Source organism: Lygodium microphyllum, chromosome 29 (genome assembly GCF_053477565.2).
Source record: "Lygodium microphyllum isolate KBCC chromosome 29, Lygodium_microphyllum_v1.1.10, whole genome shotgun sequence".
Taxonomy (NCBI): domain Eukaryota; kingdom Viridiplantae; phylum Streptophyta; class Polypodiopsida; order Schizaeales; family Lygodiaceae; genus Lygodium; species Lygodium microphyllum.
In genome coordinates, this window is record NC_141163.1 from 4698360 (window position 1) to 4770448 (window position 72089).

The window sequence follows — 72089 nt, forward strand, 5'->3', positions numbered from 1 at the left end:
CATTAGGCCGTTTTGTGAGGTCTACTTTAGAAAATTTTGATACTTCAATTTCCATTAGACGAGGTTGACCCTCTATACTAGTTCCAGATGGAAGGAGTAGTTTTGGGGGGTGCTATAGAAATGTGGATGCTATGAGTCTGCAGTTGCTTCTAGAGAGGATTGTTACTCCTCACTCTCATACTGGTTCTAGAGAGGGTTGTTCAGGTTTTGTCACCTCTAGGATTTGTCATGCTGCCTAGAGACATCTACCCCTGCACATCTAGGTTTTGCTCAACCTTCTCCAAGTGGCACACCTATGGGTGCTACTCTAATAGATACTATCCCTACCATAGATATGCTTAGACATACATGATTCTCATGGCTATGCCTAGGAGCGTGGTCATATGAGGTGGGAGAGGACATACCTTAGACATACTCCAGTAGCATATGGCTACCTCGTAGATGACATATTATTCTAGACCATTGGAAGAATATACCCAAGGGGAGCAAGGATTATGTAGTGGCATCTTTGCATGAGGAGTTTCATGTACCTACAGTGGTAGAGAGGATTTCCACTAGGTGGATGATGGAGTGTATGCGTACATACATGTCACATAGATGATTAGATGCACGCAAGGAAATTAGGAGTGGTGCCTCAAAGACCAAGTGTCTATATGTAGAGAATTGGTGGACTTGCAGAGGAGGCCACAGATTATTTGAGTCGATGGGTGGCGACAGTAGCAGGAAGCAATGAGGGCACAATTGGAGGCAGGGGTTGTGCATCATCTAGGGAGTTGCGGCCACACATCTTATTTGGAGAACTTTGTAAGTTTCCTTTTTGTTCTTCTCACTTTCTTATTTGGAATACCATTTGTACTAACAATTGTGTTTTTAACAATGCTATTCTATTTTCTTTGCAGCACTCCATCATAAACCACGATCCCACAAGTTTGGGGACTTGATATTACACATGTGTGAGACAAGATAAGACAAGAGAAGAGAAGAAGAGAGGAGAAAATGAATAGCTTATCCACCACAGTCCCTAACCCTCACACACTCACTCCCTCACACTCTCACACTCCCTCCCTCAAGCATAAGCAAGAAGAAGAAGGAGAAGAGGAAGAAGAGCCACTTTTGCCACACACCAAGAATGAACTACTCTATTCACTATTTGGATTTTATACATGCCCTCATCCATTTGGCACCCATCCCCTTTTTTACATGATTGCCATCTTACCAAGGTCTCTTCTCAAATTCCCTTCAATTTACACTATGCATGTCCACTCTTTATAACTTGCAGAGGAGAGAGCCTGGCGCTCTATTTACAAAAAATCGGGGATGCCTTTATATTTTAAAATGCACCTTTGCCTTTGCCTCAACTTTAAAGGTTGCTCTTGCTCTTTTGGATTTTTCTCCTCTTATCCTTCTATCGAGTTGCCCTTTTTGAATTTTCTCAAATTTTCTTCTCTTCTTTTCTCTCTATCTTGCATTGGGGTTAACGTTACCCCCCTTCTAGTTGAGTGTGAGTCCCATGGCACTTGTAGAACTTTGTCAATGAGGGCTAGGATGATTGAAGGGTGGTCATGTGAGTCGATGATTGGGATTTTGTGGGGATTGGACATGGGAGAGAAGCATTTCAAAATGGTTGAGGTTGTGGAGCTCAAGGGTATATTGAATGGGTGACAGGGACCTCCAAAGTCAATGATTAGGTGTGGGTTGTTAGCTTCACCTGAAAGAGAAAAGAGAGTGCACTATTTGGGGGTGTGCCTATCTCACCATGTAGTGCATTGCATCCATGCCAGTGGAACTCGGAGTTGGTTCATTGTTCCACACTTGAGGACCTAGTTTGTGTATAGGGGAAACTATGGTATGTGTAGCTTAGGAAGATAGGTCTAACCATAGGTGAATGTGACCTCCCTGGGTGTTTCTTGCCCTTAATGTGCCCTAACTATGAAGTGTGGGAAAAAGGGCTAGGGGGTTAGGGACAGAGCTGGCTACCCAAGGCCACCGAATGTGTCTAACATGAGGAACCCTAGGTTTAGTGATTGTGGTACTCATCAAGTGAGGTGTGTTTTTCCGCTTTCTACTTGATTTTCTTTTCTTTACTTGCTCTTGTCTTTTCTTTTTTTCTCTTTCATTTCTCTTTTTCTCTTTCTTGATTCCTTTTTCTTCTCTTTTCCGTATTTTTTAAAAATGTACACGAGGAGCTAGTCCTCGGTTTCTTGGTCGTGAGAGAAGGAGGCTGGGGCTTAAGGGACTTACTAAGGAAGTTCCTACTCTGTACATATCCCTTTAGATTCATACGTATACTTAGAGGGGTTGTGAAAAAAATGGATGACTACATCTGGTAAAGTGGTTATCGCTCATGTCCTTTGGTAGGGCCATGCAAGAGGATGGAAGGAGGTTGGCTCCTCTCATCATGAGCTTGGTCATTGCATAGCTATCTATGTCAGCATTCAAATAAAAAAATAGGGGTGGTAGGCGGTATTCGTGAGGGGTAGGCTCTTGCTTAAGCAAAACTCTACGTAGCCTAAGATAGCTACAACTTGTGATGAAAGCAGGAGCAGGGAAAGAAGAGAATTCACAAGGAAATGGGAGATGGAGGGTCCTAGGTCATCTTCAAAGAATATGAGGGATTCCTTTGGCTCAGTAGCATTCACATTATAGATTTTAGGGAAATCAAAACAACCATGGGTGTTAGAGTTAAAGTCCACCCCTATTCTTCTTGGATACGCCATGTATGTGGGGTCGTTTCTCTTGTCGGGTAGGATGTTACAAAATGGCATCTATGAATCCACATTCCCATTCAAATTCTCCACCTCCACTTGGGGAATGTAACTCTATCCCTTTACGGTCTTAGGCACCTCCCTAACTTTTAATTCCCAATATTCCTATGCCTTTTTTCCCCACAATGTTGGATTCTTCTCTCTTTCTACGCTCCACCAATCTCCAAGCCTTCTGCCCATGCTTATCACCTCCTCTATCACTGTAGGGGATAATACTCGGCTCATTGTGGATGGGTATCGGAAGTTAAATTCAAAAGGCTTGCACTTGTTTCTCCACTATTCCCACACTGGGAGTACCATGTTTGAGTTGATAGGAAAGCATTCTTCTTTTTATGGGATGGGGGCTTCTAGAAATGCTAGGGGTCGTACCCTTAGTCTTCTTTGTGCTTGTTCTAGCATCTTCTTCCTTCCTTTCCTGACCTTTGCTTTTCTTTCTACAGTTCCATCCTCTGGTGGCACTTCTTGGTAAGCTTCTAGTCTTGGAGAGGGTGGTTGGGGGACTTGTTCCTTATCTTGTTGCCTCCCCTTAAAATCCTACCCCACTTTAGGGAGTGGTATCCGTTGCTCTTCTTCTTTCACTGACTCTTGTGGTCCTTGCTCCTCCATATACCCCATCCATTCCATCTCTTGAACTATTGGTCCTACCTTTAGCAAGAATTTATTTTTCTCTCATTGGCTTAGGCTCATTTTTTCTTTGTTTGACTGGACACACAAGCCATTTCTTATGGCCTTGTGGGCAATCTCCAGCTTCTTCTTTAAGGTTTCAATGGCCTCCTCCTCTTTTGGATTCATGACATCTAAAATGGTGCTGAGGAAGGCATGTTATTGGGCTTCCATGCTCATCTTTATCGCATTTTCTCTACTCTCTGCTAGCACTCTATTGCCTTCAACATGGGCTAGATGACATGCCAATTCTTTCACTCTTTCCTCACTTTTGGCCACCCATTCTTCTGCCTTTTGCTTCATTTCCTCTAGGCCTTCATTTTGCCTTTTTGCTAGGGCCACCATTCTCGACTCTAGCTATTTCCACTTCTGTATTGCTTCTTCTTTCTCCTTCTCCAAGTGCTTAGTTTCCCTTTGCAGTCTTCCTTGCTCTTCTAGCTTCATTAGTAGCCTATGCTCCATTACCTCCATGCCTCTTCGATGCTCTTCCTCTTTCTAATCTTTTTTTGTAGAGCTGCTACCTCAAGTTTATCCATTGCCTCTTCTATCCTCTTTCACTACTCTCTCAACTCTTCATGTTGCACGAGAATGAGCTTGTACTCCCTTTGCAACCCTATCAATCCATGTCATTCTTGTTCTTCATTGCCAATGATATTCTTTCTTCTCCTTAGCCTTGACCTCTTCCTTTAGCTCGTAGATTTCTTTTTGGTATCAGGGTGAGTCCTTTCCAACTGGAAAGCTGCCAATGCTTCTCTTTTGGCTTCCACTTTAGCTTACGGGTATCTTCTTCCTTTCCTTTGCCCTATCCAATTGTGCGGGAAGCTTTTTGACATACTCCTCGTAGCCTGTGGAAGCTATAGGTACGGTCATTGTTGATGCCTCTATTCTCTGCTTCTTGGAGTCTTGGCTAGATTCAACATCTACACTTGTTGGTCTCTTCCCTCTAGTCATTGGGGCTACCCCACTCAAATATCAGGCTATTTCTTGCACCTTATTCACTAGGTATTGCACCCACACCATGAGATTGCTCACATCCACTGTGCTTATGATGCCTTGGGTGGTTGTGGGAGTTACAGGTTTAGAAACTAGAGCAGGCAGGATGGGATACAACAAGCCCTTGCCTTTGCCTTCTACTATTGATGGTGGTTCCATTTTTAGTACTTTGGTGCTAGTGCTTGATCATTCTTCCCTTCATGGGCTCATAGTAGCAACTAACTCCTCCTCCTTATAAGGTTGCTCTACCCTTGATGAAGTTACTATATGTATATCCTCTACATCATGTTCGTTCAAGGCCTATTTATAAATATTCTTATCTATGAATTTTTCTTGAATAAAACATAACCCTTTCTATTCAATCTGTAAATAACCGCTTTATATTACACCCTTCTGTATGTTAAATATATATATATAAATGTTATTTCAAAAATGTCTTATTTTGAATCCATGTGATGCACACATATATTCACGAGTAACTTACTCGAGGCTCCACCGACAAACATATGGCTTGAGCCAAGTCTTCTTCTTCCTTCCTCTGTAGCTCTTCTAAATCTGCTTAGGCTTTCCTCCTCCTCTCTTCTTTAGACCTCCTTGACTCCTCCTACACCCTCTACAACTCTCGGGTAAGTTACTCATGAATATATGTGTGCATCACTTGGGTTCAAAATAAGGTATTTTTAAAATACTATTTTTATACCTTTTTTACATACAAAAGGGTGTAATATAAAGGGGTTGTTTATAGATTGAATAAAATAGGGTTATGTTTTATTCAGGAAAAATTCACAGATAAGGATATTTATAAATAAGCTTTGAACTCATGTGATGTAAAGGATATACATATAGTAACTTCCCTGTTGAGTGTTGAAATGACTTGTTTTTTGGCTGATTTTTGTTGTTTTTGAGAGCTGAATGGTTGATTTTATGGGATGATTGATTGATTAGGAAGTGGTTTGAGAGTGTTTTGGATGATAATGAGAGTGTTTTGGAAGTTCATGATGTTTGTTGATGGTTCTGTGATGTTCTGATAGGTTTTGAATGGTTCTGTATACCTTCTGTTTTGCTCTGTTTTGGTCTGTTTTGTTCTGATTGTCTTCTGTAAGGAGGGATGGAGTATTGATTGATGAAGAATGAGATATTGTGAAAGCTTAGTGAATGGTTTGTGAGAGTTTTGAATGGTTTGAGAGTGAGTTATGAGGTTTTGATGACCTTCTGTAACCTTCTGTAGGTCTTCTGTAGAGCTTCTGTTTCTGTTCTGTTCTGTACTGTAACTGTTCTGGTACTGTTCTGTAGACTGTTCTGTAAGTGTTTTGTGGAATGTATGTGTGACTTTGGGGAAAGTTTTCTAGCCTTAGAAATAGGTGAATACAAGTGCAAAAGAGCTGAAAGAAGTGGAAGAAGTAGCTGCTGAAGACTCAAGAGAAGACTAGAGTGAAGTGACAGTAGTGAGTTGTGAAGAGACACTGTAGTGGCTCTGGTGACCCTTCATATCAGACATACCTCTTGGGAGGGGTATCCACGACCTAAGAGTGATTATTGAGAGTAATTTTTGAGAGATTGTAGTGAGGATATGATGTATTATTGATGGAGTGAGAGAGAGAGAGTCAGAGATAGCCAATTCTACTGAAACAGAGTGATTGTATATGAGAGATTGAGAGAGAAGACTATGAAGATATTGAAGATGAATACTATGTGATGTATTTCCATTCAAAGATGGTGTCCTTCTTTGCTTTCTTTGGTCTATTGATGGATTTTGTGAAGATATTGAAGAATATGGTTGATTCTATTAAAACCGTGGGAGATTTACATGATGCTGCATGAAGATTTGTTGTGCCTGGTGTTCTTTTCTTCATTGTGATCATATGAAACATGATAAACAAGCTTGTTGATGTTACAAGATAGATTTTCTTGCAAGAGAATTTCCTTTTCCTTGGTGTTCCTCTCGGGGATCCATGTTTTTGGTGCGCAGCCGGGGAATCTTGCCATCAACAAGCACTAGAAGAGCCTGAAAATGAAGGAATTGGCATTTCCAAGAAGAGAAGAATTCAATGGATGTTTGTAAAGTTCCTTCTTCTACTGAAGAATTGGAATTCCTCATAATCAAAGCCACTTTCCACAAGAAGTTCATCCCACAATGGCGGAAACACATCACCATCATGACGCATGCTCTATGTGGTGGACAGTTTCCTCTTCCTATTGAAGCAGCAGAAACTTGCATCTTGGTGGCAAACTGTTTGGGAACAAACTGAAGAGCAGAAACAGAGAGAATGAACATCTATGGAAGATTTGGCATTTATTGAGAAGTTTCCAGACAACATCAAGTGGGAGATTTTGAAGAAGCTTCAGGAGTCTTGGTCTGTAGAGGTTCACAGGGACAAGAAGGAAAAGAGTTGGAATTTGTTCGTGGACGCTCAACAGCAAGATACATGGGATGCTTGGTGTACTGATAATCTTCTGTTTGTTCAATTAGCAACCCACTGGAAGTTGGTAGACAGAGTGTTTTTCACAACATACACTATTGAAACCATCAGAAGCTGGCATTACTATGATGATGGCACCACCACCATGCTCAGACGTATGCATTTTGACACCTTCAGAACCGAATACCTTCCTCTGTGCAGTGGCATGAAAGCAGAATTCAGGGACGTTGAGAGGAAAGAAGTAGAAGAAATGTTGGCAAGAGAGTCCTCCAGAGACTGAAGCCTTCTGTTAACCCTCTGTGGAGCACTAACAACCTAGTGGAGCCACACTCCTGATGAATGACGCAATAAAAAGGCAAGCGTTAGAACGAGTCCAGAGGTACGTGAGAAGAGAGAAAGCAAGAATCAGAGCTGAGAACGAGCTCGCAGCAGAAGCTGCCTTGGACGCCCTTGCGGAACTCTTTACAGAAGTCCCAATGGCACATCAAGCCCTTCCTCCTCCTGCTGGAGGTCCACTTCCAAGCCAGATCCGTCCTGGAAATATTGATGACAGACCAGCGAATGTAGTCCCATTGCCAGTTTTTAAGGGAGAGTACAATGAAGACCCCGATCTTCATGTAGCAGAGTTTATGGTAGCATGTGTGGCTAACAATGCCAGAACCCCTGAGCATTGGTTAGCAATATTCCCCGCCACTTTTAAGGGCGCGGCGTTTCAGTGGTATGAGAGACAAGCAGCAGGAACTTTTGGCACATGGGACGACCTGAAGTTGGCCTTCCTCACTAAATTCAGGCGTGAAGGTTTTGAAGAGCGGATGAGAGAGGAATTTATGAACCTAAGTTAGTCCTCTGGAGAAAGAGTGGAAGCCTATGTCTCACGAATGGAATCCATCCTGAAGAGATGGACTAACCATAATCTAGATGATGGCATTCAGAAGGGAGTGTTTCTCAGAGGATTACAACCAGAAGTCCATAAGTTTGTAGAGCTACAAAGACCAGCCACCCTGCAAGCTGCAACAGAAGGTGCAAGACTGTACGATGAAGTGGAAGCTAGATTAGCAATGAATACAGGAAGATGAGTCCTACCTCCTCCGGTGCCAGGAATGATGTACCCACCAAATGCAGTCCCAGGGACTGTTCCCTATCCCTACCAACAGATGCCCCCGGTATCACAATACAGTGCACCAAATCCTCAGTGGCCACAATCCATGCCTCAAATGATGGTTCAACCACAACAACAATGGTCCCAACCAATCTCCTCGATGCAAAATCAGCAGCAACAGTGGAACCCTACCAACTGGAGTCAACAGCCAACAGTTCAAACAGGAGCTCTGAATCAGAACCAGAACAGAGACCCCTCTGTACCAACCCAACCAATTTATGCAGTGATTACAGAGACTCCTCAAAACCCTCCTACCAGTACGTCTGGAGGAGAAAGCTTGAAGGATTATTTATCCAACTCAGTTGCAAACATCAAAAAGGAGTTGATGGATGTGATTACGGAACAACTACAGACGTTGAAAGTGAACACAGCGAGCATATCCAACGTTGCAGGAGCAGGAAGAGATGTGATGCGGTCAAATACTTGGTGTGGTAAGTGTCATCAAGCAGGCCATTTAGCCACTGAATGTACACGGAAACCAACCATCCCTGGAGCCTTCTGTTCCTACTGTTTGCGGAAGAACCATACAGAGGACATTTGCTCCCTGAAGGAGATGCATGACAGGAGAAGAAAGGAAGAAGACGCAAGATTTAACTTGCTAGAATCCAAAATGACAACACAAGATATTGGACCCAAGCCTAGAGAGTTTGGTCCTAATTTCGGACCCAGAAGATTTCCTTCTCAAAGTTACAGAGGAAGACAGTCTGGCGGTGGTCAGAGATCAGAAGTGGAGTGTTACAGATGCGGGGAAAAGGGACACATCTCACCAAATTGTCCAAATCCTCGAAGGTCAGTGGATTACAAGCCCTTATGCAGTCGATGCAAAGGAGAAGGCCACACTGCAAAAGACTGTCCAAGCCCAGCCCCAGTGAAAAACAGTGCTACTGATAGTCCGTCCAAGGCCCAAGAGCCTACCTCCAATTTAGTGGAATTGGAAGTTGCTGCCATCACTCGTGCAAAGCAGAAGGAACCACCTATCCAGAAAGAAAATAACCCTCCTGCCAGAATAGTGAAGTTCAGTCTTCCACCAGAAGAACAGAACAGAACAGAGCCTAACAGTGCCGTACAGAGCCCTACAGTGCCACAGAGAGTTACAGAGACAGTTACAGAGACAGGACCAGAGGTCCAGGATACAGAAGAGGAGGAAGTGCCACAAGTGGCAGAAGAAGTTCCTGTAATTCCTCTGTTGGAAGAAAGAGGGAAAATGAAAATGGGTGTTGCCCCATTCCCTAATCGGTTAGAGAAGCCAGTGGATCCTATTAAGGAATACGATTTGGTCAGAGATCTAGATACCTTTAGACCAAACCTCACATTTCGACAATTATTGATGTTGTCCCCCAGTTTTCGGAAAAGGTTCAAAAGTATACTGACAAAAAGACGTGGTTTAAGGATTGCTCCCTCAACAGTGACAAAGTCCAACAAGGCTCCAGAGCCTGTAAAAGAAGTGGATGTGGCTAATGCTTTCCTAGATCCGGGTACCCCAGAGACTGGCGTGTGGATAGAAGGTTGCTTCATCGCAAATGCACTAATTGATGGTGGTTCATCAGTGAACATTATGACGGATGTGACAATGAAGGATCTAGGCTTACAAGGTGTGCAACCAACCCAATGGCTCATCAGACTGGCGGATCAGAGCAGAATCAAGCCTTTGGGCATTCTCCCATATGTGAAGACTACTGTGGCTGGAAAAGATTATTGGCTGACCTATTTAGTGGTGAAGCCAAACTCTTATGGTACATCCTATCCTCTGTTACTAGGCAGACCATGGCTTTTTGAAGCCCGAGCAAGGACGGATTGGTTCAAAGGAACCTTGACCTTGGGCAGAGGACCCAACAAAGCGGTGCTGAAACTGTATGGTTCTCAAAAAGGACATGGATCCACCTCCTTGGAATTATCTTCTGATTCCCCTAACGAGGCTACAGATGGAACGTCAGCAGACGAAGATGCTGTCAAACAGATCCTTCCCAAGAAAACAGTGGCACATTCCTTAACAGTGGATACTGTAAGCCGACTTCCAAAAGATGCAAAGCCATTATCAATGGGTGAATACTTCCTGCTTGAATCAGGAATGACTTCTAAAATCACTTCTGACAGTGAGATAGAAGCATGGATGTACTGCTCTCCATGTTACATGGCCACAGCAGAGAGAGAGGCAGGAGAGGAACCAGAGAATCTGTTCTTCTGTTACAGAGCTCCTACAGAGACAGAAGCAGAACCAGAGACAGAAGCAGACGCAGAGACAGAGACAGAGACAGTAGAGGATGGGTATGATATGGACAAAGAAGATTATGAAAGTGAGCCGGAAGGGTCTATCCCACCTGAAGAGGATACATTTGAGGAAGAAGTTCCAGAAGCATCAGAAGCCGACGAGCTCATGCTACGGGGCAGAATGGTGCTGGTACCATTTGGTCTGGTAAATGGATCTTCTCATATGCAAAACCTTTATAAGACATGGATTAAGAAGAATAAGCCGTCTTTTAAGTGTGGCTCATGCCGTCCTAACCCATCCTTGCCAAAGAAAGATGATGATGATGCACCGTGCCAACAAGCACCAGTCCCACCAACCCAACAGGCATCAGAGGGTCCCTGTTATGTGACGTTCCTGGATGTGTCATCATCCGAAGATGAGTCTTCAAGCCATGAGGTAATTAATTTTGAAACCAAACCCGAAATGGCTCTTATCCCATTTCAACGTCTCAAGGAGCAACCTAAGTCTCCACCAAAAGAAGAAATCGGTTCTAGTGGGACATCAGAAGAGGACACCACTCCCTTGAAGGAGTCGGATCTGTATCCAGAAGCAGTCCGCGGGACCTTCATCCGTGAAGTAGAAGGTGAAAGGCAGTTAACCTTTGTGGATGCAGATGGCACTGAACGCCACTTGAAGGTGGGTAGCAGTCTCCCAGAAGAGGAGTTGTCAACCTTGTACAATTTGTTGAAAGAAAATTTGGACGTGTTTGCATGGTCTTACAAAGACCTAAAGGGGATTGATCCCACAATATGTCAACATCATATTGACTTGGAGCCTGATGCCAAGCCAGTACGGAAACGACAGAGGCGAATGAACCCGAATTATTCCACATTGGTGAAAGCGGAGCTGCTGAAGCTTCTGGAAGCCGAGTTTATCTATCCAGTGGCAAACAGTGAATGGGTTTCACCCATCGTAGTTGTACCCAAGAAGAATGGCAAATTGCGAATATGTGTGGATTTTTGAAAGCTTAATTCCAAGACAAAGAAGGATCACTTTCCTATCCCTTTCACAGACCAACTATTGGACACAGTGGCAGGACATGAACTTTGTTCTCTCCTGGATGGATTCAGTGGATACAACCAAGTCCAAATCGCAAAAGAAGACCAATCCAAAACAACCTTCACCACAGAATGGGGGACCTACGCTTACCGAGTGATGCCATTTGGGCTCTGCAATGCCCCTGCTACTTTCCAACGAGTCATGATGGCCGCATTTCAAAATCATCTGCACGACTTCATTGAGATATATTTGGATGACTTCTGTGTCTATAGCTTGATCCGTGAACACTGGGAACATCTGGAACAATGCTTTGACCGATGCCGGGAGTATGGGATTTCCCTCAACCCCGACAAATGCATCTTTGGGATCTCTTCTGGAGTTCTGTTGGGCCACATTGTCTCTGCACAAGGGATATCAACAGACCCTGCAAAGATCGAAAAGATCGCAGCTCTGCAAGCACCCACCAACCTCAAACAGTTGAGAGGATTCCTAGGCCATGTGGGTTACTATAGAAGGTTCATAGCCCATTTTGCGACAAAGGCAACTTCCTTGCACAAGCTCCTGAGGAAAGATGCAGAGTTTACTTGGACAGAAGAATGTGACAAAGCCTTCCACACTCTGAAGCAGTGTCTGATAGAGGCACCCATTCTGCAACCTCCTGATTGGACGAAAGAGTTCCATGTACACACTGATGCATCAATTGAAGGCTTAGGCGCTGTCCTCTGCCAAAAGGGCTCCTCGAAGCTGGATCAACCGATCTATTACGCAAGCCGCAAAGTCACTGATAGGGAACGGAACTATACAGTGATAGAGCTGGAGTGCTTGGCAATGGTGTTTGCCCTAGAGAAGTTTCGCCATTACCTCCTATCCACCCACTTTAAATTTTATGTGGATCATGAGGCCCTGTCCTTCTTGATGAACAAAGCAAATGTGAAAGGACGAATGATGAGATGGCTCCTTTTATTCCAGGAGTTCGACTTTGAGGTGATTACTAAGCCTGGTCGTTCCCATGTCCTGGCTGATCATCTGTCGCGTATCCCACAAACTGCAGACGAGGAACGAGATGATCCAGACCTCCCTGATGCTTCCCTATTCTTGGTAGAAACTGTAACTCCCTGGTATGCAGACATTGCCAATCTGCTGGCAACCCAACAGTACCCTCCTGGTATCTCTAGTCGGGAAAGGAAGAAGCTTATGCTCGAATCAGCCCCATACACCTTGCTCGGCGGTGCACTGTACAAGAAGGGCGAAGATGAAGTGCTCCAAAGATGTGTTGCCGGGGATGAGATTGGGATTGTTCTGAAGGCTTGCCACGACGAGCCATGTGGAGGTCACTTTGCAGGAGAAGCTACAGCCAGGAAGGCTCTGCTAGCGGGATATTGGTGGCCTACCATTCATAAGGATGCCTATGATTACTGTAAAAGATGTGATGCTTGTCAAAGAATGGGGAAACCCACCAAGACAAGTGCCATGCCATTGCAACCTATCCTTCCCTTAAAGCCGTTTGAGAAGTGGGGCATTGACTTCGTAGGTCCAATCGATCCTCCTACCAGAAGGAAACAGAACCGATACATCCTCGTATGTACTGATTATGTCACAAAGTGGTGTGAAGCTAAATCCCTAAAGCGGGACGATGGTACCAGCGTGGCCCTGTTCATGTACGAGAATATCATCACCCGTTTTGGCAGTCCCTTAGAGCTGGTAAGTGATAGAGGCACGCATTTCCTCAACAAAGTCATGGAGGAGTTGACAGAATTGTATAAGATCCGCCATCGCAAGTCCACTCCCTATTACCCCAGAGCCAACGGCCAAGTCGAAGTCACGAATCGCATCCTCTGCTTGATTCTGACAAGAACAATTGCTGCACATCATCGTGATTGGGACGATCGACTTACAGAGGCCCTCTGGGCGTACAAAACCTCCCATAAAGCAGCAACGGGCCAGACACCCTTCCAGTTGGTGTATGGTACAGAAGCAGTTTTTCCTGTTGAACTGGAACTACCCTCTTTGAGAGTGGCGATCAAAGAGCGTTTGGGGGATGATGATTCACTGCAACGCCGTCTCCTGCACTTGGAATGTTTGGACGAAATTCGTAGGATGGCTCTACAGTGCATGGAAGCCACGCAAGCTCGACGTAAGGCTTACCATGACAGTTTCATCAAGCACAAGGAGTTCAAAGAAGGTGATTTGGTCCTAGCCTATGATTCACGATTTGGCAAGTTTCGTGGCAAGCTCCAACAGCGGTGGATGGGCCCCTATAAGGTACTTGCCGTCAACCCTAATGGTTCTGTTCAAGTACAGACCCTGGATGCCTCTGATGATCCCTTTCTGATCAATGGATATCGCCTGAAGAAGTACTTCCCTCCTTGGGGATCTTGACAATTACGGTCACTTGATCCTTCCCCTCGTTGGCACGGCACTGTACTTCTTATGATGTTACTTCTGTTAGCCGTTCTTCAATCACTTCTGATGAGGTGGACGCAACCCTCTGTCCCCTCAAACCCCCCTTCCAGCCTTGATCTCTTAACCTCTATTTTCCACCAGCGACAGTGGCGAGGTGGGTTCTGACAAATGGTAGTTCTGCCATTCCCTTGCTCAATTTGAAAAAAAAAAAGAAAAAAAAAAACAAAACAAAAACATATCGGTCATGGGAGAAACGGACTTAGGTCCTTGTCATGCCGACCTATTCTTCGAGAAAAGGTGGAAACACCCTCGGGAATGGGGGAAAATAAGAAAAAGAAAAGAAAAAAACAGAAGAAAAGAAAAACAAAAAAAACAAAACAAATTTGTTATGAGAGAAAAGGAAGCAATTCCCTGTCATAGCAGGCCTCGTTCCAAGAAAAGGTGATAAACACCCTTGGGCGGGAAGCTGGCTGTGGAAAAGGTGGTAACACCCAGCAGTCCAGAAAGTGGATTCATTGATTGATATCCCTCGGATCCAATTCCGACGCTACCTCCCTTGGTACGCTGTGTCTTGGGTCTCTCTGTAAAGGGACTACCTGTCCTCTAGCAGACAACATGTTCCTATCCAACACAATATTCGATTTGATGGCTACCTCCCTGGGTACGCCTCTTCAACAACTGATGACGCGATCTTCATCGACAAACAATCGAGTGATGTGAGCTTTCATCCTAACCGGATGGGGAAGTGAGTATGGTTGCCCTCTGTATTATCAACAGAGCGTGAGACAGAGGGTGGGGCGAGAGACCAGTCTTTTCCCTTCCAATCAAATGAGAGGTGAGAAGTGTGAATGAAGTGTTGCATGCACGGGATGGGCCTCTCAATGCACAAAGCACAATTTGTTTCTGTGCACTGCACCATAAGGCTCCCTGGCCTTCCTTCTCGCACCGTATGCCGGCACAAGGCGGGATGCACAGTTGCTCCATCAAATGCGCACAAGGCATACACCCTTTGCACAAGCGACTGTGAGGATTACATCAATGGGTTTCAGGAAAAGGCTGCCCTCCTGTATCTATCCACTGAGCGTGAGACAGAGGGTGGGTTGAGTGTGACTGGAGTTTCTTCAATCAATTACCGAGAGGTGAGCTTGAGGGACGTTACGACACTTGGATTCAGGTATGTTCCCGTTTCCCTGTGCACCCACGGGATGGGTTTTTACCGTCAACACAAGACACATCACCCTGTTCTGTACACTGCACTGTAAGGCTCCCTTGCCTTCCTCCTTGCACTTATGCCAGACGGCTTGGACGCACTAATGCACCATCAACTGTGCACCCTGGCATACTCCTTCTGCACCATTCCCCCCTTGTCGATTCCTAAACCGGGTATGAGATATGGGTTTTAATCATTCTTCCGCGAGTGATATTAGTCATGGGGCGAGTGACTGTTCTTTCATTCCAAATGAGTGACTGTGAGTTGAGTGTAATATCCATCATCGACGAATTTCTTGCGATTCCTTCCATCAGCTACCTCCCTGGGTGCTGCCGCGTGGTCCCTGCCATGACGAACGTGTGCCAAGAAGATGCCTTGGTCCCTCCAGCGCCGACAACAACACTGGACGTGCCATCGATACTCAACCTTGATTCTTGACGAAACGGGCCAAGTTTTTCTAAACCTACAACTTCTGTTTCTTAGTGATGTTCATGTTTTAAGTGTGGGGAAGTTAGTGGATGGTCTGTGGCATGGTCCTAGGTCCCTGTTGCTCGGTTAACCCTATCCGTTAAGGTCTTAAGTGTGGGGACGCGTCCCTGCGCGTCTACGTTGCATATCCTTTGCATATGCCTTACCCTGCTCATGCATGTATACCATGACTTGCTTTTACCCTCCTGGGGTCCCTTCCCACCCGCCCGGTTATGTTCCACCCACCCTTGGGGCTGTTCCCTTGCAGTTTTCCTTCATTCCCTGATTTTGAGGTCCTGCTATGTAAATGCACCCTACGTTCACCAAAGTCCTCATCCAACCTCATAGCCTTGTTCCTCCCATTGAACTGATCATTTTTCCTTTTTACTTTCCCCTGTTCCGGTGCACGGTTTTTGAGTTATTAATTTTTGAACCATTTTACCAAATTTGGACGGTTTTCCATGTAAACGCGCTTTTCTTGTTTCGAAACCGTGATCTGATGTCATAGCCCTGACCAAAGCTTTTCCCATGACATTTTTCCTTTTTATTCCACATCATTCCGATACACGGTTTGTCCGTTATTAATTTTCCGGGTTTTTCGCGACTTTTTCGTGCGTATTTTTGACATTTTTCCATGTGAACCTGCCCTATTTGTATTGGAATTCCAATTTGACTTGACAACCGTGTCCCCCGTGCCTTCCCCTACCTTTTTCCTTTTTCCTCTACCCTTTTTCGCCTTATGGATTTTTACTTATTAAATTTTAAATGTGTTTTCGGGAGTATTTTTGGAAGTTTTTAACATGTGAACCCCTTCTATTTCCGCCGGACCTACGTTTTAACGTGATCACCCTGTGCCACCCCTTCCTGCGGACATTTTTTCTTCTTTCTGCATGTTATTCCGGTGAACGGTTCGTCCGATATTAATTTCCGATCCCATTTTCGGGTTTGTTTTTTGGGTTTTTTCCATGTGAACGTGTCTTACCTTAGTCGAAATTATGTTTTGACATGATAGGCTTGTCGGGCACATCTTTCTGCACCATTTTCCTTTTTTCCGCACTTCCTTCCGATGCACGGATCTTTCGATATTAATTTTTAAATTGCGTTTTTGGTTCGTTTTTTGTGTTTTTTGCACGTGACCGCCCTTTATCCCTCCCGGAACCCCCGTCCCATATTTTTCTTGTTTCCCCCCTGTCGTCCTGCCCACTTTTCGTTTTTACGATATTTCGTTTTGACATCCGGATTGGGAGTTATTAATTTTTCTTTATTTTTCCATTTTTTCTCGCGCTCGTTTTGCGCGTGAACGCGCCCGTTTTCGATTTAACGCGTCTCCACGCACCTCAGTCGTGTCCGTGAAACCCGTACCGTCTTCCTCGCGTCGTTTCAATCCCGTCACGGCAAATTTTTTTACCCCGCCCCGCGCACGTGCGCGGGACGGGGATCCGCCCCCTCTTGACCCCGCCCATCCTCCCTTACCCCTGCCCGCCCACCTTTTATTTAAACAAAAAAAAAAAAAAAACCAACAAACGGATACCCCCTCCCGCCAACCGTCCCTTCTCTCTCTCTCTTCTCTCTCTTTCTCTTTCTTTCTCTCTTCTCTCTCTCTCTCTCTCTCTGTGCGTTTCTGCGCCTCCTCCATCTCCTTCCTCTCCCTCCTCCCTCTTCTCCCTCCAACTCCACCTTCTCTCCTTCTCTCTCCTTCCACCCCCACTCCATCTCCTCTCCCTCTCTTCCTTCTCCTCCCACTCCTCCTCCTCCTCTCCTTCTCTTCCTTCTCCTCCCCCCTCCACGACCTCCTCCTCCCTTCCTTCTCCCTCCTCCCTCTTCTCACTCCTTCTTCCTTCTCTCCTCTCCCTTCTCTCCTGCCGATCCTCTCCTCCTCTTCCTCCCCTTCTCCTTCCCCTCCTTGCCCTCCGCCCGCGCCACCTCGCGCCTCCTCGCCTGGCCGTCGCGCCTCTTCGCCAGCCTCTGCTTGGTCGCCGCCCGGATCGCCTAGACGCCGCGCCACGTCGCGCCTCCTCGCCAGCCCCGCCGTCGCCGCGTTCGCCGCCTTCGAACTGCCGCCTCCTCGCCTGGACGCCGCGCCACGTCGCGCCTCCTCGCCCGCCTGGCCTGGTCGCCGCCTGCACCACCTCCCTTTTCCTCCACCACCCCCACCTCCTAAAGTTAGCTACTAACCTTAGTTAACTCATTAACACTAACCTAATCCCACTTAACTTAACAGACCTAACTTATCCTAACTAACTCGAGCTAGTTAGACCTTAGTTAGACTTACTTAACTAACCTAGGTAGACTTACTTAACTAACCTAGGTAGACTTACTTAACTAACCTAGGTAGACTAACCTGACTAACCTGACTTATGTCTAATGTGACTAATGTGATTAATGTGACTTAATTAATCACTACATTAATTTTTCCATAAAAAAATTTCAAAAAAAATTCTAAAAATCCCTTCTGCCAGTTGCCAATTTTTGGAACTTTGTCTGCTAAGAATTGCCTTTCCTATAATTTCAGAAAATCCATCTTTCCTAAATTTCCCCATAAATTGCCAAACAAATATGGAAAAATCATTTTAAAAATTGTAAAAAATTGTAAAAAATTCTAAAAACCTTCTAAAAAAATTCCCCTCACCTCCCTTGCTCATTTTCCATTTATTCAAACATAAAAAAATCACAACTAAAAATAAAATAAAATAAATAAAAATAAAAAACCAACATAAATCAAATTACCACATCTGCTAAGGTGTTGTTTGTTGTTTCATCAGTGCTTTTTGCTTTTTCTTTACTGGGACTCTTCCGTGTGCATTCCTGCATTTCATACACACCCTTCCAGGTATTTATTTTATGTTATGTTATTTATTTATTTTCCCCCTTAATCACGAATTAATTGTTAAAATAAACCCTTTAATTCACCCACCGTTTCCACGCGCATTCGCGCTAAACACACATATTTTTTTTAATTAAAATCAACCAGCCGTTCACTTAGCACGCGCTACGTGCACTAAAGAGGCACTTTAAAATTTTAATTAAAATCAACCAGCCGTCACATGAGCACGCGCTGGCAAAAAAGCGCTCCACATCACCTTAATTTATAATTAATGAATTGCATTTAGAGACCCAGTCGAGAATCGAAGTCCGGGAATCGTATAACTACACCGTTTAACCTAATAATTGGTAAATAAATTCATAATAAGGAACCGCCGTTTTCTTATTAAGGTTTATCACCTAATAAAAATTCACCCATTTTTAATAATTGATTAAAATCAACCCTTCATTAAATTAAATCCCCCCTCACTGCACTTAAATCCCCTTTTTAATAAAGCGTTTCGTGGGATGGGTCTACGCAGTCATTAGTGTTATTTTCCATGGTCCAGTCTTGGTTCTATCACAGATGTTGTGTTGGATATGATATGGTTTTGGTTTCCTGTCTTAGTTACGGTTACGGGTACGGTATGTAGTTTTTTTCTTTTATTGCCTGATACGGGGTTCAGGATGTTTGTCTGATGTATCGCATGAAGCTTTCGGTCACATTTGTCTCAAGGTCATGTCAAATTTTTTCTAGGATGTGGTTTGCTTGGGGTTAGTAGGTCCAGTCACGTTTTGATTGGTAATTCTCTTATCCGTGGTTTTTTTGTCTGTTGCTTTGCAGGCATTCACCTTGATTGTCTGTGTTTGTGGTGTGTGTGTAACCATCTGAATGGCGCCTTCTCATGCTCCTCCCCCTATCCAGTACGTCCCACTAGTTAGTAGGGATTACTCGTCCCTACTTACTTTTGAGCCCCTCACGAAGGCAGGACTTGCTGCTTTTGTGGCCACTCCTTTTCCATTACTTCCAGAGGATCCGTCCGTATGTGATGAGTTCCTGGCCTCTTACAACAAGAAGACAGGAGTAGTCCAAGAAATGTCTATGACATTGACGTCTCGAGGCTTAGGGAAGGCTCTGTCCTTACCCTCCAAAGGAGAACCTTTTGTGACCACTCGTCAGCTCTTCTCTAATGAAGAGATTCTCAAGCTGTTGCAGAAGCAGACAAGGGAAGTCCTTGATGTTAAGAAGGTGATAAACTCTTCAGGAGTTTCCTTTTCTATGATTACTGATCCCGTCTGGAAGACCATGTGCCAATTCCTTCAGGACAGGTTCATGCCTGCCAAAACGCCATCCCACTATTTGTCCAAAGAGCTTTTCACAGCTTCCAGGATGGTGCTAAAAGGAGTTGCCATTGATTGGAGCACATACCTCCTTACTAAAATGGATCAGCATTTTGTTAAAGTCACGAGGGGTAATGTTACCAATGTTACCTATGGATCATATTTGTCTGCCTTCTTAACCTATTCAGGTTTACAGAAGACTGTGCCTCCACCTCCTCCATCAGATCCAGTACCTCCTCCTCCACCTTCAGAAGAGTCAGCACCTATTGACATTGAGGATGATGATTCTCCGCCTCCCCTGGTCATACAACGCAAACGCTTGAAGAGGGTAGCGGATAAAGCCCCTGCTGTACTTCCCTCAGTGTCAATCCCTGCTACCTCTGGCAGTGAACTCCCTGGGTATCTCACTTGCACTAATCTGTTCCGAGCACATAGAGAAGGATCCTTGGAGATCTCAGTTCCTTCCCTGAACAGTCTCGTCTCAGGAGATGCCATTCCTTTCCTCTGCAAGGATATTCAAAGTTCCATTGAGTTGTCAGTGACAGCCTGTGTTCAGCAGCTGTACGCATCTTTCTATGAGGAGCTCATGCAGTCCAAAGACCAGTTGCATAAGGCAACATCTGAGTTAGCATCTGCTAAGGATACCCTAGCAGATCTATTTAAGCAAATGGAACAGCAAACCCAACTGGTTGCCACTCAAAGCGATGAGATTTCTTCCTTGAAGACCCAGTTATTCGAGGCTCAGTCACAGGTTACTAACCTTTCAGCAGAGAAGGAGAGGATGTCCAGTGAAGCGAAAGAATTCCAAGTTCTTTTAGATGACAAGCTTTCAGCTTTACAGATGGCTAATGACACAGTGGCCAACCAAGCCTCCCAAATCCAGCAGTTGCAAGATCAGCTTGCAAAGTCCCGCTCTATTCCTCCAAGCCCTCCTGTTCCATTAATTCCCTCTCTTTCACAGCAGGACTTGGCTGCCTTACAGAGACAGGCTACTTTGTGCCCTCTATTCCAAGATAAAGTGGAAAGATTGCAGTCCCGAATGGATTTGTTATGGTCTTCCTTTGAACAATTTCAGGAATATGTCTTACCAGACCATTCTTTCTTTGTCCACTACCACTTGCAGAAGTTGGTCTTCTATATGAAGCTTTCCACGATGGATTTACCTTTTCCAGAAGATGGCTGGAGTGGAGCTTGGTCTGCTGAGTTGTTGACAGAGGTAGTCAGAATGCTCTTTGAAGATTCTGTCACGCCAGACACCATGCTGATGTCATACATGTATCTCCGAGGAGATTTGTTAATTCCAGATGAGGTGGATATGGCATGGTATGTGGGGGATGTGGTCTTACAGGCTGTTCTATATGTCAATCATTTGGAGTTGCGCATAGCTGATATGTTTCAGAGTTATTCCTCCAAAGTGGCTGATTGTCAGGATAGTTCGTGGCATCCCATGATTGATTCGGTGGTCCTCAATCAAAGACAAAACACAGCTCCTACCTTTGTATAGAGTACTAACCAACTGAGGATGGATCTCTTAACTTATCTTTCCAAACATAATCCATTTGATGCTACTTTCTTTGATGCCTATCATAGACGATCTCTCTTGGGACCTTCTGTTCCTACCCTCCTCTATTACCAACAATTGGCTCACCGCTATGATATATATTTTTCCCTTTGTCAAACAAATTCCACAGTAATTTTACCACTTCTTTTCCAACCTTCCAATTTCCCTCAAATTCCTATTTTCACTTACTGTTCCTTTATTGAGGATAGGGTATTTTCCCCTTCTCCACCTTGTCCTTCACCCCTCATTAATGTACCCTCTACATTTCCTATTTATCAGTTAACACCATTCCTTAGTGATTCCTTACAAATTTCTGCCACTCCTTCTTTAACCTTTTCTTCCTTTTATGATTTTTCCTATCCTTCCCTACATCCACTTTCCCTTATTCCATTACCCTCTCCTAACACTTCCATATCTCAACCACCTCAGTTGGTTAGTGACTGTGCCGGTTTTGATAATCAGATTTCCAGAAGAAGGGGATGGAGTTCGGATGATTGCCTTACAGGACCGCAGATTAATTGGCCAGTAATTCCAGGGGAATGGACAGCTTCAAGTCAAGCTTATCAAAACTATGTTCATTTTGCCCAACAATATTCACAGTCTGCAGATCCCTCAGTGAGATTAACTGCTCACTTTGCTTGGTACCTGGCGTATATGCATAGGCACTCTCATACTGATTCAAAGCCTATTCCAAAGTTGTGCATGAATGTCAATGTTAGCATTGATTCCCAACAGTTGGAGATACTGTATTTTCATGCCCTGTGTTTGCCTAGCAGATACTTGGTCCTATTGGAAAGGATGTGCTGTCTCCAATTTTTCCAAAATCCTCCTAAAAACTTTGTAGATGAATCCTTATCTATGGATCGATTCCGACAACATCAATCTTTTAAGAGGGATCATCTTCATTGATGCCTTTCCAATGTATGGTGCAAGCTTTTTAATGCCAAACTCTTCTTTTTGAAGAAGTCATTCAGATGGTTGTGTATTAGTGTATTTGTGTTGTGAGTTCATGTATGTCAAACGAACGTGGTGGTTTCCTATTGGATTTTGTGTACGAGCTATGTTTTGGAGATTTGTCGAGATGGGGTCGTGGTTGGAGAATTGAAGATGATGCAGATGAAGAAGAAGCAAACTCTTATATCCTTTACAAATTTGTGGTGATTTTTAGTTTGATAATAGGTGTTAATGTAAAAAGAGTTTTCCTTTCTTTGTATTTTTATATCAGAAACAGATTATAAGTTGGGGTCGTGGTGGATGGATTTTTTGTAAGAAGATAATGAAGATCAAAGTGAAGCTTTTCAATGAACTTGTATTCCCTTTTTCCTGGGTCACGAGGACGCTTCCTTATTAAGTGTGGGGATATGTTGAGTGTTGAAATGACTTGTTTTTTGGCTGATTTTTATTGTTTTTGAGAGCTGAATGGTTGATTTTATGGGATGATTGATTGATTAGGAAGTGGTTTGAGAGTGTTTTGGATGATAATGAGAGTGTTTTGGAAGTTCATGATGTTTGTTGATGGTTCTGTGATGTTCTGATAGGTTCTGAATGGTTCTGTATACCTTCTGTTTTGCTCTGTTTTGGTCTGTTTTGTTCTGATTGTCTTCTGTAAGGAGGGATGGAGTATTGATTGATGAAGAATGAGATATTGTGAAAGCTTAGTGAATGGTTTGTGAGAGTTTTGAATGGTTTGAGAGTGAGTTATGAGGTTTTGATGACCTTCTGTAACCTTCTGTAGGTCTTCTGTAGAGCTTCTGTTTCTGTTCTGTTCTGTACTGTAACTGTTCTGGTACTGTTCTGTAGACTGTTCTGTAAGTGTTTTGTGGAATGTATGTGTGACTTTGGGGAAAGTTTTCTAGCCTTAGAAAGAGGTGAATACAAGTGCAAAAGAGCTGAAAGAAGTGGAAGAAGTAGCTGATGAAGACTCAAGAGAAGACTAGAGTGAAGTGACAGTAGTGAGTTGTGAAGAGACACTATAGTGGCTCTGGTGACCCTTCATATCAGACATACCTCTTGGGAGGGGTATCCACGACCTAAGAGTGATTATTGAGAGTAATTTTTGAGAGATTGTAGTGAGGATATGATGTATTATTGATGGAGTGTGAGAGAGAGAGTCAGAGATAGCCAATTCTACTGAAACAAAGTGATTGTATATGAGAGATTGAGAGAGAAGACTATGAAGATATTGAAGATGAATACTATGTGATGTATTTCCATTCAAAGATGGTGTCCTTATTTGCTTTCTTTGGTCTATTGATGGATTTTGTGAAGATATTGAAGAATATGGTTGATTCTATTAAAACCGTGGGAGATTTACATGATGCTGCATGAAGATTTGTTGTGCCTGGTGTTCTTTTCTTCATTGTGATCATATGAAACATGATAAACAAGCTTGTTGATGTTACAAGATAGATTTTCTTGCAAGAGAATTCCCTTTTCCTTGGTGTTCCTCTCGGGGATCCATTCCCCAAGCTGCAGCTCAAGCCTTTTCTTCCTTTGTTATTCTCTCCCTAGCCTCGTACTATTGCTTTTCAGGAGTTGTCTTCTTTGGCTTCCTAGGCCCTCCTTTGCCAAATGGTATCTCTAGTTCTTTGCCCTCACTTCACCAACCTTTCAATCAATTGCTCCTTCTCCTGGGGTGGTGACATTTTAGGTGTTCCCCCCACTTCCTCTTCACCTTCGTCCTCTCCCATAGCTCCTTAGACTATGGTGGTCGTCAAATCCTAGAATGGATGCTTTTGATGATGACTTCTTCCTTGCCATCCCCGTGTGGAAGCCAGAGACTCCCCACTCACTGGTCTTGTCCCTATGGCTAGTGCCTTTGTCAAAGCTTCAATGGTTTTTCACATGTAGCCATTCCAATTCACTTCATCCAAGGACTTGGCTCCAAGCCTCTCTAGTAGGGGCACTTAATTTTTCTCATTAGGGCATTGTATATTTGACTTGCAACTTGACTTCAAGATCTAGAATATCAACTAGAGTGATGCTATCATTGGAGTGAACTAGGGCTTTTGCCATCCCTAGAATGCCGTAGGACATCCCTCTTAGGTTGCCTCTTCGCCTTGTTGACTAGGCCCAATGCTTTTTCCACTACTTTTGGGCTCAATTTCACCTCAACCCTACGAGGTTCTTCTCCTTGTCACATTGTTACCATGCAGTGGTTACTATTAACACCAAAGGTCCATAGGAACTTTGCGCACTTACTCTAGTCAACCTTCTTCATGTACTTTCCCAGGTTGCATTGGTCGACAATCCGCTTCTCAACTAGTTCTTCCATTACCATGTCATCCAAGTTCATCATGTTCCTCAACTTGAATTGGTTGAAGGCCCTTATCTCAACCCCATTAGGCTGTACTTCACCTATTCTTCTTCTATAAATGGAAGCTTGCATTTGTCTTGGCCTAGCATAGTAGGTTCCTATCACAATACATAACTTACCATTAGTTTTCTTGAGGTAACTCTTGCAAAATGATAAGCAGATAATGAACGTAAGCTATGGAAAGGCGAAGTACTTAAGTATAGAATAACGACTTTTGTTTCAAGCAATCCACACAATCCAAAAAAAAAATCGTAAATTTCCTCAATCATAAGTTGGTTTTTATTCCTTTAAACATTGCTTGAGGTTTGAGACATGTTTTACTTGCCACTTTAACCCCCTCCCCCCCAGGAATTATATGAATCCTTCGTAGGATTGGAGAACAAAGGGTTAAGGGCATTAAGTGCAAGCTTGTGATGCTTTACTTTTGCATTAGCTAGGCATAGAAATGTGGGCTATATTCCAAGTGAGCATGACAGTCCATGTCATGAAGTCTAATACCTACATGCATCATGTAGGTCAGGACATCAGTTCGGAAGTCACTAAAGTTGATCTTGCTGGCAATGTGTAGCTCTTCCTCAATAAGGACTCGATTTAAATAGGGATGGGCCATGTTATGATATTCTAAGGGTCAATTGCAAGTGATGGCCAATATTCTAAAGGAGATAGGAGCCACATAAGGCAAGTCATACTCAAAGTTATTGATGGTGTGTCTCTACTTGGCATTGGTCATGGTTGGGTAGCCCTCTCATTCCCATTTTCCCATTGAAGAAAGAGAACATACCATTTGTGTAAAAAGAAAGAGTCAAAGATGGCCAACTTTTTAAGTTCTTTTAGCTTTGGGCCTGTGGTGGTAGAGACTTTGCTCTTGCTATAGGAGGTGATTGGCTTTTGTTTACGAGCTCGCTCATGAGAAATATCATTTGGTGATCAATTCCTTGACTACCATGGGGACTTTAATGAGCATGAACTAGTATTCTTTCCAAGTGTGTGGCATCATGTCTACATCAGAAAGCTCATGCAAGAGGCCTAGGTCAACCACATGTAGCTTTTTTAGCGAGCATTGTGAAGATAGCATCCAAGCATCTAATTTATGTAACCAAGTCATTCCCCCTATTTGCAGCTAGATTAGAGGCCAACATAAGAATAGATCTCCACTCATAAGAAGGTTTAAGGCCTGCAAGAGGTTGGGGTTTGGCTGGGGCTCGATAGCTCAGCACAAGTGGTGACTGTTGCTTCAGTTGATCCTTAGGGTGTGGGCTAGCCACTTGTGTGAGGGGCTCGGTTTGGGGTGCAGATGTGGTTCTCCTTACTGGTTGTGAAGTCATCGGGGCGCTAACAGTGTTAGGTTGAGTTAGTTTGGGGATAGCCGGTTGTTGCAGTTTTGGTCAATAAACCTGTTGAGGTTCGACAGATTTGGTTTTTGGCTCAAGCGATTTAGCATGTTTAGGTGTCTCACTAGTCTTTGGAGATGAGAAAATAGCAATTGGGTGAGGGGCATGTATGCTAGTCTTGATCTTAGGCACCCAAATCCACTTGTTGCCCTCATAGTAGCCTTATGCAGGCAATAGGGCCGTAGGTATCCATCACAACTTGAGTGTTCACTAGGTTCTAGAGTTCCAACTATGTCTCCCACGCTTAGGATGTGCTATTTGGGAGTTATGGGTCCTTGCATGTCAGCTCTTAGATGGCATTGATTGTCATTTAGGTGTAATAAAGTAAAAGTGTCTTAATGCTTTAGCCAATATTTTGCCTACTAGGAAGTATAAAATGCTAAGTTATAACTAGCCAAGAATATTTTTGCCATTTTACAATATTTCATGTTTTAGGTCTTAATCTCCCACCATCTAAGAGGGTGCGTACTCTTGGCTACCATAGCTTGGGGTGCATACCATTCTACAACCTCTCATCATTTGATTCTCACTCATCAATGCTAATATCAATTTAGCCTAGCCACCTTGGCTATGGTTTCTTGGTAAATAGTCTATATCTTTGTATTTTCAATTTAATGGTTTCTTTTGGGAATTAGCTTTTTTACATCGGTATCATAACACATCTTTGATCCAACTGGAATGCCATTTTTATGGTGAATCTGGTTACAAGATTAGGCACTGAGTAACTGGGGGACAAGAATTAGTCATAGGATTTGACACAATTAAAATCACGACTAGTTAAGGTTCTCTATAGTAAGTCATTCACTAAATTTGTAGATCTTGAAGAAAGAATGGCTGATTCAAGGTCATTTTATTGATTTGTGGTGGTCAATTTGGAGCCATTTCAAAGGTTCTTGGACCTAACTAAAGTCTATATAAGGTTTAGAAGAGTTAAACCATGGTTACTTTTTGAAGCAGGCTTCTCTTTCCTCTTTCCAATCTTTTTCTTGAAAGCTTCCATGGAGTTCTTTTCTTATTTCTATCTTCCATGGCCATATCTCTTCATGCAATCTACAAGGGATGATTCTTGATACCATGGGCAACCTATTGACTACATATTTACTTGATCTTTATCAAAGTTGTGACCAAATGGAGCTAGAGGACATAGGCAGTGCCACTTTTTTTAGCCCTTCTCCTCCTAGAAAATGAGTAATCTTCTTCACCATTGAAGCTTCTCCTTCATTTGACTGATCAATGGTGTTCCTGACATGAAATACTTACCTTCTACTACTTGATCTTTCACTCTCATTCAACCTTGAAGCTCTTTCTCCACAACCCTAGCTATGGCTAAAAATGGATAGCATGAAGATTTCAGCAATTTCTTGATGTTTTGAGTCAATCTTGGTGCCTTTTAGCTTCAAGAAGTGAAAGGCAAGCATTTACAACTGAAATTGGGCATACATTAGAGCTTCCAAGCAAGATTGAAGCATTTTCCTCATCTCAAATTGGGGCAAAATAGGGCACCCATCAATCTTCATCAACTTTTGCTTCCTTGAGGCTTCAATTCATGGGGATTTTGTTGTCTACAATCATGGGAAGGTTTAATTGAATCTATTCCATTAAGATTGGGCTTACATTGAATCATTCCTTCAAGATTGAAGGCATTTTCAGCCTCTTGAACATGGCAATGTCTGAAATTTCCTAGAATCCTTGATTCTATCAAGAATTTTCATTCTTCAAAGTTAAAAGGATCTTCTTCAACAAATCATTGTAGACTTCTATCAAAGCATTGGATTCTCTTGATGCATTGGAGCAATCTTATTGATTGGGAGCTAAAAATTACATGGGAGCAATCATTATGGACAAAGTTTTCTTGAAGTTGGCCTTATGTTATTCAATCTTGATCCGTGGATGGTGGATTATGTTGAATATTGATTGGTTGGGGATTCATCTACTTCTCTTCATCAACATTAAGAGGTAATTCTATTGCTTTTAACTGAATCTCTCTTTTTATCCAATTGTTGAACTAGTCCTACTATTGATAAAGATAGATTGAGTGCAATAGATCCCTTAATCCCCATAAAAGGGCATGTAGAATCCAACCTAGGATTTATTATGATTTCTTGATGAATTCTCTTTCCTGCCCATTCAAATGTTGATGCCAGATTGATTGCAAAAATACTACTCATTGCCTACTTAACTTGGATTTTTGTTGGATGATTAAACATTAATGCTAAAGGAGTGAAATAATGATGAAAATGGTAAGTGGCGATATTGTAAAAGCAGTGAGCCACTACAAAAGAGTAATGCCCTATCCATAGCCCTTTCAATACAGTCACTTTCCAAATACTCACTTGAAGAATTTAAAGGTTTTTTTAGTCAATGCATATCATCCTTGTTTGATTAGCCATTAGAATTTACTTGTCATGTTGATTCCCACAAGGAAAAAGTGGATTCCATGTGAGTAAAAAAGATAGTAGTGAGGTGACCCTCCCTTCCTAATATTATGACCCTAAAGAGGTGCACAACTCGGCTTGATCATGAGGAACTTTGCACACCCCTCTTGTCTCGAAGACCATGAAATTTGTAAATTTAGGTATAGTTACATTCACCATTGTGATATTTTGATAGTAGCATAGTAGTGATCAGCCTTGTTTAGAGTACCATAAGTGGTTAAGGTTCCATTGGAACAAAATTCGAAGGGGTGCAGGGCATCTCCTATTCTCGAGATACCTACATGTTGTCACAATTTTAAAGGTCTTTACAGTAGGTTCCTACTAATCTAAAGGTTATCCTTGAGCCCTATAGGTGGCCCATAACCCTCTTCACGTTGCTACAATAGTTTACAAGGGTTTCTTCCACTCAGGGTACTCCCTAGGGTCAAACATGGTATTTACAGGTTGTGGACAAGGTGCATGAAACTTTTGTTCAAAACTGAAGATTCAATTTTTTATTCAAAGAGGGGATCCTAAGCTTCAATTTGAATCAAAAAAATTTCGATCTGATATCGGGAGCTCAAGTTATTACTAATTTACAATCAGTAGGTACACTGAGACAACACCCAGACAACATACAGGGGGACATTGTTTACCATTTTTTCACCTAAAGTCTCCAAAAAAAGTTGACGTCTTCTAAAATTTGGGGTATATCCCTATATAATAATCTTTCCATAGAGCTATTAAGCATTGGGATTAGTGCTATATTCTGAGAGAAATAGGGAATTTACTAACAATTTATCTACTATTACAACAGAGGAAATTGAAAGCAAGCCATAAAGGGAATATCAAATTATTGAAGATCCATACGCAACCCTTGTTGTTGGCAATCCTTCCCATCTAAAGAAAGAAATTTCTCAGCTACCTATACATAATTTTGAAAGGGGAGAACCATCTAGAGTGAGGGGTAACCATCACCCTTCACAAATCCATGGCATTCATACCACAAGGCCTTAGTCTAGCAGCCAAAAAGATAGTCATAGACATGAAGGGGAATAAGACAGCAATCGATTGGATGATGATTATCATGGATGTGACCCCTTCTACAAGTCTTTTTTATCATCACTCCTATAATTTACAAAAAGGAAATGCAATCCAACAATCAATTTTAGGAAGGTGTGGAAGAAATGATAAGAGAATATTAGCCCATGATCTTTCAAATAAATAGCATATTTCAAATTATCAACCCTCATCTCATGGTTTTGGGCCATCTACTTTTAAGAAAAACTCTTGGAATAAGGAATCATGGAAGAAATATTCTTATGGTGGATAGCCATCTTACAATGAAAAGGAGTATAAGGAAAATATCAATATCACTAATTTCAAAGGGGATAATGCTTCACCTTCGAAGTGGGAGGAATGGATTAATAAGCTTGAATTGTACTTCACCCTTTTTAATCCTAGAAGTGAAGAAGCTAACATTTATTTCATGGCTCTTCATTTTGAAGGTTACACCTATACTTTGTGGCATTACATGCACAAGATTGGGCTAAACTTTCTCACTTGGGAGGAGTTCAAGCAAGCAATGATTGATGTTTCCGTCACAAGATGGCATGCATGTGCTCAAAGAGGAATGCTTGTTAAAGAATACTCCAACACCTACTTAAATCTTTCCATGTACGTTATAAGCATTTCAAATTTTTCTAAGCTAAATAAATACATTTTTGGTCTTGACCTTGCCCTATTATTGGAGGTGGGATCTCAACAACCAAAAACTTTACATGAGGCTATATAATTGGTCAAAAGATATTCCTTGAAGTACAAGAGAGATGCAAGAAATTTCTAGCAAAGGAATGTGGGCAATAATTTTTCCAATCAACCAATAAAATATGGGCAACAAGGATTATAACAATCAGAATAGTTATAATAGCAAATTCTCAAATTTTCCTACTATTTATGCCTCTAAACAAGGTGGAAATTATGCATAGAAACCTAGGTAAAATTTCAAAAATGTGGTTGAGATAAGTGGAAAATTTTCAAGAGCTAAAAATGCTCCTAAACTGTCCGATAATAGTTCTAACAACAACTTTCTTCCTCACTCGATAAGCTTAGAGAAATGCATGCCGAAGGATTATATTTCAAATGTGGGGAGAAGTGGTCACAAACAGGATCATAAGTTGAAGTGCAAAGCCAAGAATTCAAAAATCAATATGGTGATCACTCAAGATGTTGAAGTTTAAGAAGAAGAGGAACATGAGGGAAATCTATTTCATGTTGATGCTTACCCAATGGTCAAAGAAATTCATGAAGAAAAGGATGCCACTAATGAAGGATTCTATGATCCCATGGATGGGTTTCCATTTGATCTGGGTGGTACTCATGGTTCTCATTCTTCCTTATGTGCTATTTCACATGATGCATGGATTGGATGCAAAGGGGAAAGTATACTTAGACTCTAATGGTATCATTAATGGCAAGGATATACATATTTTAGTAGATACGTGCAACACACATAGCTTCACCAACACCAAATCTTTGAATGGGCTGAAGTTGCTACCCATTGATATGGAATCCTCCTTGTGGATACAAGTTTCCAATGGTGAATATGAGTCTAGTAAAGAAGTGTGTCTATGTACTTTAATGGAAGTATCACCCTCATGCACAATATAGGTGGATTTCAATGGAAGTATCACCCTCATGCAAATGGGTTTAGTTCAGCAAAGTTAATCATTGTTTGCCTCTCCGATGCTCTTAGTCTAGAATAAAGATGGATCATTTCACATGTGCATTGATTATCATAATTTAGACAAGTCAACGGTCAAGAATAGGTATCATATTCCCCCAATTGATGATCTTTTGAATGAACTTAAAGATACAAAAGTCTTTATCAAAATAGATCTTTGTTCAGGCTATCATCAAATTCAAATGAATGAAGGAGATGAGTTCAAAATATCTTTTAGGACTAAAAGAGGTTTATACCACTTCTTGGTTATGCCATTTGGGCTTTTCAATGCACTCACTATTTTTTCAAGCTCTCATTACAACCCTTCTTGTTCAGAACAGTCATTGTTTTCTTTGACGATATTCTATAGAAAATCCAAGGATGAGCATTTGAAGCATATACAAGAGGTCTTTGACACATTACAAAGACACACACTCTTTGCCAAGATAACAAAGTGTTCTTTCATGGAAGATAAAGTTGAATACCTAGGTCTTGTTGTGGGAGATCAAGGCATTAGAGTGGATCCCAACAAGGTGAAATGTGTTAATAATAAAGAATGGCCTACTCCTATGAATGCAACCTCTTTAAGAAGATTCCTTGGATTATCATCATTCTATAGAAGGTTCATCAAGAATTATGCTCATGTGGTAGCTCCATTGATGGATAGACTTAAAAAGGAGGCTTTCTTTTGGGACTCCATTGCCGATCAAAGTTTCGATGAATTGAAATCTCTTTTAATTTCAGCACCTATCCTTATATGCTTGGATTTCACTAAGGAAATTATCATATGTGTGGATCTAGTAGAAGAGGAATTGGGATTATTTTATGTCAAGACCATGGAGTCATAGCTTATGAAAGTTGAAACCTTCATGACAAGGAGTGTCAATTACATGTATATAAGCAAGAGATGTTGGCAATATTTCACACTATTAAAAAGTGGTATTCTTTCATATATGGCAAACATTTCAAGGTCAAAAGCAATCATGGTGTGCTGAGATACTTCCTTTTACAACCAAATTTGTCTCCCAAGCAATGAAGATTGTTAGCTACTTTTCAAGGATATGACTTTGAGATATCTTATATGGTTGGAAAAGACAATGTGGTAGTGGATGCCTTATCAAGAATGTGGGTATGTTCTTTCTCTACCATTTCAACTGTGCATAAGGATTAGATCCATGACATTCAAGAAAACTATTTTCTTGGTGAGCAAGCATCCAAAATGATGAAGGAATTTCAACAAGGAAATGGAGAAGAGTATCCAAATTATAAATGGCATCAAGGTCAGGTTTTCTGGACTCCTCAATCATCTTTCAAAGACCACATTTTGTGAGAGATGCATTCTTCACCTTTAGTGGGACATCATGGTTTATTCAAAATATTTGATAATATCCATAAGAGATTTAATTGGAAAGGTATTTGGAAATATGTTAACGAGATCAACTATGTCGTGAGTTGTCTTCTGTGTAAACAAAATAAGGATTCCATGCTTCTACCTGGTGGTTTGCTTCAGCCACTACCTATTCCTCATGGGAAGTGGACGGATATAAGCATGGATTTCATAATAGGATTTCCTACAATAGAACACGAGTGGAATAGCATTTATGTTATGGTAGACTAGTTAACTAAATTAGCCCATTTTATTCCAACAACAAAGGCTCAATTTATAGCAAAGCAAGCAGCTTATCAATTTATAGCAAATCAAGTGGCTGATCAATTTATGGGTGTCTTTCAGTTTCATGGAAATCCAATGAAGATTGTGTCCAATTATGATACAAAGTTTATGGGCAACTTTTGGATGAGTTTATTCTCTTCTATGGGGACTATTTTGACTCCTAGTGCGGCTTATCATCCACAAATGGACGAGCAAACTAAAAGGGTCAACAAATGGCTAGAAGTTTACTTGCATCATTTTTGCCATGATACAAAAAATGCATGAAACCATTGGCTTCATCTTATAGAATTTTGTTATAATAATACTCATCATATGAGTATTGGAATGTCTCCTTTTTAAGCATTATATGGCTACAAGGTTTAAGTGCCTTCCACATTGTTTCATGATTATGTAAATCCCAATGCTCATGAAGAGTTAGAGAACATGGAGGATCTTTTGAAGCAATGCAAGGATAACATTGAAAAATCTCAAGAGACAATGAACACCTATGCAGATGATAAAAGAAGACGTGTGGAGTTTGATAAAGGTGAATGGGTTTTCTTGAAGGTTTCAAAATCCCGTTATGCTTCTCTTAAGGGAGGACATAATAAACTTGCTCATAGGTATTATGGTCCATACCAAATAATTAAGAGGGTTGGGGAGCTTGCCTATCAACTTGATTTACCTTCAACTACACACATCCACAATGTCTCTCATGTATCTCAACTCAAGAAGTATGTTGGCCCTGAAATCCAAGTTCTTAAAGAACTACCTCCCCTAGATAAAGATGGTTTGATCATTTATGAACCTAAAAAGATTATTGGTAAGTGAGAGAAAGTTATAAGGAACCAATTTCTTGAGGAGTATCTTATAAAATGTAAGGGTTTGCCTATCCAATAATCTTCTTGGCAGCATGCTTCATATTTGGAACAATTTCCATGGCTTCTTCAAGAGGATAGTTCATTCATTGAATAGTAATCAGCTTGTTGTACTAAAATTAATTACTTTATCTTCATCAAAATTATAATTTGATGGCATGGCTGGATACTACATATTTTCCTATACATTTCTGTAGTTCACACATGGAAATTGTACACTTCTACTTCAAGATATGACTAGATTTGTACTGCAACCTATTTTGGATAGCCTACAGCATTTGTTCCACTTACATGGTCTTTCTTCATTGACTTATTTAGTCTTCTTTATTATGGACTTCTATTTTAGCATTGACTTCCTATCTTTGTACTCATCCTTGTATCTTGTGCTAAATTCATCTTTGAGGACAAAGCTCTTCTAGGCCGGGATGGTTCATAATAGAGTAAAAATGCCTTAATGCCTTAGCTAATATTTAGTCTACTAAGGTTCAATATAAAAGGCTAAGTTACAACTGGCAAAGAATATTTTTTCCATTTTACAACTTTTCATGTTTGAGGTCTCAACCTCCCACCATCTAAGAGGGTGCATACTCTTGGCCACTATAGCTTCGGGTGCATACCATGTTGCAGCCTCTCATCATTTGATTCTTGGCCATCAATGGTAATGTCAATTTAGCCTAGCCACCCTAGCTATGGTTTCTTGGTAAATAGTCTTTTTCTTTATATATTCAATTTAATGGTTTCATGTGGGAACTAGATTCATGTGGGAACTAGATTCTTTACATTAGATACCCATTTTAGTTATTTCTTTAGTGGTCTTGATTGTGTTTCCCTTGGGTTGGTCTTAGCAGGGTGGTACAAGTCATGAACCCCCTCCTTAGCTTTTGTGTTAGATACTATCGTCACTGGCATTGTGAGCTTGGGTGGAGCCACAATGTCCTTGCTAAAAGACATTACTATCCTCACAAAGCCAATGGTGAGATGAATGCATTTCAAGTTGTAGTCAATGTTGCAATGTGTCCGCTTCTTGAAAGCGCGTCCTAGCAGCAATTCCTTACCTACAGTTTTGGTATTAGGTAGCACATAGAAAATCATGGGTAGACCACTTTACACTTCCTTAGAGCAGAGATAGAACTATATTCCAAATGAGTGGAGCTTCACATTTGTGGGCTATAGCTGGGGGGCTAACCGAGTAAGGATATTGAAGTCTGTTCCCTCATCAAAGAGTGCATCAAAAGTGCATGTCTTTTGAGAAATGAGTGTGATTTGTAAAAAGTAGGTTCTATTGCCTCCTCATCTATATCTTCAATTTTTGTGATTGTGGCTACTCTTACATTGACAGGTGGATGTAGCATTGGCAGCTTGTGCAATGGATCGGTTGGGGGGTAGTACTTCTTGAGACAATTGCCATTAAAGAAGCCTATGCCCTCTCCCTCTGAAGTTTTGAGCTCTACATTTCCTATTCAACTAATATATTGTAGACTTTGAAAGGCCCTAATCCTCTAATTTCATCTTCTGCTTGTGGCCCTTTACTGAGTATAGCAATACTAGGTTACCTTGCTCGAAGTCACGTTGTTTGACATGCTTGTCAAACCAACTCTTTTGTCTTGCCTTCTCATAGATCAGTGCATGAGTAGCTACTAGGAGTTGAGCCTTGGAGAGATTTTCCAACTCTACTAAGCATTCGATCCATGCTTTTTTCCCTTTCAATTGCTCTTGTACTGTGCAAAGGAAAAATTAATGCATTCCAAAGGATTGGTTACAAGGTTGCCTTCTTTTAGAGTTTCAGAATTGCATAAAGTCTGTGAAGCATGCCAGTTTGGTAAGCAGGCAAGACAACCCTTCATTCATGACAGAGAAGTGAGTATAAAAATACTTGATGTAGTGCATACAGTGTCAAGATTATGGGAGAGAGGGAAGGAGTCTCATTTGAAGCTTTCTTGCTTCACAATGGGGAATACACACAAGGGTGGAGGTTGAAAACAGTTTTCCTCTTCTTAGTTGTGTAAGCCAAAAGAACTCTCATACAAAGAAATAGAAGAACCCTATATATGGGTCGTAAACCAAACTCAACTAACTAAGGTGGCATACTAACTGAGCCACGAACTAGAGTAGATAAGAATAGCTATCATGTAGCTATTATTCATGGGCGGTGTACCAACCGTGTCTACAACAACTGACAAGTCGGTGACATAAATACACAACGGTCACCCTGGCGTATCACGAGTGGAGCTCGATATCTCAACACTCCCCCTCGAGCTCAATCCCAATTCCTACACAACAAGCAGGTCTCTGAACTTGTGCAGCTTCTCTGCGCCCAATGCCTTCATGAATATGTCAACTACCTGATCCTCTGTGCTGACATAAACTAGATCAATAAGACCTAGTAAAATCCTCTCTCACACATAGTGATAATGCACCTCAATGTGCTTTGTCCCAACATGATAGACTGGGTTATTTTCCAAGTGTATACTACTCATGTTGTCACAATAAATGACAACTGGCCCATCTATAGGTTGATGCATATCATAAAGTAGCTTATGCAACCAAGCTACCTCACATGCAGCTCTTGCTGCCCCCCTGTACTCAGCCTCTGTGCTGGATAAGGCAACTATATTCTGTTTCTTGCTACTCCAAGTGACTGCAGCACTCCCAAAAGAGAACACATATCCACTGGTAGATCGTCTATCAGAAATGCTACCAACCCAATCAGCATCAGTATATCCATGCAACTGTATCTGAACCCCAGTCTCATAAAATAGTCCATACTGCAATGTGGACTTCACATACCTGAGTATGCGTCTAGCCACATCCAAATGCGGTTTCCTTGGAGCCTGCATAAATTGACTTACCAATCCAACAGCATAGCTCAAATATGGCCTGGTAATAGTCATATAAATCAAACTTCCTACTATAGTAGGGTCTTCTAGAAGCTCACCTGCATCTGTGCTCAGCTTCACATTTTGCTCCAAAGGAATTGAAATAGGCTTACAGCCTGTCATCCCATATTTGGATAGCATGTCCAATCCATACTGCCTCTGTAAGAGCTGTATCCCACTTGGTGATCTAATCACCTCAATGCCCAAGAAATAACGCAGCTCTCCCAAATCCTTCATCTCAAACTTCTGCTTCAATAGCATTTTCACATGAAGGATATCTTCATCACAGTCACCTATCATAATCAAATCATCAACATAAATGACAAGTAGCATAATACCTTTCTCTATTTTTCTCACATAAAGTGAGAAATCTGCCTTGGAAATCTGAAAGCTAATAGTGACAAGATACTGTCCTATCTTGTCAGACCATGCTCTAGGTGCTTGCTTCAAGCCATACAAGGCTTTCTTCAACCTGCAAACAAACTCAGGATAAACAACATGCACATAACCTGGTGGCTGCTCCATATAGACCTCTTCTTGCAAATCACCATGTAAGAAGGCATTCTTTACATCCATCTGATATAAAGACCATCCCTTTGATGCAGCCATAGCAATGACTGCTCTTACGGTTGCCATTCTTGCAACCGGATTGAATGTTTCTTCATTGTCAATGCCATATGTTTGTGCATACCCGTTGACTACTAATCTTGCCTTGTATCTGATCACAAAACCATCTGCATTGTGCTTCACCTTATAAACCCACTTACAGCCAATTGCATTTTTACCTTTAGACAAAGGTACCAATTCCCATGTAGCATTTGCTTCCAAGGCATCCATTTCTTCATCCATGGCTTTCTCCCATTTTTCTTTTCCCATGGCTTGCTCAAAAGAAGTGGGTTTTGGTTCCTGTATCACTTTGACCATATATGCATAGTGAATGGCTGTAAATCCATCATATTTCAGCCTATCCACAAGATACCTAGCTCTCGTAGACCTGCGCAAAGTAGGTTCACTCCCAGGTGCTCTCAAAACATCCCTGGTCTTCCTTACTCCAGGTGTAACAATAGAAGGAATACCCAACTCATCATCAATGCTCTGTTCTGAGCCACTAGATTCACCATCCACATAAGAGTGACCTGCATTCACATCAAACATGGGCTGATCAACCTTCTCTTTTCCTTTTCGTGATACCTGCATACCACTATCTGCATTACTTTGAGAAGATTCTCCTGATCTCAATCTGCCTATCCATGGCGAAGAATGTGAACCACTACTAGAGGACGCTCCAGGTCCACTAATATTTTGTGACTGCTGCTATAAATTCTGTGCAGCATTACCATTTTGTGCATCTACATCATCAATCACATTTAATGGTTTATACCAGCTACTCATCTCATCAAAAACAACATCTCTGCTCACTGTAAACTTACGAGTAGAAGGGTTATAGCATCTATACCCTTTTTGCTATAGAGAGTAACCAATAAAGATGCACTTCTCAGCTTTTGGATCCAACTTGGATCTCAACTCATCTGGCACATGTACATAGGCAATGCAACCAAAAATTTTCAAATGAGAAATATCCGGTTTCCTACCAGTATATCTCTCCTCTGGAGTCATTCCATGTATTGCTGCAGTGGGAGTCCTGTTCATTATGTAGACTGCTGTAGCAACTACTTCAGCCCAATAAAAATCTGGCAAGTCTTTTTCATTGAGCATGGCACGAGATACCTCTCCAATATGCATGTTTTTCCTTTCTGCAATTCCATTTTGTTGTGGGGTATGACTGCATGAATATTGCTCCTTTATGCCATGCTCCTGCAAGAACTTTGCAAACTCATTTGAGAGGTACTCTCCCCCTCCATCTGACCTTAGGCATTTTATCTACAGGCCTGTTTCTTTTTCAACCATAGCTTTAAGAGTTTTGAAATGCCCAAAAACTTCACTTTTCTTTTTCATAAAATACACCCAAACTTTTCTGCTATAGTCATCAATAAAAGTAACAAAATAATGACAACATCCAAGAGATGCAGCTTTAGTAGTCCACACATCAGAGTGGATTAATTCCAATGGCTTCTCACTCTCTTGAACATGTCTAGGAAATGGTTTCCTTGCCTGTTTTCCAAACTGACAGGCTTCACATACCTTATGCATTTCTACAACCTTGAATTTGGGCAATCCTGCAACAATATTTTGGGCCTGCATTGATTTAAGTCGCTGTACATTAACATGACCAATGCGTTTATGCCAGATATCAATATCTGCAACTACACCGGTCCCATGTGTAAACATTGCTGCACTCAATTCAGACATGTCTGCATCCAATGTAAACATTCTGCCCTTCTTCTTTCCTTTTGCTATCAAGCGACCTTTATTTTTCATGTCCTCAACAAAGCATCCATGAGGATTAAATCTGACCTGCAAGCCCTGTTCAACCATTTGACCAACAGAAACCAGATGCTTGGTGATATTCGGGACATGAAATACATCGGACAGGTATTTCTTTTTCCCATCCTGCATAGACAAGGGAAATTTTCCAATCTGCACAATAGGATGTGCAGTATCATCACCAGTCTCCACAAATCCTGGTTTTTCCATTTTCCTTGCATCCTCCATCCATTCTGCATGACCTGTCATGTGGTTTGATGCACCTGATTCAACATACCATACATCATTGCTTTCTTCTGCACTTGTCACATAATTGTTCATGTGCTGCACCATAAACAAGTGCTCATTTCTGTCATCACCCTGTCTACTAGAAGATGCATAATTCCCTTGTTGCAGTTTTCCATTCATGGTGTCATTCTGCTTTTTATAGCAGTCTTTAGCCATATGACCCATTTTACCACAGTAGTAGCATTCAACATTATTGTTTGCATTTTGGCCTCTTTGCCATCCACCACGACCTCTTTGGCTCCCCTGCCTCTAGAGTTACCACGTCCTCCTCCATAGGACTGGTTTTCTTGAGTTTGCTGCATATTCTGATTTCTACCACGGCCTCCATATCGGCCTCCTCTACCTCTGCCTCTACCTCTTCCAGCATTTGAGTAGAAGACAACTTATTTTGAAGTTCCTCCTGAAGAAGATGCACCACCATTTCTCTGCTCCTCAGAAATAAGAAGAGCAATCAACTCCTCAAAATCAGGAAATCTTTCACGGATGGAAATGGATGTTCGGAACTGTGCATAATCCTTTCCTAGACCATTCAAGGTCACAAAAACTAAATCATCATCTTCCACTGGCGACCCAATGGAAGCAAGTGCATCTGCAATCTTCTTCACCTTCATGTGGTAGTCATTGATGCTCATATTTTCTCTTTGCACATTATGCAACTCTTGCTTGAGCTACATTTTCCTGGCTTGCGTATTTGTGCTATACATTTTTGACAAAGTATCCCATGCCTCCTTTGGCGTACTTGCATCTTGAATATGCACAATCATAGAGTCTGAAATGCTGATAGACAGCCAGTACATAACTTTCCTGGCTCTCTCATTCCATGCTTTAAATGCCTACATTTGTTGTTGATTGGGAACATCAGGAATAACTGGTTCTTCTTCATTTCCTACAACAAATTCCCAATATCCTTTTCCCATAAGGAAATTCGTCATTCTAAACTTCCATGCTTGGAAGTTGTTCTTGTCAAGCTTTTCAGTGAAAATCTGTGAGAGAGAATCAGACGCCATTACAGAACACTGCAAAAAATTATGTCACTACAAAGAACACAGCTTCAGCCTCACAAAGGCAAATCTGCAAAACTGATGAAAGTGGTATTTGACCACACAGTCACTTCCTAGTGACGATTTTGCATCAACATGCAACAGGGATGATTCTGTAACTCCCAATGTCTCTGTGCACAAGCATACGATGCAATTTCTACAGTAACTTTTCACCGACCTGTAGAACAGTGGCTGCACAGCATAAAACTGGGCCTTTTCTTGAGTGCGTGCAGAAAACTTCCGCCTCCAAAACAGGCCCCGAAATGGCCTCAAATTAAAAAAAAAAGGTCTCCAAGGGCTAAAGGCCTCTCCTGCAGCATATACTATCCACTTGCTTCACCGCGAAGGGCATCTCAACCTGAGACAATGCACTCCTGTACTTTCCGGCTGTGCTACCTACAGAGATCTGCTCCCAAAACAGAAAATGAAAGCAACACTGCTCCTCTTACTAGAAGACCGCGAGCTTGGCTTGCTTTCTTGAGCTCCTTACCACGAACAAGGCTCTGATACCATGTCAAGATTGTGGGAGAGAAGGAAGGAGTCTCACTTGAAGCTTTCTTGCTTCACAATGGGGGAATACACACAAGGGTGGAGGCTGAAAACAATTTTCCTCTTCTTAGTTGTGTAAGCCAAAAGAACTCTCATACAAAGAAATAGAAGAACCCTATATATGGGTCTTAAACCAAACTCAACTAACTAAGGTGGCGTACTAACTGAGCCACGAACTAGAGTAGATAAGGATAGCTGTCATGTAGCTATTATTCATGGGCGGTGTACCAATCGCGTCTGCAACTGATAAGTCAGTGACATAAATACACAACGGTCACCCTGGCGTATCATGAGTGGAGCTCGATATCTCAACATACAGATGTTTGGGGGCCTACATAGAATGTATCTTTTGGTGGTAGCAAATACTTTGTCACATTTATTTATGACTGTTCAAGGAAGTTATAGGTATACTTCATGAAGGAAAAGAGTGATGTGTTTGAGCACTTCAAATATTTTAACACAATTGTTGAAACAGAAACAAGCTTAATCATGAAGTGCTTGAGATCAGATGGAGGGGGAGAGTACCTCTCTAATGAGTTTACTGGCTTCTTGAGGACTCATGGGATAAAGAGGAGATTTACTTGCAGGTATACCCCACAGCAAAATGGGGTTGTAGAAAGAAAAAATAGGCATATTGAAAAAGTCACACTGGCATTAATGGCTGAAAAGAATATGCCCAAACATTTTTGGTCTAAGGCTTTCCATACTACTTTCTACATTATGAATAGAACTCCCACAGTTGCAGTTCATGGGATGACTCTTGAAGAATGCTTTACTGGCAAGGAGCCCGATGTATCACACTTGAAGGTATTTGGATGTGTTGCATATATTCATGTGCCAGATGAGCTACGAAAGAAGCTTGATCCAAAGGCTGAAAAATGTATTTTTATTAGGTACTCTTTAGAGCAGAAAGGGTATCATTGTTATAACCCTATCACAGGTGAGTTTGGAGTGAGCAAGGATATTATCTTTGATGAGATGGGCAGCTGGTATACACCTGCTGGTGATGTATTAGATGATGATAATGATCACGATAGCTATGTGCAAAAATAAAAACAAGAATCACAAAGTCTTACTAGACCAGAAACATCATTTGGTACTATACCTACAATGAGCCCTTGGTCTGGGAGACTAAGGAGTAGCCCTACATCTTCAGGTGGATATATAAGTGTTGCAGGGAAGGACAAAGGAAAGAAGAAAGCGTTGGATGGTAATGATGCATGTACCAGTCATTTGGAATTTGATGGAGATTCTAGTGTTTCAAAGAGTTTGGATGATGAGCTTGGTATTCCTTCAGTCAAGACACCATGTGTACAAAGAGCTCATAGTAATGTAAAGGCTCCATTGAGTGATTCGGTGGTACACAGATCTAGTAGGGTCAGATACCCTGTTAAAATATTTGGTTTTGAAGGTTATGCAGCTCACCATTATGCTTATATGGTGAAACTATTTGAGCATGTTGAGCCCACTTGTTTTGAGGATGTTGTTGGTCATGCTCATTGGGATATAGCAATGGATGAGGAGATGGCTGCATTAGAAGCCAATAAGACTTGGGATTTGGTACCTTTACCTAAGGGTAAAAATTTATTGGTTGTAAGTGGGTTTACAAAGTCAAGCATAATGCATATGGTTTAGTTAGCAGGTATAAGGCTAGGCTAGTTGCAAAAGGCTATGCTCAAACATATGGAATAGATTATGAAGAGACATTCAGTCCAGTTGCTAGGATGGCAACTATTAGGTGTGTGATTGCCTTGGTAGCAGCCAAAGGTTGGAGTTTGTAGAAAATGGATGTTAAGAATACCTTCTTGCATAGTGAATTGTAAGAAGAATTTTGTATGGAGCAGCCAGCAGGTTATGAGGATTTAGAGCATCTCACATATGTGTGCAGGTTAAAGAAGACGCTCTATGGATTGAAGCAAGCACCTAGAGCATGGTCTGACAAGATTGGAGAGTATCTTGTCAATATTGGATTTTGTATTTTTGATGCTGATCACTCATTTTATGTGAGAAAGGGAGATGCAGGTTTGGTCATCATAGTCATCTATGTGGATGACTTGATTAATTTAGGTGACAGTGACAATGGGAATGCTAAAGTTAAGGACTTCTTGAAGAAGAAGTTTGAGATGAAAGATTTGGGTGAGCTGAGATACTTTCTTGGTATTGAGGTGATCAGATGTGATGATGGTATATGGCTATCCCAAAGGCAGTATGGCTTGGATATGTTATCCAAGTATGGTATGACAGCATGTAAGCCTCTTTCAGTACCATTGGAGCAAAATGTGAAGTTGAGTGTTGACATTGGGGATGAGATAGAAGACCCTACTATGTTTAGGAGGATAGTAGGGAGTTTGATTTACATAACTATCACAAGGCCAGACTTGAGCTATGATGTTGGCCTTGTCAATCAGTTTATGCAGATACCTAGAAAGCCTCATTTGGATGCAGTTAGATGTATATTGAGGTATGTGAAGTCCACTTTACATTATGGACTTCTTTATGAGGCAGGTAAGGATATACATGTCTTTGGATACACAAATGCAGATTGGGCTGGTAGCATGTCAAATAGAAGATCTACAAGTGGATTCATGTTTTCCCTTGGTAGTGTAACAGTTACATGGAGCACCAAAAAGCAACGTACAGTTGCTTTATCGAGTAGAGAGGCTGAGTATAGAGGTGCTTCTATGGCAGCATGTGGGGTGGTATGGCTGCAAAAGTTATTAGGTGATTTGGACATACAGGGAGATGGTCCAGTTTTCATTCATTGTGACAACATGAGAAGCATACAGTTAATTAGGAATCCAGTGTTCCATGCTAGGACAAGAAACATTGAGGTGCACTACCACTTTGTGAGAGATTGACTTTGTATATGTCAGCACACACGATCAGATAGCGGACATTTTCACAAAGGCATTGGGTGCAGAGAAGCTTTGAAAGTTTCAATGCTTACTTGGAGTTGCAGAGATAGAGTTGATCTTGAGGGGGAGTGTTGAGATGGTAAGCTCAACACGTGCAGACATTGATGATGGACTGTGTGGCTAGATGAGTCCACACGTTTACAATTAGCATGTTGGTGGTCATTATGATACTCACATGGCCACTGACTTATCACTTATTATATTTAGTTTGTTACACCTACCTACACCTAGCAAAGATATAACACTAGTCGATTAGTGTAGTCGGTTATGCATTGTTTGACTTAGAAGGCCACTTTCCTTTATGTTGTATCTTATCTATACTTTGTGTATATTGTATAGTGTGTGGGAGAAGAAGAAAAATCAGCAAGAAAATGTTTTGGCCTCCATCTCTCTTCTTGTGTTCTTGAGTGAGCTTCCTCTTGTGTATACAATGTGTGTTTGGCGCAGCAACTCAAGCAAATCCCCCCATCACACGATTCTTAAGAGTGTGTAGAGGCTATAGTGAAAAAGGTTACATGAAAAATGCCAAGCTAATGATTGGATCATTAATGCAAGTACACACAAGGCTTTAAAAAGTTGATCTAAATCATGGGAAAGGGACTAATGAGGCTTTCCCTTCTGCTCTTGAGTGTCTTCTTCTTCTTCATGATCTTTTTCTCCTTTGATAGTTGCAAGGTAGGCCTTATGTGATCTCTTTCTAGCATGACAAATTTTTCAATGTGCCTAGTTCTTTTACAAAAGTCACAAACAATATCTTTCATTCCTTTGTACTTGTTGTGTCAACATAGAGCACATGTTCTTCTTTTGAAGTGTTTCCTTCCTCTTTACCTCTTTGAGCTTATTCTCTTCTTTAAGGAGTGATGCTTGGATGCCTATGAGCTTTGGATTTGGCATATTAATTAGTGTGATGGAAACATTACCAAAATTTGGAGGATGTTAACCCTAGTGCAAGAAGAGAAAAAGGAAATGAAGAAAATTAAAAAAGGGTGGCCCGACAAAAGGATAAGAGGAGGAATAGCCAAAAGAGCAAGAACAACCTTAAAAGTTGAGGCAAAGGCAAAGGTGCATTTTAAAATGTAAAGGCATCCCCAATTTTTTGTAAAAAGAGTGCTAGGCTCCCTCCTATGCAAGTTGTAAAGAGTGGACAGCGGGCATAGGAATATGAGAAGATGCCTTGGCAAGATGAAAGGCTATGTAAAAAAGGAGATAGGTGCCTGAAGGGATGAGGGCATGTATAAAAAGCCAAAAAGTGAATAGAGAAGCTCATTCTTGGTATGTGGCAAAAGTGGCTCTTCTTCTTCATCTTCCTCCTCCTCCTCTTCCTCTTCTCTTTCTCCTTCTTCTTTCTTGCTTATGCTTGTGCTTGAGGGAGAGAATGTGAGAGTGTGAGGGAGCGAGTGTGTGAGGGTGAGGGTGAGGGTGAGGAACCATGGTGGAGAGGTTCTCTGTCTTCTCCTCTCTTCTTCTCTTCTCTTCTCTTTTCTTGTGTCTTGCAGGCCCGGTGTCGTAGATTTCGTGTAAGGGCTGCTGAACACGGAGTTCAAGTTGCAACAAGGAAAGAGGCTAACAAGAAGAATTCGAATTTTTGATGCCAAAATTCACTATATTCCTTGTCAAGGAAATTACATGAGGTCCATGTTCAAAAAAATCCGTAGTATCTCATAAACTGTTTTACATTCAGGTGTTTGAAGATAATTATACCATTGGCACATAGGCTTGAAGTGTCTTGAAGAGTTTTGCTGGAAGAGTTCTGCTGGGCAACAATTCTGAGCTTTTTCTCGATCTAATTCAGCAAGAGATTGCCACAGGAAAAGACAATAGCAGTGGACAGCAGAGAATGGAAACACTTCTACTGTATGACTTGAATCTAATACACTCAGCCCTCTGATTCGATTGGAATGAGCACTAGATATTTTCAGAATAAGCTCAGTTGTTCTTGTATCCCATGCTCTTACAGTGCAGTCTTCATCTCCAGTGAAAAGTACACGGTTTCAGCATTCTCAAATTGGACAAATCTAGATGGTTGACCATAACTATATTCTACAAACTTGATTGTTCCATACACTTTCAGCAGGTCTTTGATATCACGCCAAGGACATTAGCTATGCTTCCGCTGGTGGTATATAAACTGGTTTCAGCCACTTTTGCAGCATCATTGCAGTTTTGGTTGAATGTAAACGAACCAACATCCTTAAGGAAACATTGGTTGTTATAGAAGCCCAGTGTCTTCTGGGTAACCCTTAAGTAAGTTCACATTTTGCTATGCGTGTCCTGCTGCGCCTTTGACAAGATTGTCAATCACAGAAATGATAATTGCCCTTCCTGGCAACCAGTCCTCAAACAGTGTCGCTCTGTCGTTTGTAACCTGGTCATTGTGGTCAAACGTTTACAGACTGAAGTAATGAATTGACATGACGCTGCACCAGGCCATCGCTGAGTGCTCAATATTGTCCTGGGCAATTTCACGGACCAATCTCTAGAAAGGAATCTTACGGATCAAGAGCTCTGTACTCTTCTAATACTTACAAATTTCCCTGAGAGTAACCCTCTTAGCATGAATCGCGCAAAGGTTGGTGTCCTCAAACAGATCTACAAGATAAGCCTCAGCAGCTTCTTGTAGAGCAAGAATGGCATGGCTCTGAAAATGGAGATCAGTCTTGAAGTCCTGGGGATTCTCAATAGCCACGATAACCCTTGCAGCTAAATGTAGCTTCTTCCAAGTCTTACCGACATTGATGATAAAAATACCATCATAACGCCTCTACCACATGTATCGCTCCATCTGAAAGTCGCAACTCTTGGTGCTGAGATGCACATCGGTGGCGAGCATGAGCTAGATGTTGGATTCCTTCTAAGAGAGCACCATGGTGGCAGTCGTGGCAGCATCTTACGAGCGATCTCGGTTTGTCAAAGAGATGATCTGCACTCCAGCTCCTGCTGCCAAAGAAAGGGCCACAAAGCTTGTCTGCGTGCACACTAGCAAAGAGCCTGAGAGGTGGGTAATCATTGAAGCTCTCCACAGTCATGCCTTTGGTGGGGATCATCTTCACAAACCCAGCTTCCGTTCTTCAGGAACTTCGGCCATTACATTCCCCTGCTCATCGAAGTCCCTCCGTCATCACATCCTCCTCATGATCCTCGTCTGTCTGCCTTGTGCGAATACCAGAAAACCCACTACGTGTCATCTTTTCCGTTCCATGCTCCTTAAGCTCTACTGATAAGTTACCAAGAAATATTGCTGTAGATCCTCCCTCCACATATAAATCAAAGGATGCAGTAGATAGACCTCTAAGATCCGTATTAGCGAACGAATCATAGCTGGTTCCGCTTCCGAGCTTCATAGAGTACTACTCTACTTGGTTCACCTCGCCATATTCATGTCCATCCGGAATGCGTAACTCCTGTTAGTCGTCATCCTTCTTTCCCCCAGACTTTTCTGCCAGCCCGCCATTCATAGCCTTTCAAAAATATCTCCCTTTTTCCTAGATTTTTCCCTCTCCAATCTCAACATAGCATTCGTAAGGCTATTTTGAAAGTACCAAACTTTCTATCTTTCCCTCCAACTTTCAAAACAGAAAGCCTTCTCTTTTACTACTTCAATGATTTCTCCCATGAATCCATAGTATCAAATGCACCAATTTATAATCAACCTTTGAAATCAGATGTAGCAAAGGATTTTTGTTGTGATCCAATCGAAGCAAGGTCCAATGGATGACATGAACCACAAGCATCAGAAAATTAGCACGATAGCACGATTTGATTCAATGCTTCAATGACCTTTGATGTCACAAAGCTCTTTGGTTCATCTCCTCCATTCGCCTCATTTGATTCCACGATTTCTTGCACTTTTCTTGGAGATCATTATTGAAATTATCAGTTTGATAATGTCCTTTGGCATCAGTTTTTCATATTTTTCTGTCACACATACAACATGCATACAAACTGAAACACACATAAACACAAACACACAAGTGGAGTATGTACATTGGATGCGGGTACTGAAAGGACAGATTATCTTAATGCATCAATCACACACAATGAATCACACGCGAAAAGATACCACAAATGCACAACAAAAATGGAGGTGTTTAGGGCTCGGATGCGCAGCAGCACGACACCGGCTATGGAGCATGAAGCTTGAAGGTGGAGGATTGAGCTTGCTTGAGCTTGCATCTCAAATTGTGGAGCTATCGATGTGCTTGAGAGAGGAGAGTACTCCATCAAGCATTGAGGTAAGCTCACTACACTTGTAGACTTGAGAGCACGTGCGGCTAGGTGAGAGGTAGCCACTGGCATTTGGCTTGAAACACTTGAGTAATAAGCATTGTGTGGGTCTTGGCAGTCGAGTGAAATCTCTCACATTTCAATTCCATTGCTAGGACCAAAAAATTCGAGCCCTGAGTGCTTGCACACTCAAAATTGGGCATTGGAGGGTTTTCCCCAAACCAGTGCTTGAGGTAGATAGGTAGGAAGAAAGGGTATTTGATATTTGATGCAAGTAAGTGTTTTGGATTTTTGAAGTTTGGATAAGCTGATGGTGTGATTAGAAATAACATTTTCTTGTGATTTATAGGCATTTAGGTAGGAAAATAGGAAATCAAAGAAAACCACAATAGGGTTTTACATAACAACAAGGGTAAATAAAAGAAAAACGAGATTGAAACCCAAGAGAGAGGAGGAAAAGACATCCAAGAAGTGTTGAAGATGGGGACTAAAATCTTGAGAAAGGGGGAAGAGAGCTTATTTTCAGTTTCAGGGCTTTGAGAGAGAGAGAGAGAGAGTGTGTGTGTGTGTGTGTGTTGGAGATCCAAGGCAAAGGCAAGATTGAGCACACCAATTTGGAGGTTTTTGACTACCCTAGGTATACACAAGCCTTCCTCAACATCTAATCATTGATTCTAGAAGTTCTCAACATTTGGTATCAACCACCACGAAAGGAAAACAAATCAAAATTGTGCCTCGCGGGTCAATTTACACCATTAGAATCAGACACATGTCATGGAGTCCAATTCCCAGAGTCAAACACTTGAACTCCGACAATCCAAGTTAGTCCACTCAAACACGTAAAGTACTCTATCCGATCAGATAATGCTAGCCCTGCAATTCGTAAGGGGATTCCCACTAGCTCTCCCATCACTTAATAATGCTAAGCCAGCAATTCCTAGAATGGACATCTACCCTATAGGCATACCTAGACCACCTGGACCCTTCATGACCCATCCAACCACCAACAAGTGACGCTCTAATACACTACATAGAGGAGCCAAATGAGGATGAGACATATGTAAACCCTTACATCTTGTATGACAATGAGGGCAATCCTATCTTAATGGTATCGGTGATGGTACTAGATCAAGGAAGGCGAAGGGACCTAGGAGAGCAAAACCAAGACCTAATGCTAGACTTGCAGCCACCCAAGGAATATCTCATCTCATTGCCCTGAATCAGAACTATCTAACCAAGAAAAGGCCAATTTAAGATGCCTCGAGTGTGGAATCACTCACTTATACACCAAATGTTTGAGGCAAAAACCGTCTACTAGCCTAGCTATTGTACCTTCTCTAGCTTTGGGGCTATTTGGAGTCCAAACACTTGATGGTGGCGAGGCTAGTCCCATCTCATTGAACATCGTGAATAGGACACAAAGGAAGCATGCCGATATTTCATTGTCAAGACCTAGCAACCTAGATGTGGCATCGATAGGAAAGAAGACTCGCCGAAGGAGAAAGAAGAGAGCAGACACCAAAGTAACATTGAAAATGGATAGTGCAACCACACTAACAAGAGGGAAGAAAGTGGTAGATGCAGAGGATAAGATTTTAACACCTAAAATTGTGGAGACGAAGGGGAGTGCAAAGGTTGGGGACTATCCTTATCCAAAGTGCCAATTGAAAATAGTTGACAAGGTTGAGTGAGTGAGAGAAGCCCAAGAGCATCTAAAGGATGTTGAGCCCATCCTAGAAGAGATGAGATCAACAAGTTCTCCAATGTAAGCATGTAGGTATTGCCAAAATGCATAAACTCAAGGGGTGCATCCACACCTCACGCAAAGTCACAAAGACGAGGCTTAGATGCCACCACCAATGAGCAAGCTGCCCAAGACTAATGGCAAAAGAGTGAAGGGCAAGATGAAAGGCAAGTGACTAATGGCCTGTTTATGACATTGCTAGTGGCTCCTATAATGTTGTTGATGGGGATCTGCTTAGGCAAAGCCCTTCATTATGGTGAGAATTGCAAGCCAAGAGTACTTGACTCGCATGACCATGATGCAGTCATGCAGATACCTAGCCTCACATTAAGCTCAATGCCTAAGTCCTTGCATGTGAATGCTTTATGAGAGGGCATAGAGATGCATGCGGTCTTGCCAGTGGTAGCATTAGGAGATGTCATGAGAAAGGGGATCATAATACATGGGAACAAGAGTCACTGTACTTAGCCATATAGTTTTCCAGGTTTGGGGTAACCCGCCAGTGGAAACTGCAAGGTTTAATGTCACGCTGGCTAATGGCAAGAAAGTTAAGCCATTTGGAGTGTTGAAGGATTGGCCCTGGAAGATAGCAAGTGGTCAATTCTCAATGAAATTCATTGTTATGAAGGGAGTAGACTATGACATCTTGCTAGCCCAGCCGTGGATGAGGAACACACGAGTAATCAAAAATTGGGGTAATGGACTCATAATCCTAGGCAACAGATTAGAGGCAATGAGAGTTGGGATAGACACCTGGATGACCACACCAATCGACTTAGATTCCATCCCCTCTATCTTGAAAGGAGATACCCAAGCCAGGAAATCATGTACACCATTGATGAAGTACATTTCCTGCCCCGAAGACCTGTGGGACTAGATGTAGATACTAGCCACCATTGACCTCTCATTTTTGGATGAGGAAGAAGATTATAAGCAGGTTGCAACAATGATAGCCAATGAGTCCCACAAAGCCACTGCACCTCAATTTCCAAGGGGTAATACCCTACCATAAATGCCACTTTATATGATGGCCAAAAATCCTAGCACGCAAAAAATGCCCACTCCTTTTCATGTCCCGTTTAGCATACATGAACTCTAGGGGATTCTTGAGTACCTAACAAGGGAGCTAGCTTGTTACCTAGCTGCTAATCTCAAGCTACTCCAAGATCTCAGGGATGAACCTAAATGGCAATGGACCAAAGTGCATGATCTAAACCTTAGATACAGTTGGGCACTGATCACAAATGAAAAGAGAGTTGAGAATGGAGACCTAGATGCACTCAAAGAGTAGCAATTCATTGGATGAGTACAAGGACTTCTATTCCTCCAACTAAAAGCATTGAAGAAGAGGTCAAGATGATACAGTATGACACTAATGGTAGTTGAATGATTGAATAAGTAAAAGTAGACTCCAAGCCATAGAGACCCAATGCAATTATAATTGAAAGAGGAGTAAAGAGGAGTCCTCAAAATCAAATGCGATCGCACTTGGCTAGATCATTTAGGTGTGATGGACTACAAACAAGCAAGGCTAGTAGAGCTATTATGACTTGAATGTCACCATATATTTAATACTATTTCATACCTTAGTCTGTGTGTGCATGTGTTATGAGAGATCAGCCTATGTGAAACCAAATTTACATGTCATGTGATACATTTACCTAAAATGTAGGCTCATGTCATCTTGATATTCAGACAATTGTATCTTTTGAAATCTAATGAATGAAAAATTGAAAAATGAAGAATGATAACGCTATGCAAAGTTGGTGGTGGCTGACAGTTGATATTTTACGGAAGATGAAGAAGATCAAATAGCAGAATATATTGGTGGAGGATTATGCCCAGGAGTTTAAGAACTTGCTGCACAAGTTAGATGCTGATGATGCACCTTCAATTGAAATGCAGATCGCTTATTTTATGAAGGGCTTAAGGGGTAAAATTTGAAACCCCATTACCAATGTGGAGATGGGTCAAAATGATACATTGGACACCTTGATTACGGCTGCTATGAGGGTGAAGAGGAGACTTGGTACCTCTTGATCAAAGCCCCCTAAGAATAAGGATTCTTCGGATTTAGATTCTGATGTAGATTCGAATTTAGATTCTAACACAGATAGTGATGATATGGACAATAACTACAGCTCACAATCAAATGATGATTTTATTGACTTTGATGATGATGAGTCTAGCAAGAAGAAGCACAGGAAGAAAAAAAAGAAATTAGAATCAGCCGGGACTAAAAAGAGAAAATTAAAGGATAAAGATAAGAAAAAGGCAGATGACACCAAGTTGGATAAGAAGATAAAACAAAAGTTTAAGGATTTGGGTCTTTCTGATACTAAGAAGAAAGAAAATTATTGTGCGATATGTCAGAGGAATGGCCATGAGACTAGGACTTGTTGGTACAATCCTAATGTTCAGATGGCATAGCAGATGCTAATGATGCAGCCTAGGCCAAGACCTATTCAACTAGCTACAGTCAATTAGGTTATTCCTAACACCTTACCTTAGAGGCCCTTCAAGGGACCTAGAAGAATGCAAGCAAGACAGCCTTAGAGAAATTTTCAAGCACAACAACAAACCACCCAAATGGGAGCATGCCACTATTGTGGAGGTCAAGGATACTTTGTTGGACGAAACTATGAACTTTGGGCATGGCATAGGACTGAGCGAGGAATGTTGGAAGCAAGGTCCTACAATGATAGAAGACCTAAAGGAGCATCTATCCACAACATCCATCTACCCCAATTGCAGCAATCCTCATAGAGTTACCTAATCACGATGAGAAATGGCAATTTTCTGAAGGTATAGGTACTGCTAACTATAAGAAAATTCAACAGGAGAAGGTTCAAGAAAGGTCAGAGAAGGCAGTGTCTAGCAATATTCATATTGAAAGTATGTATATTTGTTGTGACTATTCTAATTATATTGAAGTATAGGATGGTTTGGAGGAAGCAATGATCTTAGCGGTTACACAAAGACAACAAGCTAGTTTGAAGCTTGATTGGCAAGAACAAGAGAAGACAAGGAAGAAGGCAACAAACCAAGTTAAAAAGTTGCAAAAACTTATTGAGAAATTAGAATCTGATCAATCTGTTGACGTAGGGGATTTAGGTATTCTGAAGCCTGAATTGCAAGAGCACCTTCTTGAAAAACAATAGTCTTTTTGTGTACATCAATGAGAGTAGATTTTAAAGGCTATTTTTGAAGTAGAAAAGAGCGCAGCCAGCCATCAAAGACCAATTTTTTCATGCAAAATGAAATGGTTATAGATCGATGAGTTAGAGTTTTCCTAGATGGAGTACGATACCAAGAACCCAACACAAGTCTTGGTTTGTTGATCTGTGGATGTTTGACCCCCCATTTAATCCCCACAAGGTTTCGCATTATGAAGCAGCTACATGATCTAGAAGCCAAAAAGTGCATCGCAGTGGCCAAGTTTATAGATTTTGGCATCACGAAGCCAAGCATCTAGACAGATCTCAAATCCAAGCTCGTTTGTCCCTCTAAAATTAAAAAAACCACTTGGGCTAGAGTGTGAACAAGAAAAGTGAACTAGTTTTTTGTAAAAAAAGCTTAAAGTTTAATGAAACCTTTTAGAATGAAGAGGCACAACTAATCAAAATGTGGAGGGGGGGAGGGGGAGGTGCCTTTTTTCTAACACCCCCAAATTCTCAAATTTTTTTCATTTTTGGGTTGAGCACTACACAGCGAATGATCTTTGCAGCAGACTCCATCAATTTCTCACCCTCCATCGCTTCACAAATAATTGAAGTTGATATATTCTACAACAAGATCTCAATTTAGTCCTTCTCTCTCCTCTCTCCTCTTATGGTTTGTTCTCATGGATCAATGTAAAATAGAGGGTGATGAACTGAGATGGATGTTTTTTGTTAAATGATGATGTGGCAGTGGAAAGAGACATGAATGAAGCTTAGATGGATCATCAATAGCCATGAAAAAACATCAGTGGACCTCCAAGTTTGAAAAAACGTGTATCATATAATCAGCAATTTTATGAGGAAAATGTAGATTTTATCGTTTTATGATCAATTGTTGTTTGAAATGGTTAAAAATGCTTGCATTTGATTGCCCATTTTCTGTTTGATCAGTCATGTTGAAGGAATCATAAAAATTTAGTCATATAATAATTTTATACAAAACACGCGAAACTCGAGACTATAGGCACTTTCAAGAAAAATATGTGGTTTTTGGGTTTTGGTGTGCATTTGCCATTCCTATGGAATGAAACATGCTAAAAAATTATTTTCCATAAGAGTAATCTATTTGAACCAAAAAAATAGTAATTATTTGTAATTTTATATAAATAAATAAGAATTTTTAATGGAGAAAATCATATTTTTTATATCATAAAAATAAGAAAAAATAAGATTTATATTTTTGGATGTATGATAGAGCTATAGCATGATTTTTAGCCTCATTTCAGCCCTATCTCTTTGTTAGAGTGATTTTTAATCACTTTCAATAAAGAAAATTACATATAATACCATGCCTTACACCTGTCAATACATACAAATTTTAAATGGTAGGGAGTAGGAGGTTGTTGAGTGATGAAGTATATTAAATATTGATGTTTCATGGTGCATATCATATAGAGTTCGTGGTTGTTTAAAATTAAAAAAGGGACTAGTAGCACAAGGAAGCTTGGTGCTAGCCCTAAGCAATCAAGCACTATCGTAGGAAAGAAAATAATGAAAATAATTATCTTCGCACTTTCATGTTGCTCGTTTTCAATGAACATTTGGTTGAGCACAATGGTCATATTCACACTTGCATTGACATACCATATGGTATCATATCCTAGATGCATAGCACCTGTTTGCATGAGTGATGATGGATGCACTGAGAGTGTGAGGTATCCCAAGCCATAGGGCTAGATGTTCGGTTCCTTGGGGTTTATTTGGTGAGGTTGATCTATCATCTCCTAGATCATTTATCAAAAGACTGGACTTGTTTCGAATGTGTTTTATGTTTATGATTCATCATGGGGTCAATTCCCGAGGTGTAGGAGAGCCCTAGTGGAGCCACGGTGATCAAGCGATGGATGCTCCCTATGTGTGTGCTATGTGGTGTATAACACCAACATGTTTAGGGACTCCCTTTGAGGAGTGGGGAAATAATTATTCATTGGACTACAAAATTGGACAAACACAAAGTTCTTAGACGCTCATAGCCACCGCAAGGCCGTGTGGGGTGGTTTTAGGTGAGTAGTAGAGGCCTAGCTAGTGCCTTAGAGCCAATGTTGGGCTGGATTTAGGTCCTGACAAGTAGGATCAGTTTACTGATCATCAATAGGAAGAGATTCTTGATAGTAGTACTATTGGTGGAAAGTTACCACAAGGAGGTTCAGAAGAGTTATTTCAAGCCTTAGCAAAGTGCTCTTTGTACTTAACTTTGGAGTAGATCTTGGATCAAATACTAGGATTTAGGGACAAGTTACTCCTAAAGATCCAACAAAAGCAATGGCAAGTTCTTGAATGTCCAGTAGTTCAAGATCAAGCAGTTCATGTGATTGTCAAGTAGTTATACCAGCCCAACAAGAAGTGGTCGGTTACTAAGTTCCTATTATTCAAGTTGAGTATACAAGAAGAAAGCATGACGATGTCCTATTGGATGGGGGTTTAGGAGTTAATATACTTTCTAAACATAGATATTTAGCAACTGAGCAAGAAGAGCTACTACCAGCCCCATTTTAGGTTAGGATGGGAGACCAGAAGAGGTTATAGCCTTTGGGTATTCTTATGAATCAACAAATTCAAGTGGCTCTCTTGAAATTCAAGGTGAGTTTTGTTGTGTTATGGATGTCAAAAATTGGAGATTGTTAACCCCAAGTCGAGATGGCGGAAAATGGCTGAAAATGAAGGAAAAAGTGGAAGAAGCATGGAAGAAGAGCAAAGACACGCAAGCGACCTCTAAAAGCTAAGCCGAGACCAAAGGTGCAATTTTAAATGAAAGGCGCCTCAAAAAACTTAGAAAACTCTTGTAAAAAAGCGCCAGGCTCCCTCCTATGCCAATTGTAAAATATTATATGGGCATAGGCTAGAGGCATAAGGCTAGAAGAGGGAAATGGAAAAAGGACCTTGCCACAATGGTCGGTCATGTAAAACAGGGAATGGGTGCCCATGGGATTTTAGGGCTTGTATATAAAGTTCAAAAAGTGAATGGAAGCTCATTCTTTGGTGTGTGGCTAACAAGAGCTCTCTTCTTCTTCTCTTTGTCTCTTCTTCTTGCTTGTGTGTGCTCTTGAGAGAGGGTGTGAGAGTGTGAGGGAGTGAGTGTGTGGGAGTGAAGGATCAAGAGGGTGAAGCTCTTCACCATCTCCTCTTCTCTTCTTTTCTCTTCTCTTCTCTTTTCTCGCGCGCGCAGCTATGGAGGATGGAGCTTAGAGATGGAGGAGGCTTGAGGATGCTTGAGCTAGCATCAAGAATCGTGGAGCTACCGAGGTGTGCGAGGGAGGAGGCTACTCACATCGGCATCAAGGTAAGCTCACTACACTGGTAGGATCGACGGCACATCAACTAGGTGAGAGATAGCCATTAGAGCTTGCTTGAAATGCTTGAAGCAATAAGCGGTCTGTGGGTCTTGGCGGTTGAGCGTGAGCTCCCACCACATTTTGGTTCCATTGGTGGGACCAACGGGTTCAAGATTGAGCACTTGCGCACCTCATATCAAGCATCGAAGTAGGGGATTCATCCCCAAAACGGAGCTTGAGATAGGTAGGAAGTTTGGGTGTTTTTGATCTTCAAAACAAGTAAGTATTTTGGGATATTTTGGTTATTTGATGATTGGAAAACATGGAGAATTTATTTCAGTTTTTTGCCTTCGATTTTGTTGCATTTAGCATAGGTTAGAATTAGGAAATCGAATCGGATAAGGGTAGGGTTTACTGTTTCAAAACAGGACAAAGCAGGGCAAAAATCATGCAAAAATTTGTAAAACACTCACTAGTGATGCCTAAGATTGGCAAGTGAGTGATTGGGGGCATCAACACCACACCCGGGAAGGGGTATAAGATCCAAGAGGCCAAGGGAGAGCTCATTTGTGCCATTTCAATGAGAGAAAGAGAGAGAGATATATATAGAGAGCTCCAGCCCGCATCGATTCAATCGTCTCACCGATGCACTTACCGGCCCGTTTAGGTATATGAATCTCTCCCTCTACTCCCCTAGATAGGATTTGGAAGTGCATGGCCATTGTGCTTGCATAAATCTTGTGAATCGATCAAATTTGTGTTCGCGATGTTTACGTGCGCTGCATTCGACCCGTCTGAGTGGCCTTTTCTGGGCCGAGTCCCAGAATCGGCCCTTGGCCCCTATCGCTCGGCCCACTCGGCCCAAACCCTAGTTGGCCCTCGGACTCGGCCCTGCCCTCGGACCGTCCGGCTCTTGGACCGCATCCGAGGCAAACCGTCCGAGTCCACCCATTCGGCCCGTCCGAGTCAAACTTTTGGCCACATGGCACACGTCAGCCTCGGCCATCCGAACAACCCGTCTGAGTCTCAAATTCGGCCCTTGGCCACTTTTCACATTCGGCCCTCGGCCGAGTGCCTTGGCCCTGTGCCTCGGCCCGTCCAAGTGACCTACTCGAACCCTGCAATTTGGACCAGTTGGTCTGAGTGCAATTTTTAATCAAATTTTTTAAAAATTTGACCTAACCCAACTAAAACACAACAACGCAAACTGTCGAAACCCTTCAGGCGCTCAAAACTTGATTCTGGCACACGTAATAGGAAAAATTCGTAGCGCGCAGCCGCTTAGCAGCTAGAAGTAGGCAGTTGCGAGACCCAAGGACTTAGACATGAACCGCTGAGCTGTAAAACCTAACTGACTGAAAACGAACAAGGCGACATACGAGAAAAACCCTAAACCCTGACAAAACGGCAAGAAATTGATCTACAAGCCTATCAGGCCCGAAACAAGTAAGAGTGCGTAAGACGCTTAGGAATTTCTTGCTGCACTCACATTGAATTTCCGCACTTGAAGTACACTTAAGAAAGCTGAAAGCCTGATTGAGCACAAGTGAAAAAGAAATGACACATGCACTGAGTGATCATAAATTGAGGTTTGTATTCAATAACTAAAGGAACTCACTCAGATAAATCACTCAAGGAACCCATCAATAGGAGAGGACCCAAGACATAGACAAACCATCAAAGCGCAGATTAGGACAAAGCAAGGGGCGCCAACGATGTGGATTTAACAAGTCTACTGAACCTGATCGACAGCTTGGTGGAGCAAGACAACTCGACAATGGCAGAGGAAAGCTCAGACCGCAAGTCTAATGAGGAACTCGATTTGAACGTCTTCCCAGATGCTATTCAGCACAGCTGGTAAGTAGTTACGATGCACACGCCTGGTATGAGCACCACGGTAGGACAGCAGATGCTATCATCACAGATCTAGAAGAGGAGAGAAATCTAGCTCGCAAAGCATTGCAAAGCATAGCCGAATACAATATGGATCAGCAGGCTAGAAGCCAGAGGCAAAGTATGGAGTTGCGCGAGGTGTAGTGAGTGTTGAACTTAGTAGGTAGGAACCAAATAGATCACGAGAGAGCCCTAGAGGGGGACTTGACATTGAGCGAGCTTCTCATGAAGCGACTACTAGATAACACGGCTACAGAGAAAAGTGCCACACACTAGCGACATCGTTGCTCGCAAGACTAGGGGTGAACCAAGGCTCAAAGAGCTAGTCCAAAATACCAATAGTTGCCAAGCAACTCGACAAGTACCAACCCCATGACGACCCATACAACTTTGTTGAGCAATTTGAGCAAGTCTACGAAGCCAACGGCCTCAATGACCTAAGTCAATGCTCGCAAGTGTTCGGGCTTTGCCTAGTCAACAAGGGCAGGACGTGGTATACGAGCCTAGATGCTGTAGAGCGAGCCAACTTCAATGGCCTCAAGAATCTCTTCATTAAGAGATTCGCCGAGCCCGGATACTTTGATAACCTACTAGTATGCTTGATGAACTTCAAGCAGAAAGAGAAGGAGGACATTCGTGGGACTACATAACCCATGTGAGGAGTCCCTTCAAGAGAATCCCTCTGGGCAAGCACCGACTGAAAGAGCAGTTTCGAGTGCCAAGACCCTAGGTCAAGACCTTGTGCTAACTGCAATAGGTTTGGCCATGACGTCACGCATTATAGATTACCAAGAAGACTTCCGTACTCGCAACCCTATGGTGGCCAGCCTTACCTAGCGAACAGGCCGCATCCATTCTTTGGAAGGGGAGCCCCATTGGCCCTTTCCGCACCTAATGATATGAAGCCAGATGTTCCTAGGATGGAAATAAATCCTACGGGCATCCCTAGACCACCTGGTCCTTACCTGACCCATCCACCGAGCGATGCTCCAATCCACTACGTGGAAGAGCCAAGTGAGGAAGAAACTTACATATACCCTTACCTCTCGCATGACGACAAAGGTAACGCTGTCCTCATGGACTATCGACCCGTGTTGGTGATGGTATTAGGAAGATGACAAGGTAGAGGCCTAGGAGGGCAGACGCAGGATCCAATCATCTATTGGACTTGTGGTCACCCCAGTCATGTCTCATCATGCTACCCTGAAAGAGAGTAGCAAAATAGAGACAAGGCTAACCAAAGGTGCGCAAAGTGCGGAATCACCCATCTCTCCATAGATTGCCCAAAGTGAAATCCATCTTCTAGCTCAACCAACGTACCATCTATCCCATTGGGGCTGTTTGGTGTCAAAAACCTCGATGGGGAGGCCACACCTATCCCATTGCGGGTCATGACTCGAGCCCAAACAAAGCAGGCTGGCATCTCTCTGCCAGGACCTAGCAATCTTGACGCAGCCTTGATAGGGAAGAAAAGCCGTAGGAGAAAAAAGAAGAGATCGGAAGCTAAAGTCGCACTAAAAATTGAGAGTGCTACGACTCTGCCTGCTGGAAAGAAGGTTTCAGACGCAGAGGTAGAGACTTCAGCCCCTAAGACAGCCAAAAAGGGAAGCACTAAGGTAGGGGAATACCCGCATCCGAAGCGACAGTTAGAGGCCATAGAAAAGGTGAAGGAATGGGTGAAGGAGGCTCAACATCATCTCAAGGACACTAAGCCCATCATAGAGGACGAGATCGATGATCTCTCCAGTGTAAGCATGCCAATATCACCACCTCAACCTAAGTCGGCAAAAGCAACCGTAGCACAAGCAATGCCGCTAAGACCAAGCCTTGATGCTATAGAGCCGCAGATCAGTCACGGCCATTGGCCAGGACAATCCAGGTTAGGGGAGAGACAAGTATCCAATGATCTCCTAACCATGCTAGTGACTACCCTTGTAACACTTAGCTTGGGAGATCTGCTTAGGCAGCATCCTACCCTATGGCAAGATCTTAAGCAGTGGGTCGAAGGGGCACGAGAGCAGGTCACGGTAGACCCTCAAGACCATGATGCAAAAATGCAAATACCGAGTTTGACGCTTCACTCTGTGCCTAAATCCTTGCACATCAATGCCTTCTGGGAAGGTTCTGAGATGCACGCAGTCTTACCAGTCCTAGCCCCAGGCGACACAACAAGAAAGGGAATCGTAGACACGGGAGCTGGGGTTAGTGTGCTTAGCCACGCAGTGCTTCAGACTTGGGGAAACCCGCCTATCGAAACTGCTAGGTTCAATGTTACACTAGCAAACGGTATGAGAGTGAAGCCATTCGGGGTATTTAAGAGTTGGCCAGTGAAGATTGCAGGCGTCTAATTCTCTGTTGACTTTATAGTCATGAAGGGAGTGGACTACGATATCCTATTAGGCCGACCCTGGATGCGCAATGCTAGAGTCATCGAAGATTGGGGTAACGGCTTGATCTTCCTTGGCAACAAAACGGATGCCGTAAGGATAGAGATTGATACTTGGAAGACCTCACCAGTCGACCTAGACACCATCTTTGCTATGCTCAAGGGTAACACTCAGGTCAAGGAGTCCTATGGGCCCTTGACCAAGTATATCCTATGCCCAGAGGATGAGCAGGATTGGATGCACGTTCTTGCTACAATCGACCTGCCATTCTCAGATTATGAGGCATATGAGCAAACCATCAAAACGATCAGCAAGCCTAGCGACACACTCCTTGTACTAGTCTGCATGATGGCAGGAACCCTTTGGGGAAAGCCTAAACATGTCAACTTCCAAGTCCCAACTAACAAAAGGGAACTCCAGGAGATGCTAGAATACTTGACAGACAAGCTAGCTAGCAATTCAGCCTGCACACTTCAAACCACTCCAGGATCTCTTAGGTGAATCGAAGTGGCAATGGACTAGAGTGCATGACTTAAACCTCATGTATAACTGGGCCCTACTCCCTGACCAACGACAAGAGGTGTACCAAGCCCTAGGAGATGACGAGCAGTCTGATGAAGGGGATTCTAACGACGAATATGAAGACTGCCAATCCTTCAGTGATGGAACTGAGGGTGAAGTAGATACCATAGAATACGACACTGAAGGACAAGAAATAGAGCAAATATGGACAGACTCCAAGTTGCAGAAAAGAAATATCTTTAGGATAGAGTGAGGGGTCATGCGCATGGAATGTGACCACGCCTGGTTGGAACATGTAGGAGCCATAGACCTTGAACAAGCAGGCTTAGCCCAGCCAGGGATGACATCAGTCCTTAGGATAGAATCACCATTTGAACTACGTCCACTAGGGGAGACTACCTCTTCTAGCGAAGACGGGGAGTTTGACTCTGAGTCGGAGGTTAGTTCGGATAGTGATCCAAAAATCCCTAGGCAGCCCATGACTAGACGCACGAAGGGAGACCTACCCATCCACCTGAGGCGCAGACGGTTAAGGCATGAAAAGGTAAAACAACCTAGGGATACGCGAACGGAAGAACAGCGAAAACCGCAGGACCTCCCTAAGCGCTTCACAAAATTCAAAAAATGGGGATAGGATAGTAGTTCTGTTAGGTGCCAAACGCCAAGGACAAACCAACGAACCAATTGAGGGACCAGCCAAGGTCAAGGAGATGAATCTGGCCCAAGAAGGGGAAACACCTCGACCAGTCTTCATTGCCGACGACTTGACTGAGGGAGAAGAAACTAGTCTTGTCGCTCTCTTGCAAGAGTACATAGACGTATTCGCCTGGTCCTTGGAAGAGCTTAAGGGGGTAGATCCTAGTGTCGTGACTCACAACATACCCATGACGCCAGATGCAACGCCAGTCAAGTAGCTACCCTATGAATCCAAAACACGCTCATGCTGTCAAAGAGGAAATTGACAAGCTGATGGGAGCGGGATTCATTTACAAAATTGAGCACACAGACTGGGTATCACCCATAGTCATTGTGATGAAAAAGAATGGAAAAATCTGATGTGTGTCAATTACAAGAAGGTGAACGCTACTATGAAGAGGGACAACTATCCATTGTCGTACACCGAGCACATGCTTGAGAGGGTGGCAGGCAAGGAAGCCTACAATTTTCTGGATAGCTTCTCAGGGTACAACCAGGTGCAAGTGCATCCTGCGGACAGGCACAAGACTGCCTTCGCCACTGAGTGGGGCATCTTTGCTTATATAGTCATGCCCTTCAGGTTGATTAACGCCCCTGCCACTTTCCAACACCTCATGTGCACCATCTTTAAGGACATGCTTTGTAAGGAGTTAGAAGTCTTTGTCGACGACCTGTGTGTCCATTCGACCTAGATCGAACACTTAGACAAACTCCACACAGTCTTTGAATGATGTTGCTTATATCGTCTCTCCTTGAACCCCTTCAAGTGCCAGTTTTGGGTAAAGCACGGATGCATCTTAGGGCACATGGTGTCAAAGAACAGCATTGCCACTAACTTCTCGAAAGTCAGGGTTATTGTTGACTTTCCACCCCCAATTAATTACAAGGGAGTTCAATGCTTCTTAGGCCATACGGGGTACTATCGGCGATTTGTACTGAACTATGCGTTGATCGCCAGACCATTGTACAAGCTGTTGATTGTCTTCGAGTAGACCAAGGCATGCCAACGAGCGTACGAAGAGTTGAAAAAGGCTCTAACCACAGCACCAATTCTACAAGCCCCAGATTGGACCATTACCTTCCACGTGCACATCGATGCTTCTAAGTTTGCTGTGGGGGCAGTGTTGTGCCAACCTGGTGAGCACAACTTAGATTATCCAGTGAGCTTTGCTAGCAGACAACTCACTGAGACGGAAATGAACTACTCGACAACAGAAAGAGAGGGATTAGCCATGGTGTTCATTGTGAAGAAATTTCGGCATTATCTGTTGGTGGCCACACCCTTCATCTTTTTCGTGGACCATCAAGCCCTGCTCTATCTAGTAAACAAACCTTGTGCTACATGACGCATAGCTCGATGGCTCCTTCTGCTCTTGGAATTCGATTTCTCTGTGGTTGTGCGGAAAGAAAAACAACACTACATGGCTGACCATATGTCATGCATTCCCACGGGAGAAGCCATTGGACAAGGCATCATTGATGAATTACCTGACGCCCATCTATTCGACCCGTCCAACGAGAGAGATTTATTTAAGGCTGATCTAACGCCATATTGGGCGGATGACGTAGTCCAAGTGCTTGAGCACGGACTACCTGAGTGACCAATAGAAAAAGCCCAACTTAGGCACTTAATCCTTAAGATCCAGCCCTATCAGCTGATTGTAGGCCAACTCTATAGGCTGGGGCAAGACGGATTGCTGCGTAGATGCATATGTGAGCATGAGATGCACGATGTGCTCTCGGAGGCACACAGCGGCATTACAGGAGGACACTTTAGCGGAGACACGACAGCACGGAAGGTGGTGCAGTCTTAACTATGGTGGCCCACACTTTTTCGCGATGCCACGTGATTCGTCAAGCATTGTGACGAGTGCCAACGGACAAAAGTCCTGATTCTCAAGGATCAGATGGAGTTGACCCCAATTATTTCTCGACAACCCTTCGAAAAATGGAGAATCGACTTCATAGGACCCATCACTCCTGCGGCGTAGTACTCACAAGCCAAGTACATCATTGTGGCCACGGATTACCTCACGAAATGGGCAGAGGCAAGAGCCACACATAAAAATGACGCTAGGACGAATGCCAAGTTCTTATGGGAGCAAGTGATCTCGCGATTTGGCTGCCCCGTCAAACCGGTCAGTGATGACCAAGGCATGCACTTCATCAACAAAGTCATAGCGCATCTCCTGTCTACCTTTCTCATTATCCATCGCAAATCATCGTCATACTACCCTCAAGCAAATGGTCAGGCAGAATCCACAAATAAGATTCTCGTCAATGTCTTGACCAAAGTAGTCTCAGCCTCACGTAGCGATTGGGACAACAAGCTTATGGCAGCTTTGTGGACCTACTGTACAGCTTATAAAACGACTGTCGGTCAAACCCCATTCAAGCTTTCAAGAACGATGGGAAGGGAACGAGGGATGGACGCAATGCCTGGTCGAGCTTGAACGCCTATCAGAGACCCCCGTCTTCTAGCCACCCATGCACTTATATGTGAGAAGGCCCGTCGCAAGAGTTGGTTTGATAAGCATGTCAAGCAGCACGACTTTAGTGCTCCTCTACTCCATTAAGGGACATAAGCAGAAAATGAAATTTCAAGGCCTTGGACCTTTCAAAGTTCGTGCGATCAGTTGCACAAGAAATGTCGAACTCGAAACCTTAGACGGTGAGGGAATAGGCTTCTTCAATGGCAGTCGTGTCAAGAAGTACTACCCTCCCACCCATCCTTTGCACAAGCCCCCGATGTTAGAACCGCTGTCAAAGTACGAGTGGCCACAATCACTAAGATTGATGACGAGGATGAGGAAGTCGTAGAGCCCGCATACCTCCATATAATGGTCACTGCAAAACAAACCTGCGCTTTCAACGCTTTGATCGATGAGGGAGCAGACTTCAATGTCCTAACTCACGATCATTGGACCAAACTTGGCAGACCACCACTTCAGCCCACGAATGCTAAATTAAGCCCATATGGGGCCCATTCCTATGCACTCCTCAACAAGTGCAAAGTAGCCATTTCTATCGAGTCTGAGACTGTCGCAATGATTTTTTATGTGTTGCCAAATGCTAAAGATGCAGGCACGGAGTTGCTGCTAGGGTGCACTTTCAAAAATCAGACTCACTGCAATGTTGATTATGAGTTGTAGCACATCCACCTCGCAATAGGTAACGTTCACATTGTCACAGCTTTTAGCAAGGGTTGCACGACTTCATCACTATCCGCAAAGCCACCGATAGAATTCTCCATAACCAAATCTAAGGAGGGGGGTAGTGCGCGGCCGCCACATCCCAAAATCCAGGAATCACAGCCCACAGTAGCAAAACATAAGGCTCAACAGCCTAGATTTCAATGGAAGCCTAAGCAGCCGCAACCATCGCCTAGGAGTCGACGCTCCTATCCTCATAAGACCAAAAAATCTAAACCTAGGATACCAAGACGTAGTCACAGAAAGCACCGCATGATCAAGCAAATATGGGTCCCTAAAGCCCTCTTACATGCGCAAGGCTACTACGAGGGAAATACCTGGCTGTGGATCCCTAAGGCCCACACGGCCAAAGGCACCATTCATACACCGCCCTCAAGCTTGATCAAACCGTGTTCCATAAACCCTCAAAACCACAAGATGCAGTGCTCTCCTAAACCACAACCATCTGCCTCATCCATACCTAGGCTCAAGAGAGTCCCACAAGCCTATCGGCCCAAACCGCAGGCTCCGTCACAAGAGTCATCACCCGCCGCTGAAGTCAATTCGCCTCCCCAACTCCAACCTGAATGCAGCAGCCCATCCATTGTGGCTGCTCCTAATCCACTCAACATCCAAGCGGCCCAACCATAAACTCATGAACCCTCCCAACCGCCCATCTTCATTGTCAAAAGCTCTTGTTCTATCAAACCCCAACCACCTGTCGGCCTTACGCCCTCCTATGAACGAAAATCCTTTTTAGCGCTAGCCGCTGACCTTGCTAAGGACACTGGGGATGACATGGTGGATTGTATTAAAAGACTAGATGACACTTTCATGTCACTCGTGCTAAGCTATGACCTCTTGGACTTAGGTCTATTAGAAGAACCCTTTGCAACTGAAGTGCAAAATATGCCTTGCTCTTGGGAAACCTTTGAATTTGCATTCGCAAAAGCTTCTCGCTCCGCTGTTGAGTTGCTTAACAGCAAAATCTCCAAGGAGCAAGCCATCAAATAGCGCATTATCACGTCATACGATCCACGAACCACTTCTTCTATCACTAACCAAGAAATCGCGGAGTTATCACAACTCGCTGATACTGGATCACCTTTCTTGAGGTAGTGGTACGCTCTTAGGTTGCAATGGGAAGTTGAAAGATGTCGCATAATGACCAACGCTGAGCAACGCCGCACCATCAAAATAGCAGAGTATGATCCCACTTATGTCGCGCCCACCTCGTATAGAGTGTTAACCACTCTTTGGGGCCGACCCATGGAAGAACACATCAAAGGCCACCCCTAGCTCGATCACTTGTTGACTGAGGAAGAGTTACACATTACTAGCCGTGTCGACTCTGGTGACTTCCTCACAGATGTTCTCACATACATCATGCACGTGGGAATTCGACCCTTTGATTTGGACCGCAAAGCTCAATTGGAATACAATCCAAATTTCTATACTTGGCTCCTTCACAAGTAACTCCTACACCAACATGCCGAAAGCCCTTGACCTTTTGACCCTCAATCCTAGGAAGGATTCTTCTCAAGATGGAAGGAGAGGGGGTAAGGTGAAATGAATCAGATGAGAAATGAATCAAAGGGGGTAAATCAAAGCAAAATCAGCGAAAAACATAAACATATAGTATGAAAAAACGGATGGGGTAGGAAAATGGGCATGAAAACTTTGAAGTAAAGGGAAAAAAGTCCAAGTCTGAAAATAAAAATCTACATTGCTTCTTAATGAATTCATTCAAAAAGTATAGAGTTTTTCTTTTCCAGCAATCAGCAAATTAATATGTGGAAAGCACTACTGAAAGTTACGATTTATGGCAGGAACATAAAATGTCGCAACAAGACCGCACCCACCGACTCCCGTTCACAGACAAGGAAAGAGGGCAATACCGCATCTACCTAGAGGTGGTTGAACAATGCAACCTCATGAAGTATCTTGAAAAGTTCTCGCAGGAGTCGGACCACCTAAAGTGCGTGGAGTTCCTCAGAACCTACAACCCAGATCAAGAATGTGGCACTGTGACAATGGGCAGAGGAGAAAATGCAAAGCAGGTACAGGTCCGCTTAGACCCAGCCTTGGTGGAGAAGGCTTTGGGGTTGGAGCCAAAGACGGAGAGGAAACTAAAAAGGGATGTTTATGCCATGCTTAAAATGAAGAGGAAAGATGTGCTCACAAATGATGGCATAAGCATCCAAGATATCCCCGACGCAAAAGCCAGGATGCAAGCAAAGCTGATACATGTGCTCTTCTCCAGCTAGTGCTACAACTCATTGATGCATCGAATTAGCGTACATGTGCTGGAGAATGTAGCAGCCCATACCCTAGATGAAGTGGACTGGAACGGGTATGTGTGAAAAATGATCGACCAGGCAACCAAAGCATTGGCCCTAGGAAGTGTGCTAGCAGGAGGAGAATCTCTAGCCTCTAAAGCTACAGAAAGAAAGAAAGCCTCCTTCATCGGGTATGGAGGTGTCCTGACTGCGCTCATCCAGGAGGCAGTGAAGGAAGCACAGGATGCAGAAGAAGTAGAAGGAGAAACGCCAGAAAGGTCGCCTCCTCACCAGGACAAGGATAGGTCCACCGATAGAACTGAGACAAAGGAAGAAGGGAAAGAACAGACAAGCAAAAAGACAACCAAGAAGCCCAAAAAGAAGACAACGCAGAGAAAGAAGAAGGATGATGAAGGCAGAAAGAAGGAGAGAGAAGACTTGGAAATGGCAAAAAAAGAGTCCCTAAAAGAGGCCAAGGAGAGAGAGAGGAAGAAGAGATAGGAGGAAGAGAAGGAGAAAGAAGAATTACAGAAAGCAAAGAAGGCATCAAAACACGAAGCAGAGGAGAAGAAAAGAAAGAAAAAAGAAGAAAAAGAGAAAAAGAAGGAAGAGCAGAGAAAAGCAGAGGAGGAAAGGAGAAGAAAGGCTGATGAGGAAGAGGAAGAAGTAAGAAGGAAGGAGGAAGAGGACCTGGCTGAAGCCACACGCCGGTCCATTGAGCAACAAAGCCGAGCTGATGAATTGGGGAACTTGAGCCCACATAGAGAAGAAGGGCTAGGATCTAGCACATAGGTGCCGGAGATCTTGTCACCTACAGTCACTGAGGACAGGGGCAAGGCCTCAATTCATCCAATTCCTACCCTCCTGGTGCCTTCCGTTGAACCCACCACCATCACCCCTAGCATCCCGACCAGTGCCGACGTGTCAAATTTCATGGCATGGATGCAATAATTCATCAACAAAGAGATATCCCAAGGATAGAGCACAGAAACCACGGCCACGAGACAAAAGAGGCCAGGTAACTGATGCAAAATCTAGGCAAGATCCTAAACAGCAGAGGGTGGAAGCCTCAATCTCACCCATCCACACAACAATGACGCCATTGACTAACTACGGCAAGTGCGTTGCCGAGCTGCTCTCCCAATTGGAGAAAACTAAGGAAGAAATACAACCATGGCTGAGTTGGCAGCTGAGAAGGAATCAGTAGCCACCTTCCAGCTAGATAAAATGAGGATGATAGCCATGCAGCAAAGGGAGATCACAGATCTCAAACAAGAAATAAAGGCTAAGGATGACAGGGAGGAGTACTAGAGACAGCAGCTCGAGAATGAAACACAGGAGCTAGTGAAGATGCAAAGAGCGCATAAGCTCCTGATAGTGCAATACTAGGAGCTCACTATGAAATCTGCTCAGGTTGATGCGCTTGTGGCTGAGATGAATGCCAAAGATGAGGAGAGAAAACAAGACATAGAGGAGCAGCAAGAAGAAATTGAGCACCTGACAGATCAACTAAACTCTGAAAAAGAAGAGCAAGAGAGATTGGTCAGGGAGTTGGAGGACCAAGAGCAAAGGCTCATGATTCTAACCCTGAATCAAGCAGAGAGCATGGAGGAAATTAACAAGAGAGCAGAGGAGTGGGTTGTGCATAATGAAAAGAGGGTGAAGACACTGGCACGGTGCCTTGCTCTGGTAGAGAAGGAGAAAATCATTGCAGAGAGCAAGGCGGAAGCCACCCAAGTGGCCTTCGATGCCCAACAAAAAGCCTTCCTCGACACCATCCTGGACACCACCCGCTCAGAGCAAGGAGAGTCGTTGGAGGTGACAGAAAGAAAGCTCAGTATCGCACGCAGAGCCTTACATGCTGGATTGCAGATGCCACCCCAACCTGTGGAGGTTCGGACAAGCAACGAAAATAACTATTGCTGGCCGGCCTAACCCCCTAGGAAATCGACGCCCTCAGATTCGAAGAGGAAGCGCCACAGGGAGAACGGTAGGGGGAGGAAGCAGAACTTGAGATCGACATGAACCGATTCAGGGAGGATGTAGTCCCACAACCCCCCTTGCCAAAGTCTCAAGAGCCACCACAGGAGGACCCATCTATGGAAAGACAAGCGGCATCTAGGGAAAGATGCAAAAAGCTAGTAGAGGAAGCCGGGAAATAGATGAGAGCCAAACCAGCCGTGCTGCCATCCGCACCCCTCCCACCTTGCCCTGATGATATCCCCATTGGATTCCACGTAGAATTGGTGCTGTGGGAGAGACAAGAACAAGAAAATGATCCATTCACCTTTAGTTTTCTCCTACCCAACAGTCTGTGAAGGGTCTTGCTGCTCAAGGTGATGGATGAGGTGATCGCGATTGGTGGCCGGTTGGGGCAAAGATGGCTAGAAGAGCGAGAAAAAGCCCCAACCTCTTGGGGAATAGAAGCGGATGATTACTGGCAAAACAAGGTTTTTGAAGTTCCACACACTGTACAGGGCTACAAAAGCCAACCCCTATGGAGGAGGCGAGTATGCGACATCAGTATGCTTGCCTAGATGGCATTTTGTAACACCCTGCCATTCGAGCGGAACAACCCCACCTACATGGCATACCCTCGAAGGGTAGGTGTGGATTTTGATGCCACCCTCCAAGGGCGGTACGACTTTCCTATTATTTATAACTCTAATGTAGTATCCTTCAACATGCCCTTCTCTTTAACTCCGAAAGCCTAGATGATTCTATGATACGCTTTCTTGCAGATTTCTCCTCGTGCCCTAACCCCGCCTTTGTAACAACCTGTAATTACCTTAGGTTACTTAAGCTACTCCTTAAACAAGACCCGAATCCACAAGAGCGCGGCCTATCTCCCCTCTTCTTTGACCCTAACTCTATTGACAGTTGTCGTCTTATGATGAGGGCTAGTCTCCTCCTCTCTTTTTGCCTAGCCCTCCTAGAAGATATGAATGACAGCCAATTCACTAGGTGCAATCACCCTTTCCTCTCCACCACTTCTCTCCACGTCCGCATGAATCTGAAAGGATACATGCAAAGCTACCAATTTTTTAGCAAATCCATCCAACCCCCTTCTCCTCCTCATTCAGATGAAGGACATTAGGCCCAGGTGCCATTCCACAACTGCAACTTAAAAAAAAAAGGAAAGTCAAAGCAAAGAAAAGAATAACATGAAAGGAAAAGCACACAAGCACTCACTTGTAGAAGTACTTAAACACCACATAGAGCACTATCACTGCACCTAGGGGTTCTCAAGTTAGGCGTGCCCGGTGGCTTCGGTCGGCCGGCTCCGCTCCTAACCCCCTAGCCCTTTTTGCTTCCCCACTTCATGCTTTGGGCACATTAAGGGCAGGACATACCTAGGGAGCTAACACTCGCCTATGGTTAGACCTGTCACCCTAAGCCACTTGCACCACATCTCCCTTAACACAAATGGGGTCCTCAAGTGTGGGACATCACCCAGGCTTTGGGTGTGGTTAGACCCACCTCCCCATTCCACTAACACGAGCACACTGCACTAACACAGTAAAGTAGACACTCCCCTTAGGAAGAGCACTGCACCTTCTCCTTTCAGGCATCACACAAGCGGCAAACCACCAACTTCGAAGGTCCCCCATCAACCACTCGCTATCCACCTGGCTTCCCCGACAAACATCAGCTTCCACATGCACCTGAATCTACATGTGGCCCTTCCCTTTACACCATCATTGCCCAAGTGCCTACCACCCTACAACAACAAAGAAGTGCCATGGGACTGGCACCCGTCTCGGAGGGGGGTAATGTTAACCCCAAGTTGAGATGGCGAAAAATAGCTGAAAATGAAGAAAAAAGTGAAAAAAGCATGGAAGAAGAGCAAAGACATGCAAGTGACCTCTAAAAGCTAAGTCGAGACCAAAGGCGCAATTTTAAATGAAAGGTGCCTCAAAAAACTTGGAAAACTCTTGTAAAAAAGCGCCAGGCTCCCTCCTGTGCCAATTGTAAAATATTAGATGGGCATAGGCTAGAGGCATAAGGCTAGAAGAGGGAAATGGAAAAAGGACCTTGCCACAATGGCCGGTCATGTAAAAAAGGGGACAGGTGCCCATGGGATTTTAGGGCTTGTATATAAAGTTCAAAAAGTGAATGGAAGCTCATTCTTCGGTGTGTGGCTAACAAGAGATCTCTTCTTTTTCTCTTCTTCTCTTCTTCTCTTCTTATTTCTTGTGTGTGCTCTTGAGAGAGGGAGTGTGAGAGTGTGAGGGAGTGAGTGTGTGGGAGTGAGGGATAAAGAGGGTGAAGCTCTTCACCATCTCCTCTTCTCTTCTTCTTTTCTCTTCTCTTCTCTTTTCTCGCGCGCGCGGCTATGGAGGATGGAGCTTGGAGATGGAGGAGGCTTGAGGATGCTTGAGCTAGCATCAAGAATTGTGGAGCTACCGAGGTGTGCGAGGAAGGAGGCTACTCACATCGGCATCAAGGTAAGCTCACTACACTTGCAGGATTGACGGCGTGTTGGCTAGGTGAGAGATAGCCATTAGAGCTCGCTTGAAACGCTTGAAGCAATAAGCAGTCCGTGGGTCTTGGCGGTTGAGCGTGAGCTCCCACTACTACAGAGATTATTATATAATGCTCTTGGATAGATCGTGGTTTAAATTGGCCAAACTCAAGCAAGACTAGGGGAATGATTATGTATGTATCCCTAGAGAACTCAAGGAAATCAAGTTGTCAATAGATAATAAGGTTATCTTAAAGAGTTCCTCTAGAATGGTAGACTATTAACCTTGTAGATGATGAGGAGGAATTATTTCTTCAATCAAATCCTTCTGTGGTTCCAGTCTTTGAAATAGATGTGGATAGTATTATTCAAGAGTATCATGATTCCCTTACAAGTACAAAAACTAAAGTTCTAGAACCCCAAGTAGTTCAAATTGTAGTTCCAAATCTGACAGGACCGACTTTTGAGGGCTTTCCTGAAGGTTAGGAGCAACTTGAAGATCACAAAAGCTCAGGGAATGAGCTATGTAAAATAATTCAGGACCAAGGAATCTGTCATCCTGAAGTTTCTCAATAGGATGTACCTGACAAGCAACAAAGTGGTGTGGACAGCTCTATGGATAGTCCTGGTGTATTAGATGCAGAAGGATAGAAAGCTACGATATGAGCATACAATGAGACGATCTACAAGGTCAGGTGGGGATGAGGTTTAGGAAGTTAATTTCAATCTTCAAGGGGA